This window comes from Asterias amurensis, chromosome 14 (genome assembly GCF_032118995.1).
Source record: "Asterias amurensis chromosome 14, ASM3211899v1".
Taxonomy (NCBI): Eukaryota; Metazoa; Echinodermata; class Asteroidea; order Forcipulatida; family Asteriidae; genus Asterias; species Asterias amurensis.
Window position 1 is genome coordinate 9,572,882 of NC_092661.1, and position 61,635 is coordinate 9,634,516.

General features: G+C 37.3%; 2 protein-coding genes across 7 annotated transcripts; both read left to right on the forward strand.

Moving 5' to 3' along the window:
* Nucleotides 1-5,520: 5,520 nt before the first annotated feature.
* On the forward strand, nucleotides 5,521-24,412 carry LOC139947321 (NLR family CARD domain-containing protein 4-like). Of its 3 annotated transcripts, none has more exons than XM_071945216.1 (6): nucleotides 5,521-5,643; nucleotides 9,175-9,300; nucleotides 9,437-9,602; nucleotides 11,520-11,630; nucleotides 15,381-15,461; nucleotides 17,244-24,412. In XM_071945216.1, exons 3-6 carry the CDS (start codon nucleotides 9,449-9,451, stop codon nucleotides 19,769-19,771), a joined length of 2,874 nt encoding a protein of 957 aa, XP_071801317.1. In that variant the 5' UTR covers nucleotides 5,521-5,643; nucleotides 9,175-9,300; nucleotides 9,437-9,448; the 3' UTR covers nucleotides 19,772-24,412. The 3 variants fall into 3 exon arrangements, with proteins under 3 accessions (XP_071801317.1, XP_071801319.1, XP_071801318.1); XM_071945218.1 differs by having other exon boundaries at nucleotides 11,523-11,630; XM_071945217.1 differs by having other exon boundaries at nucleotides 5,531-5,639.
* Nucleotides 24,413-26,287: 1,875 nt separating this feature from the next.
* On the forward strand, nucleotides 26,288-43,905 carry LOC139947044 (myosin-VIIa-like). 4 transcript variants are annotated; one of them, XM_071944869.1, is made up of 17 exons: nucleotides 26,288-26,415; nucleotides 28,401-28,509; nucleotides 28,699-28,869; nucleotides 29,541-29,663; nucleotides 30,368-30,448; nucleotides 32,517-32,587; nucleotides 34,097-34,258; nucleotides 34,848-34,950; nucleotides 35,250-35,412; nucleotides 35,605-35,863; nucleotides 36,473-36,587; nucleotides 36,806-36,895; nucleotides 37,428-37,717; nucleotides 38,269-38,385; nucleotides 39,047-39,130; nucleotides 40,312-40,431; nucleotides 41,937-43,905. In XM_071944869.1, exons 3-17 carry the CDS (start codon nucleotides 28,713-28,715, stop codon nucleotides 42,006-42,008), a joined length of 2,007 nt encoding a protein of 668 aa, XP_071800970.1. In that variant the 5' UTR covers nucleotides 26,288-26,415; nucleotides 28,401-28,509; nucleotides 28,699-28,712; the 3' UTR covers nucleotides 42,009-43,905. The 4 variants fall into 4 exon arrangements, with proteins under 4 accessions (XP_071800970.1, XP_071800973.1, XP_071800971.1 ...); XM_071944872.1 differs by having other exon boundaries at nucleotides 29,544-29,663; XM_071944870.1 differs by having other exon boundaries at nucleotides 26,295-26,441.
* The last annotated feature ends 17,730 nt before the right edge of the window (nucleotides 43,906-61,635 follow it).

Genomic DNA, 61,635 nt, shown 5'->3' on the forward strand with positions numbered 1-61,635 from the left:
AATTAAATAACATGTACTTGTTCTATTTTAATGATGTTGAGATGTTTTGTTGGTTTTTTGTTTGACTGAGTGTCCATTGTTTGTGAATGTTGCATTATGTTGTTTTGTAACAGTCACTGTTCTCTCCTTAAAGTTTAGTTTCTTGCTCTTGGCACAAGTCAGTGATAATGTTTGTCATTAATTGCCAATCCATTGAAACATTTTCTTACTGTCATATTGTGTGCTGGCACAACAACACTCTTTTTCCATAGACATTTCCATAGACATTTCCAAAGACATGAGTTCCATAGACATTTCCACAGACACATTTGTTCCATATATCTTAATAATAACTTGATGATGGTTTTCCTCCTTGGTAACTTGTCTAAACTGTCTTGAAAGTGCTCAGTTCAAATTGACTTTCCATAATTGATCCTGACCTTTCACTGTAACATTGTTGCTGGCACACATCTTGACAACTTGAGGCTTTTCTTCCTTAAAATGTCATTCTATATAAAAGTTGTTTGTCCCATAGAAAGCATAATGCCTTGAAATGGTTTTAAAGATTGTCTCTTTCACTTCCATGTGAGTTGACAAAAATATCAAATTAGTATACAGATTTCCATACATCCATACATTTTCATATTTTAATACAATGATTAAGTACTGATAATTGTTAATCAGTAAAGGGCAAAAAATAAATCAGATCACTACAAGCACAGTATCACATTGTTTTTAGAGTCCAAAATCAGCAGACATTGTTTTGGGTGTTTCAAACAATCCTGGTCGATTCACATGTTCCAAAGAATTTTGCACAACCCGGTTCGTGTGCAGTACATTCCAATGTTAGGTGTGGCTTTTTGGATATCACATTCCTGAGAAATATATCTTGAAGTCTTTGCCTTGGCATGGCTAATTTTGAAGCCACTGTTCAAATGAAAAAGTAGTACTTAAAAATGTTCAAATCGAAGAAGTCTCAGTCCCTAAGAAATGGTGCTTTGAATGGTCTGTTTATTTGTACATAATATGTTTGACTGCAGTGTTTTTGTTCAAGTTGTTTATGTTTGAAGATTGTTACAAATTGTTCTTATTTTTAACCTACATTTATTTACCAATAATTTGTTTTTTAAGTCCTAAATGTTCTCTATCATCAGTTTCATTAATAAATTCATCTATCATTTTAAAGCTTCACTCACATCCTTTCAAAATTACTTAAATGATTTTTATACCAAGTGAGGATACTGGACTTTGGCTATTACCAAATTAGTACCCTGCCTTCAAAGAGATGGCTCAAGGGATGGTATAAAAAGTTGCCTCCTTTTGAGGAATAAGAGGTTCAATCACGATATTGGCTGAAACACCAAGGACTAAGAATTCCTCAATAAGCCAATGGAAAGAAAGACAACGATGAAAACTAACGCCAAGTTTGGTATCTACGCATAAAACTATCACCACGGTTACAAATACATGAATGATATTCAAGTCAATAACAAAATACATAATTACCTTTAATCAAAGAAAACTAACATTGTTTAGTCATTGAGAATGAACTGGGGTTCCAGCCCCACACTGAGAATTAAGAAGTTCCCGGGTGAGCCTTGTAAACGGCTAAAAACAGACCACGATATGTAGGTTGACATTTGGCATTAAGAGGACTAAGAATTACCCAAAAGAAGTATGTTGACTCTACACCAATGACCAAGGCAATCTACCAACAACAGCAGGTAGCCAAAGTGACAGAGAAGACGAAGATGAATAGTAAACTTAATATTACACCATAACAATAAAGTTATGATGTAAACAAAGCACTACTTTTTAAAACCTTAAATTCAAGGAGGCCTATAGGCCTTAAAATAGAAAATGTGGGATGCCTTATACATGAGTCCATAAGTTCTGATACATATAGGCCTAGTACAGATGGGTCCATATGCCTTAAAATACATGAAAATGGGTCAAATTAATTATCTTAAGATGCGCATCTTAAGATGAATAATTTGACACATCAACCCTAATGCAGATGTGAGGATTAAGAATTCCTCATCAGATGAGCCAATTATATATAGGCAGGAAGAGATAATCATAATGATACAAGGATTCAAACCTACAACTCAAACATTCTTAGAGCCCTAAACATGAACACAACACAAGTGAGATTTTATTTCTATGACCCTACTTAAATATACCTCAAAGTTTGCTAATAACAAGACGACAGCTCCATCTAATAGGAGGAGATTATTTGTATTGACCAGTTCTGGGGATTAAGGATTCCTCAGATGAGCCAATATAGGCAGGAAGAGATCAGATAGGCTACACTTGATACAAAGATTAAATCCTACACTACCCATAAAACATAATTTCTCAGAACCCTAACACAAGTGAGATTATATTTGACCTGTTTACCTGATGGCGACCAAAAAGTCTTTAAATATTAACAGCTCTAATTAAGAGGATATTATTTGTATTGACCAATAATGAGGATTGAGGATTCCTCAGATCGGCCAATATGGGCAGGAAGAGATAAGATTACAGCTCATCAATTATAATTTCTCAGAGTTCCAACACAAGTGAAATTATATTTATGACCCTACTTCAATTTACCCAAAACAGCTCAATCTATAAAGAGAAGATGAATTGAAAAATTCTGAGGATTAAGGACTCTTCAGATGAGCCAGTAGAAGGAGATCAGATCCACAAGGTACAAAGAAAAACCTGTAACTCATCAACCATTATGTGAACCCTAAAGATTAAAACCTACAACTCATGAACCAATGATGTCTCAAAACCCTAACACAAGAGAGATATCTCCATGACCTTACTATTTTGTAAACAAATCTTTTAGGGAGAATACACACATTTTACAAACTACAACAGCTCTAATTAAAATTGGATGTTATTTGTGTTGACCAATTTTGAGGATTAAAGAATTCCTCACAATCATGATCGAGCCAATGGTCAGATAAGATCAGCATACACATGCTACAAAGATTAAAAACCTATACACTAACCATGGTTTAAAAACATTCAAGTCATCAACCATGAATTCTCAAGACCCTAACACAATTGAGATTATATCTCTCTGAAATTACTTCAATTTAAATGAGTATAGAGGGGGTAGGCCTATAAAGCAAACTCAAGACAAGGTTTTCAAAAGAACCTAACTTCCTACCCAGTAGATATACACGTCCTACGTGTTACCGAAAACCAAATAATATTCAATTTAGTTGTTGTTGTGTTACTCAATACAGGTGCCTTTACCTGCTGTTAATAAACACATCTTCTAAGGAGACCACAAAGTTTAACATGACAGCAGCTTCACTATTAGTGGAGATGATTAATGTATTGACCAATATTATTATGAGGATTAAGAACTCCTCAATAAGGCCATCAGAAAAAAGAGACAAGACAAAGTACACATCTTACAGTGAGTGTTGACACAACACATTCACTTGTCCTCATTGAGGGACTGGCATACAGCAAATACAGAGGATAACCATCCTCAATTATGCCAAAAGAAAACAACACACAGAAAAGTAATAATCTTTCGATGTAAGTGTACATCTCTAAGACTTCAAAACTCATGCATACTTCCATTCACTCAAACATTTTCACTTCGTCTATCATTCCTTTAAAAAAAAACTTTAAGATTGAAACTAAATTTTATATTAAATTGTTTAAAAACATTATGATTCTGAAGGTTTTTACCCTTAATTTCAAACTTATTTATTTTGTTATTAGTTGTTGAGCAGTTTATAATGTCTGTTGTTTATTTTGGCTCTGTTATGTTTGATGTTATGTTGTTGTTGATGTTTGTTTTGTATTTGCACCATTTCATTGTCCATTGCTCATGAAGAGAAATGTACGTATTACTCTTCAAAGTCTTTGAACAGCTGTGAATTGGTTCTTTTTTCTAAACGTTGGCTTCCTTCGCGAATACAAGCTTACAGGTTTTTAAAACTGCCAAGTCTGTTTTTAATGTCAGTTTAGTTCAGTTTATTTCCACTCAATCAGTGGAATATTGAGGAGAATGTGGATTAACTCAACCTTGTTGTCGAAGAGATGCATTGACGCATTCTTGGGTCATGACCTCTATTTGTCAACTCCGGAATAGGCCAGGTGTTTCACACAATAGTTAATGTTATACAATTTCCATTGTGTAGTGAGCCTCTACCGCTGCGTTCAAGTTCTGTTTTATAATTGGATTAACTTAAGCCAATTACATGTCTAGACCACAAATACCTTCATAACACTGACATAGATTGAACAATTTAAAAATGCACGATTTGTTACATGTTTTAGTTGGCTAGAGCTAGACAGACCCAAAGGGTCAGGAATGTTTTGTGCTGAGTTACAACAGCACAGACACACCATTTTACATGATAGTAACGGTAAAATTCTCAGTAGTAATGTTCCCTTGGCATTTGCTAATAATAATTAGCATACATACCCCAAACTCCTCCGGTTTCTCTCGGGCTTTTTTGTAATTCACTTGCAGTTTACAACGCTTTGAAAGCTCACCAAAATTCTCCGCTGTGTTCATATATGAGCCTTCAACGCCAATAACATTTCATGGTGAGCTTGGTCCCGTGAGAAAATTACTGCCTTCAGTGCAAATTTTCCCAGAAAATACTATCCTCCGCCGACATGAAAAAGACGCTAGTTCCAGCAGCAAACGTTTCCGGTCAATGTATGAGAATAAAAACGACACATAACGTGAGAAAAGGAAAATTCATTTGAACAAATTCTCACATAATTTTAATAAAGACAGTTCTGCATTAAAATATCACTGCTACTGAAAAAAGCGCAACAAATTTGGAGTCACTTTTGCGTTTTTCTTCGGGGCGCCGGCGGTTCACTCTAAATTATATCCTTGCGCGTCACTTAAAATTTCTTAAAATTTCAACTTTTGTCCAACAAACTTCTATTATTCTTGTAAAATATTCTCAATATGGCTCAAGGAGGATACATTTTTGTTTGTTTGGTTTTTTGTTTTGTTTTGTTTTTTGAAATCTGAAACAAATTAAAATTGACCTATTTTCCCTTGATGCGAAGGGATACTGACCCCTTCACAACCCACGATGAGTGGAGAATGCCGTCTGCTACAATTTTAGGGGAACCATTTTAAGGCTCGCTATTGGTCAACAGTGTGACAAACCTGCTGTCTGATTGGCTTATTAAGAATGCGTTATGCAAATATCCTCACGATGGTCACATGCTGAGCTATTAATAACCGTATCAAAAACAATTGTAAGCGTTGCTCTTGACTGGTTTCCTGATTGGTAACCAGTGTTGTGGACTAATATTGAGTATGACTATGATAACCAAGTAAAGTGTTCTTTCAATCATTAGGCTTTAAAGTTGGTAGGCCTACTAGTTTGTGTGGGAGGCCTCCTGGAAACTGGCCGCGAGTCGGGGTGTTTTTTCCTAGAGTTCAGTAGGCCCAGGCCGACGTGACCTTCAACGGCCAAAAGTTTACGGCGCCAAAAATAACGCCCTCTGTTGACAATGTCAATGTCCTCTATGCGGAAATAGGAGTGAAAACTTATTGCCAATTAATTTCATAGGAGTGGCAAAGAAACCCAAATAGCCCTCTCTGCCTGGTAGGACGTCACCCAACCGCCAACCCTCCACTAAAGCCTATCTTCAGAACATCATCCCTTGGAGTGCGTGAGTACAAGTCATAATTATTGATAAATAAATTTAACTTTGTGCATTCAACAAATTAACAAGCATTCTGTGTGCGCTCAAAGTTCAGCTTTGTGTTCTGTATTACATTTTCAAAGTGCACCAACAACCTAAGTCGGAAGACTTGAAAGCTGAAGCACATTGAGGAAGGGCATCTTATGGATGGATCATGAGATTAGAGAGAACAATACAAGATAATTTCATATAGGAATTGTTAATTGAGTAGTTGATACTTGTTCATCTGCATCATCCTCGCAGATGTGCGTGTCATGTTTTCGAGTAGCCCCACTTGTGTGGCCAAGGCTAGCTGAATTCTTAAGGATTCAGCTAGGCCTCTTGGCCAAACAAGTGGGGCTAGTTTTTGAGGTACTACATGTAGGCCTATGCCCTTTTCTGAAAACAAATAATGATGCCATATATATATGAAGTGATGCCCTAATTACCTTCATTTTTTATGAGAAGTATGCAAACAAAATATTAAAACTTGATTGACATTGAAGTTTTCACACCACACACTGAACTCCAATGACTTCAATTCAAAAGCGTCCCATTTGTTTTGAATTTTTCCTGTGTTCGGGGCAAGCAAGAAAGTATGGTTTCCCGGTGAAGCCATACGTGGAAGAAACATCTGCAGTGACTACAAGCTGACAAGTGTTCTGTGAGACTTTGTGTCCGACTCTATCATGTCTATAGCCATAATTTTTATTCAGTTTTGTGTCTTTTTAATTTTCTTAACATGTATCCTCTGCTTACCAGTTTTCACGCTATTATGCCTTTTTCTTTGAATTGGGAAAAAAATAATGATGCCATATATCAACCGATGCCCTAATTATCTTCATTTGTTAATATTAAGTATGCAAACATGTATTAAAACTTGATGGACATTGAAATGTTCACACCACACACCGATCTTCGATGACTTCAACTGGCCCCATTTGTTTTGAGTTTTTCCTGTTTTCACGGCAAACAAGAAAGTATGGTTTCCCGGTGAAGCCATACATGGAAGAAACTTCTGCAGTGACTACAAGTGTTCTTTGAGACTCTGTGTATGACTGTATAGCAAGCAGTTGCCTTCATTTTATTCAAAATATTTTTTATAATAATTTTTTTTAATTACCATGGAAACTTGCAAAAAATAAAAAAATATAAAAAGTGTGAATAATTACTGGCTTCCAAATCTGATTTTTTTCCCCTTTTTTTCCCCTTTTTTTTCTTCTTAAAGCCATTGGACCCTTTCGGTAAACAGTGTTGTCCAAGACCCACACTTTGTGTACCACAACTTCTATATCAAATAACAAACCTGTGAAAATTTAGGCTCAATCGGTCATCGGAGTCGGGAGAAAACAACGGAAAAACCCACCCTTGTTGCCGCGCGTTTCGCCGTGTCATGACATGTGTTTAAAATAAATCCGTAATTCTCGTTAACGAGAATTTATATTGTTTTGTTGTTTTCTCAAAAAGTAAAGCATTTCATGGAATAATATTTCAAGAGAAGTCTTTCACCATTGCCTTCTGTAAACCCTGTAAGTTATTTGTAAATCTGTGAACTTTTTTTTTTTTTTGAACCGAAAGGGTCCAATGGCTTTAATATTTATAATAAAGCGTATAAATAAACAGTGATAATTGAATCAACAAGCTGATGTTTAAATTTTAATATTAATAATAGTATTGCCTACAAGGGTTACAAAATAAAAGTCGCCAAAAATATTTTAAAATGATATCAGGCACATGGCTTCTTTAAGCCTCGGTATTTTTTTTCAAGAATGCTCAGCAAAACATTCAGTCACATGATTTTGATCATCATGAATTGTGAATTGAAATAGCATTTGATGAAACTTTTTCGGTGGGCAAATATTTTTATATGGCCTCAACATTATGACATACTTTTGTACCTTGTACAAATGCCTAAAGTACCAAACTTTTTGCATTTACAAGTTCAAATGACCAGTGGAGCCTTTCGTGTTTCTAAGTTTTGGTCATGGGAGAGGAGACTCTTTGCTTGGCAAATAAAACCACACAATTTTTATCTAGGGACTGTTTACATCGCGCACATAGAGGTAAAAGATTTGCCACGATTTTAGGGACACCTCGAAAACAGGACCTCCTACGATATAATAAAGCAAATAAATAAACAGTGATAATTGAATCACAAAGCCAAAGTTTCTTAATATTAAAGATACTGGACAGTATTGGTAATTGTCAAAGAGTAGTCTTCTCACTTCGTTTATCTCAACAAACCTGTGAAAATTTGAGCTCAATTGGTCGTTGAAGTTGTGAGATAATAATGAAAGAAAAAACGACCTTGTCACACGAGTTCTGTGCTTTCAGAGAGGTCCCAAAATCAAGTTTGTGGTAAATTACTTCTTTCTCGAAAACTACAATACTTCAGAGGGAGCTGTTTCTCACAATGTTTTATACTATCAACAGCTACCCGTTACTTGTTACCAAGTAAGTTTTTATGCTAAAAAGTATTTTGAGTAATTACCAATATTATAGTGTTCATTTATAGTGCTAATGAGGGTTACAAAAAAAATTCTCCAGATAATAATATTAGAAAATGATATAAGGCACATGGCTTCTTTAAGCCTCTGTATTTTTTTCCCCAGAATACTCGGCAGAATGTTCAGTCACATGATTTGATCATCGTAAATTGTGAATTGTAACAGTGTTTGATGAAACTTTTTGTTGGCAAATTTTGTGTATGTCCCTAGACTTGTGGACAAGTCGTTAAATCTCTGTTGCAGTGATAGGATTCTGAATCTCCCCGCGATTCCCACGGTATTCTCGCGCGACTGCTGGCCCCGTGAGACTACTGCGCTGCTCTCACGACTACGGTCCCATTTATAATGGGGAGTAGAAGTTGGCACCCATCAGTTCACATGAGAGCAGTGATCTCGCGAGAGCACCGCCACAACTCAACTATCTCACCGCGGCAGACCATTAATGACTTGTCTAATATGGCCCCAACATTATGATATATTTTTGTACCTTGTATAGAGTTGCCTAAAATACCAAAACCTTTTGCATTTTACAAGTGCAACTAACCAGTGGAGCCTTACAACATGTCTCTAAGTTTTGGTCAAATTTAATGACTCTTTGCTTGGCAAGTCAAACCACAAAAATTGTATCTAGGGACAGTTTACATTGCGTGCAGAGAGGTAAAAGATTTGCCTCAATTTCAGGGACACGTTGAATACACAGGTTGTCCTATATGTTGATTGTTATAAGCCAGACAACTGGACTTACTATTACTGATGACAAGGACTTACTATTACTGATGACAGTTTCCTGCCTATCCTATGATACGCATCTTCAGGCTGACTGATCTTGTGGCATCAAAATGTTGGTGACCCAGTTGTCTCGATTATAACAATATCAATATTATATTACCTCTGGATGATGGAGAATATTCATATATACATTTAAACTACAATCAGACACAGTACATAGTTCCAAACAATGCATGTGTTGATCTATTGTTTTAGAACATTTCTTTGATTTTTTTCAAATTAGGTTTGTCAAACAATGACTTTGTAATGGTTAGAACTACTAACTACATCCACCAGTGAAGATGTTTCATCTTTTGGACTATTGGGTGAATGAGCCTGGCTAAAGCACTGATTATTCCTTGAATTGAAGGTAAGACTGCATCATATTGCTGACCAGTATTTCATGAACTTAATCAAAAGGAGATTACTGTTTTGATCCATATACAAGAATGATAAACTTTAAAACAATCTGTCATCTGAGTAAATGTCTTTCTTTGATTCCTAAGATTGTGTCAGATATGGCTGACCAGAGTGAGGAGACCATGAAAGAGGAGGAGATGGCCAGACCGTCTCAAGAACCAGAACAAAGATCGAGGGCTGTTGTTGAAAATATTCAACCATCCCCAGAATCAAGAGAATTAGTGAGAGCAGAAAACACACAAATGCTTCAAGGTATAAACTTACTGTGATTAGTATCAATCTGTACGAAGGATTTGAAACGAATATGTGAAGATGAGTTATGTATTAATGGGTACAAACATAAGTCTAAATGATTTCTTGTTTATTTCAAAACACTGAAGAACACACCCATAACCATAGAGAAGGCATACAACAATAATTTTTAATAATACACAAAGAGTTAGTAAAGAGCATCCTTTTTTTAACCTAATTATTAATAATAATATTAATAATATCGATGTCTTATATAGCGCACGTATCTACCAAACAAGGTACTCAAGGCAGTGATATAGAAACTTTCAGAAAGATATATTATTGCAGTGATGAATTCTGAGACCCAATTATTTAGCACGTTCTAAGGGTTTGCAAGGTGCTACGGCGCATACAGCAGCCACAGCCAGGAACACCTGGCGAACCCCTTCTCTTTTTGATAAGTGCACCGGGTTCTTTTACATGCGTTACACAACACATGGGACCAACGGCTTTACGTCCTATCAGAAGGACGAAGTAATGATTAATTGCACAAGTGTCACACAAGTGTCACAGCTGGGGATTCGAACCTACACTCTGATTCCTTTAATCAAGGCGCACGCGGCGGCGGCGGCACCCCCAGATATCATGCACGAAAAAGACCAGCGCAAGCAGCGCAAACTCGTTTATCTAATAAGTTATTCATATGCACCTTCAGTGTGTTGCCCTCAGCACATGACTTTTTGGTGCACCAAAATGAGTGTGGGTCATGGGGCCCCGTGCACGCGGCGTATGATCCACCTATGGTTTTGCGTCTTCATTGGCCACCAATTCATCACGATCATACATTATGCATTACATTTCTCCCACCAAAATCTGTGGCAAAAAGTAAAGAAAAACATAAGGCCCCAAAACGAGTTGTTCGCGGCTCCGCCACTCGCGCTGGTCTTTTTTTCGTGCGGATATCTTGGGTCGTGCTTGATATCTGGGGTGCCGCGTGCGCCTCGACTAAAGGCTAACACTCTGCTGATCAGAAACACCAGAGTTTGAATTTTTGTAGTATCAATTTTCAATAAACAAAATTATAAACGAAAAGTTAAAAAGCTAATCTATGCTAAAGTATTTGGCTAAATGTGGCACAAACCCTTTTCTGAGGGTCAAGAATTAGAAAATGAATTTTCTGCATATGTAATTCTTAAATTCTACAACGCTTTAACAAACAGTTCATCATGGACAGTTTTTCTAAAAGAATAATACTGCGGATAAGAACATACAAACGCATCCATTTCTTTTTAATGTGGACAGATATGTTGGATCAATGAAATTCTAAACCGCTGTATCTTCCAGTTTCTACAAGTAGTTTATAAGCTGAGCATCTAATTCTAGCCAGATAATTTCTGTATTGACATTTTAAAAAGAAGAAAACAAGAACTTTGGTTTTAGTTAAAAAGCAGGAGAACTGAGAAGTCTCCTGAACCCCCGATTATCTACTTCCGCGGCAGTAGAATAAAGCAAGACAGTCCTCTAAGAACAAACTCTACCTAGCAAGTAGATACACACATGGTGTTACCGCAAACCAAATTATATTGATACCTCACCATGCAACGCCTCAAATCCTATATAAATTTTGTTTTACTTTTTCACTTATCAAAGATTCTTGGTTCATTTTTATTGACAGCACACTCGTTTAGTTTGTAACTTACCTTAACTAGCTACAACAAATTTCTTTGCATAACTTGGCAACAATTATGTGATAATTTAAGTTGCATTAAAATTGAACAGATTTGCAATTGCCATCTGATGTGTTTACTAATGGTAGATTGGAAGGGGGGTTATAATTGATATAAAAGCAGACTGAAGATTATACTTTATGGACAAAGAAAAGTTCCAAAGTAAACTATTGTTTCTTTCATAGAAATGACTTTTCTTCATTGCCAACAGCAGGAGCGAAATCTTTGTCTCTACACCACACAGAAGGCAGCGGTAATTTGGCTGTTAACAATCCTAGCAACTGTCAAATCACCTTCATACAGGTGAAGCCAGGAGCAACAGGTAAGGCACAAACATTAGCAACTTTTTGTCAATTTTGTTTTAAAAGATTTGGGTATTTCTTGTAACACAAAACACAATGTCCACAGATTGACATTAAACTTACACGGTTTGAAAATGATGATAATAGGAAAGCCTACTTTAAAATAAATATTTGCTGATGTGTTGTAGTTTTTTTAGAATTGAGTAAAACCATGTCCTGATAGTAACTTGAAAATAAGTTTTACAAGCTAAAAATTTGTTTGTCTCACTGAGACAAAAATAATGTTCTTGACTTGTTTTGCTCATTTCTCAGAAACTACAGCGCCTCAGCAAGTAATGTTTTAAGGTAGTTTTCTATCCTTTAGAACATGATGAACATGATGTTAAAAGAACTAAACTCGAGTCTCAAAAACATTTAACATCAATGAAAACTGGTTATAATATTGGAGATGGTTTGTTTTTGACTGTTTTGATTGTGTTAAATGTCATATAGATGAGTCAGGACTTTGGTAGTTGGGACAATTATACACATATCTACATAAAGTCAATGGATATATTGTAAAAAGTTTTGCAATGACACCATCAAAAGTAATGTCTGTAAATGAGTTAGTGATGAATCAAATTCTATATCTAGATTGGCATCTGTCGTGCCACATTTTGCTAAAAATCAGTTTAGCTTCACAATAATTTTCTCCATTGTTTTCAATTTAATTTTGTTAGCAAAATTCTCTCTGTACTAGCCTTGCTCAAGGCAGTCGAACTATTCACTCCGAAAGAAGACTGCCGCTGTATAAAAACGCACCCGTACACACTGTCTGAAAATGTGTAACCACATCGCACGACACGATGCCCCCGTACAATATCTGCATGTGTCGGCCGTCAGGCTGACAGCCTTTTTCTTTTTTTCTTTTTTTTTCTTTTTTTATTATTGATATCCAACAGCGGATAGCTGCCACTTACAGGAATCATTAAAAACTATGTATAAATATAAATATAAAATATAAATATAACAACATATAACACTAAAAATTACACAATATATTATAAGTAGACAAAAATAGTACACCGAAACCCACATAAAACAGACCAGGGAACACCAACAAGTACACAAACACACATCGGACATTAAAGGAACACGTTGCCTTGGATCGGTCGAGTTGGTCTTTGAAAAGCGTTCTGCAACCGTTTGTTGTAAAATGTATATGGTTATTAGAAAGATATTGTAAAAGTAACATACAATGATCTACACAAATATGCCTCGAAATTGCAAGGTTTTCTTTTTACCCTGTCGACTAACCTGGTCGGCCATTTATGGGAGTCAAAATTTTGACTCCCATAAATGGCCGACCGTGATAGTTCACGACGTAAAAGGAAAACCGTGCAATTTCGAGTGATACTTGTGTGGATCATTATATTCTACTTTTAAAACATCTTTCTAACCATATGCATTTCATAACAAACGGTTTCAAACGCTTTTAATAGACCAACTCGACCGATCCAAGGCAACGTGTTCCTTTAAAACAAACACATGTAGTAAGAATACACAAACAGAACAACACACAAAACCCCAATTAAGTATAACAAACAAACAAACAAACAAACAAACAAAACAAAAACAAACAACACAAACACCAACAACCACATGAACACAAACACACCAACAAACACCCCGACGAACAAACAAACAAACACCTCAACAAACAGACAACTTAAAAAAGATTAATTTAGAAATAAACTGACCAAAATGTAAAAAGGGAGACAAATCCATCATTAAAAAACAATTAAAAAACACTAAGATTTACAAAGTAATTTGATGAAGTGGCAACTGACCAGCAGCTGCACATGAGATGTTCACAGTTTAAAAATATTATTTAGCAAATTTAATTAGCTGTCTGCGAAAACAATTTAATGTTTTAGCCCCAAACACATCGCATGATTCATGAAGCTGGTTGTATGAAGATGAAACTCTGGAAACATACCCTTTTTTGGTAACATCAACTCGGCTCATGGGAACATGCATCATGTGTTTGGAAGCAGATCTAGTACGACGTTCTGGAACATAAAAACTGAAAGGATTATCAGTGGTTAAATTATACTTGCTGTGGATATGTTTGTAGAGGAACAAGCAATCGTTGTAGAGTCTGTGTTGAAGCCACTGACCTGTCTATACACCTCTCTTAATATTTATGTATGATGTACGTCACAATGCTAAACCAAAACGAGGCGATGGGCGCAGCCACTGCAAGTGATGGGGGACGTGCGCCCATAGCCTCATTTTGGGTAAGAATTATGACGTCATACATAAATATTAAGAGAGGCGTATAATAAGCAAAGAGTTCCCTCGGTCAGCTCATTACCATAATGCCCGCGAAAGACGAGACATGTTTACATCGCACACCACCACCACAGACACTCAGCGAGCATGATAAGGTCCAAAGGTCGTGATAAGGGAAGTGCGTGATTGGACGTCAAAATGAATAATTCATTTGCCTATTACATCCTGTGTTGTCCGATAGGTCTGACAAAAGATATATTCATGAGCTGCATACTAGCATATCTGAGAGCCCTCCCATTTTTTTCCAATATTGGAATTTTTTTCATGAAACATATTAAACCCGGAAGTTACAGACCCGACAAGGCTGTCGGCCTGACGGCCTCAGCATGCGGTTAGTGGTACGAGTGCGGATGACTTGTGTGCACAGTAGTCGTACGATGTGACAGTGTGTATACGAGTGGGTCGTGTGGTGTGATTACACGCACCACGCATAGTGTATACGGGTGGGTTTACAACGGCGTCTTTTTCGGAGTGAATAATGCGACTGCCTTGAGCAAGGCTATCTCTGTACACATTTCGTAAACTGTCAAATCTCATTGTTCTCACTTGGTGTATCCCATCATAAGCATAAAATAACAAGCCTGTGGAAATTTGGGCTCAATTGGTCATCGAAATTGCGAGAAAATGATGAAAGAAAATTACCCTTGTTGGACGAATTTGTGTGCTTTCAGATGGGAATAAAAGACTTCTAGCTAGAAGTCTTTTATTATTTTAGCGAGAAGTTACCACTTCAGAGGGAGTCGTGTCCACAATGTTTTATACTATCAACAGCTCTCCAATACTGGTTACCAAGTCAGTTTTTAAAGTCACCTGGAAATAGATTTTTTTTTCTTTCAAACATAAGAGTATATGCTTACGAACAATAAAACAATTTTTTTAGTAATTGTTTGTCACGATTTATATGTTTAAAAAATATATAAAGTTGTTTGGGGGGCTGACTCGGCCTACCCCTTTTTGTGACGTCAATCGAGGCAGACTTTGCTTGCAATGCGTATAGTAAACAAACGTGCAAAGTACTTGTACGTCCAAGTCGTGAGTTGGTACATTTCAAAAAGTGTTTTTCTGCATTCAGCAGCAAATACACCTGGTCGGCATTGCCGGAAAAAACAAACAAAATTTTTTTTGAAACGTACAAACTCACGACTTGGTCCGTACATGTACTTTGCAATTGTGTTTACTCTACGCATTACAAGCAAAGTCTGCCTCGATTGATGTCACGAGTCTCGGTCGGGGTCTACTCTTAAATTTGTAAATAACATAAGAACTGATTTTTTAAAACCTTAGTTAACTGTTTATTCACATTCCACTCATCAAAACACATATATTAGTGACAAAAGCTTTATTTCGAAAAAATACCACTTCCAGGTGACTTTAAGTAAATATTTGTTTTGAGTAATTACCAAACGTGTACATTCCCTTTAACTTTTGTCTTCCAGAGGATATTTTACCTGCACTGGAGAAATTAACTGTCTCATCAAAACAGAAACAAGCTTCGGATTCAGCAGTGAAACCAACAGGTAATTTACTCAATCAGAAACATGTCAATCTAAGATAGTCATGCCTAAAGGAACATAACAGAATTTTTTTTTGCTAACAAAACTGTTGCTGGCAGTGTAAGCACTTTTTGTAATCCACCATATGGACATAAACTGACAAACCTGATGAAGTTTGAGATCCATCGACCATCTCGGTCACGAGAAAAAAAAAGTGAAAAAACACGATCACACTGTTTGCATGAAATTAATTTTTTTTAAATGAATAGAACGCTCACTGTGCAATAAACACCAAATGGGAAAGTACTTTTATTTATTTCTCATCAAATATGACATTTCATACAGAAATATTTCAAGGGATGTTTTCTACTATCATCATCTTTGACGATTTTCCCTTACCAATTCTGTAATGTTCGTTTAATAGTCTCAAAGATTTGACAAAGTCTGTTTTCATTTGAAATTCAACTTTGATATTATAAGCAAAACATATTATTTAAAGAATTTAATCTGAAACCTTTCTCGGTTAAACCATGGGCATTTTCTTCCACCATGGTTTGACTTATTACTTGTAGCGTCTTTCAGAAAAAAAAGTAATTTTGTCTGAAATAGCACCAATATTGAAAAGATTCGCCAAGACAAACCAGAAATGTTCAAATATGAATTGTAGAAGTATCATAAACAAAATTATGTTTCATTCTCAAGGAAAAAACATATTGAAGGCTTATAGGATTTGAGGCATTGCATGGTGAGGTATCAATATATATATTTGGTTTGTGTATTTACTTGCCAGGTAGAGTTTGTTCTTAGAGAACTGTCTTTCGTTGTTGTACTACCGTGGAGTAGATGTTCGGGAGACTTCTCAGTTCTGAAAAGAACTGTCCTGCTTTTTAACACCTACTGGGGTGGGCGGAAAGTATAGAAAATTGGCTGGGACTACTACTTTAGCTTATAGGATCGTTAATAACTGTACTACCGCGGAGTCAGTTCTTGAATTGGTCTTATTTGTTCAACTAGCTTGCTCTAGAGTCATTGTCAGGAGACTGAAGGGATGTTATAATGTAACAATTCATAAATATCACAGACAGTTTCGCTATTGCTATTGGTGGAGAGCGCGTCACGTGGGTGTAGTATAAACCTTTGTTTATGACCGGTAAAAAGTGTTAATTCATGGGCGTGACACGCGACCTTGCACCTGTTCTTATAAGACAGTTTCTTCATTCCTATTGGTCCAGAGCAAAGGCTGAAACAGTTGCGCCACATCACGCGATACGCGCGACGTGCGCAGCATTCCCTTATAAGGAGTTGTTTACCCGAGGGCGGCGGAGGGCTTTACCATTTCATAGCTGGAGGGGTGTTGTGTTGAAAGAAATCATTTAACAATTATTATTTTTGCATTTTATTTTTGACCAAAAAGTGATGATGTTTTTGACCGAAAAGGTATTTATGAATGGGAATCAAAGTGTGTTGAATTGGTTTTCAACTAGTGGTTTAAACCCGCCGAGGCCTGGTTCTTTATAATTTACCTCGACTTCGTCTCGGTAAAATTATCAAGAACCAGGCCTCGTTGGGATTAAACCACTAGTTGAAAACCTCTTCACCACACATTGATTCCCTTATTTAAAGCTGCTATCAGATTGTCAGCAAAGAATTATAAATGGATAAATATAAATGGATGGTGTTTTAAGCCATTATACTCCAGAAATTCAAGCTACATTCATCTCTGAAAGTTTTTCTGAATTTATTTATTGATGTTGTTGAATCAAGATTCATTTTTCCATATCACGCTTTTTGTTTTCAATCAATCAGATGATGGAAGTGTGCAAGGAGCCCATCCAACGAAAGATCCAGCCAAGGTCGCTGCAGAAAGCTGTAGAAAGGCAATAGGAACTCATTATAGGAGTACCTATGTGAAACTGATACCATGGGAGGATGATGACACAAAACATATCGAAGATATCTATACAGAATTAACATTGGAGATGTCTGGACAGAAATTGAAATCATATGAGGATATTTTCCTGCAGACAACAAGACATGGTGATGGCATAAAGCGGGTAATTTTGAAAGGGTTAGCTGGTAGAGGGAAGTCTACCATCATTGATAAGATGGCTTATGATTGGGCATGTGGTGAAGCACTGCAGCAGTTTGAGCTTGTATTCGTTATAAGAATGAGCGCAGTTGAACAAAGCACAGAGCTAATTGACTCAATTTTTGAGCAAGTTTTAGATGAAGATACTGGTGTAGATAAGAACTCGTTGAGTTCTTATATCAGTCACAATCAAGACAGAGTACTGATCTTGTTTGATGGCTTTGATGAGTTAAAGACCCCTGTTCTTGATAAAGCCTTATTTGGTTCAATTCTAAAGATCCTGAACCGTAAGAAAGAGAGAGAGTGTTTTGTTGTAGTTACCACCCGCCCCTCTCACTACAACAAATTAGTGACAGGATCCTTGATTCAAGAGCCTTTCACACTGATCAGGGTTGAAGGTTTTGATAAGGAAGATATCAAGAAGTATGTGAAGAGATTTTACTCAGACGATCATAACAAGGCTGATAGGCTTATTCAGACAATCAAATCCTCAAATGTTTTAGCTGATTTAGCAAAGAGTCCAATGCTACTTCTGATGTTGTGTATTTTGTGGAGAGAGGATTCTAAACTCCCAGAAACAATGTCTCGTATCTACAGTGAGGCATTAGAGTACATATTTCACAGAAAAACTGATATGTCACCAGATGAGATATCAAAAGTAACAAATGAACTTGGAAAGATTGCCTTGCATGGTCTTCTTGCTCCAGAACAGCAGCTTGCTTTTCCTGAACAAGTGTTTGAACCAAATGTGCTTGAATCTGCCTTAAAAGCAGGTATTCTTACAAGACAAAAGGTCTTGAAGAGAATGAGAAGTCACAACAGCATTCAGTTCATGCATAAGACTTTTCAAGAGTGTTGTGCTGGTAAATACTTACAAAGCTTATTAGAAACCAACAAGGTGGAATTCCAGAGGAACCTGAAAGAAATGATCATCTTTAGACATTCAGGTTTTGAATATGTTTTGCGGTTTTGTGCTGGTGACAATATGGCATGTACTAATGGCATTTTACAAATACTTGCTAAAGTAAGCCAGAGGCTGGCAGGCCTCCACTGCTACTTTGAGGGTCAGTCAAAAGATTTACCCCCCGTGGAGTTCATGAAGTCTCTTCTACAAGATCAGACGGTCATTGGTGACTGGAACAGGGACACTCTTAACTCATTCATATACTTGCTTAGAAATGTTCATACCTGCTCAGTGGAAAACAAACAAACTGATTATCTTGACAAGGTACAGTCAGTAGTGATAAAGGGTTGTCACTTGGGTGGGTGTATGTCAGATTTGGTAGACTCCATGAGCTTAATGACGAATCTTTCAACAGTGGCATTGGTTGATTGCACATTGAATGAGAGTACTGAAGAATATTCTGCAATATCAGGAGCAACCTCGTCTGCTGCATTATGGGCCTATGGCTTCAAGAAGATGAAGAATCTTCAGAAGCTTATCTTTTTTAAGTGCTCGTTGACAGGTGGAGACATTACACATATTGCTCCTGCACTGTGTGATCTGCCCAACTTTGTTGAATTGAATCTAGATGGAAATCCAACCTTGGGTGGTTCTGCTGCATTATGGGCCATTTATTTCAAGAAGATGACGAACCTTCAGAAGGTTGCCTTGTGTAGATGCGAGTTGACAGATGGAGAAATGACACATATTGCTCCTGCACTCTGTGATTTGCCCAACCTGGTTGAATTGGATCTTCGCGGAAATGGAGACCTTGGTGGTTCTGCTGCACTATGGGCCCATCACTTCAAGAAGATGAAGAACCTTCAGAAGCTTTTCTTGAGTTTTTGTTCATTGGCACATATTGTTCCTGCACTGTGTGATCTGCCCAACTTGGTTGAACTGGATCTTGAGGGAAATCAAACCTTGGGTGGTTCTGATGCATTATGGGCCCATCACTTCAAGAAGATGAACAAACTTCAGAAGCTTGTCTTGAGAAACTGCTCATGTGAAGATATGACACACATTGCTCCTGCACTGTGTGATCTGCCCAACTTGGTTGAATTGGATCTTGGGGTACATCAAACCTTGGGTGGATCCCCTGCTTCATTAATGGTCCATCACCTAAACAAGATGAATAACCTTCAGATACTTGTCTTTAACTACTACTCATTGACAGATGAAGAAGCAAAATGTATTGGTCAGGCACTGTGTGATCTGCCCAACATGGTTAAATTGAATCTTTGGAGAAGGGATTCGATGAGTCTGCTGCTGCAGTATGATGAAGAACCTTCAGAAGGTTAAATTCACAAGGTTGACAGATGGAAGACATGACAGTGTCATTAGGAGCAATATGCACATTGTTATCATTAACCCTGCTGCTGTATGTGGTAAATCCTGGTGGTACAGTTGTATGATATAACAGTGAATTTGGTAACACTCTGCACTGTATCCTACCGTACATGTCCTAATATACATGGTGTAAGGTAATATCACTACAATGAGATGAATAAAGCCTTGGTTAGTTCTAGTGCATTATTGTACCATCACTAAAGAAGATGAAGAACCTTCATAAGCTTGTCTTGAGTTACTGCTCATTGACAGGTGAAGATATGACACATTATTGCTCCTGCACTTTGTGATCTGCCCAACTTGATTAAATTGGATCTTGGGGGAAATCCAACCTTGGGTGGTTCTGCTGCATTGTGGGCCCATTACTTCAAGAAGATCATCAAGAACCTTCAGAAGGTTGTCTTGTGTAGATGCGAGTTGACAGGTGGAGAAATTACACATATTGCTCCTGCACTCTGTGATTTGCCCAACCTGGTTGAATTGGATCTTGGGGGAAATGGAAACCTTGGTTGTTCCGCTGCACTATGGGCCCATCACTTCAAGAAGATGAAGAACCTTCAGAAGCTTGTCTTGAGTTACTGCTCATAAATAGTTGAAGATATGACACATATTGCTCCTGCACTGTGTGATCTGCCAAACTTGGTTGAATTGTATCTTTGGAAAAATAACCTTGGTGGTTCCGCTGCATGGGCCTATCACTTCAAGAAGATGTAGAACCTTGAACAGAAGGTTGTCTTGATGGGCTGCTCATTGATAGTTGAAGTTAAGACACATTGATTCTGCATTTTGTGATCATCCACCTTGCTGTGTTGTTAATACAGTAAATCCGGGTGGTACAGTTGTATGATATAACAGTGACTTTGTTACACTCTGCACTGCATCATTCCTTGTACGTACTAATGTACATTGTGTAAAGTATCATCACTATACATTGAGATGATGAATAAAGCCTCGGTAGGTTCTGCTGCATATGCTACCGTCACTAAACTATTAAAGAAGATGAACCTTCATAAGCTTAGCATGGTGTCCTGAAGCTGTGACACACACACAAATTGTATTTGCACTGCCAACTAAATTAAGTGGTTGAATTGATTTTTGTTTATCAGTTGATCAAGTGTCCAATGGCTAGATGTAGTCACAGTCGATCATGTCACCATCTGTTATGATCAAACCTTGGGTGGATCCCCTGCGTCATTAATGGTCCATCACCTAAACAAGATGAATAACCTTCAGAAGCTTGTCTTTAACTACTACTCATTGACAGTTGAAGAAGCGGAATGTATTGGTCCGGCACTGCGTGATCTGCCCATCAACTTGGTTACACTGAGTCTTTGGAGAAGGGATCCGATGAGTTTTCTGCTGCATAATACCATAGAGAATATGTACTTCACTTAAAGAAGATGAAAAACCTTCGTTTCTTTTCAGAACCACCCCAACTCATTTAGAGATTCATACATGGTGTTACCGCAAACTCTTCTATATCTTATTTCCACCATGCAAAGTTTCAAATCCTACTTATGAAGAACCTTCAGAAGGTTAAATTCACATGGTTGACAGATGGAAGACATGACAGTGTCATTAGGAGCAATATGCACATTTTGATCATTAAACCCTGCTGTGTTGTCTTGTGTATGCGGTAAATCCTGGTGGTACAGTTGTATGATATAACAGTGACTTTGTAACACCATAACACTCTGCATTGTATCCTTCGTACATGTCCTAATATACATATCACTACAATGAGATGATATAAGCCTTGGTTAGTTCTGCTGCATTATTGTACCATCACTAAAGAAGATGAAGAAAAAAACTTCATAAGCTCGTCTTGAGTTACTGCTCATTAACAGGTGAAGATATGACACATCTTGGGGGAAATCCAACCTTGGGTGGTTCTGCTGCATTGTGGGCCCATTACTTCAAGAAGATGAAGAACCTTCAGAAGGTTGCCTTGTGTAGATGCGAGTTGACAGGTGGAGAAATTACACATATTGCTCCTGCACTCTGTGATTTGCCCAACCTTGTTGAATTGGATCTTGGGGGAAATGGAGACCTTGGTGGTTCCGCTGCACTATGGGCCCATCACTTCAAGAAGATGAAGAACCTTCAGAAGCTTGTCTTCAGTTACTGCTCATAAATAGTTGAAGATATGACACATATTGCTCCTGCACTGTGTGATCTGCCAAACTTGGTTGAATTGTATCTTTGGAAAAATAACCTTGGTGGTTCCGCTGCATGGGCCTATCACTTCAAGAAGATGTAGAACCTTGAACAGAAGGTTGTCTTGATGGGCTGCTCATTGACAGTTGAAGATAAGACACATTGATTCTGCATTTTGTGATCACCAACCTTGCTGTGTTGTTGATACAGTAAATCCGGGTGGTACAGTTGTATGATATAACAGTGACTTTGTTACACTCTGCACTGCATCATTCCTTGTATGTACTAATGTACATGGTGTTAAGTATCATCACTATACATTGAGATGATGAATAAAGCCTCGGTAGGTTCTGCTGCATATTCTACCGTCACTAAACTATTAAAGAAGATGAACCTTCATAAGCTTAGCATGGTGTCCTGAAGCTGTGACACACACACAAATTGTATTTGCACTGCCAACTATATTAAGTGGTTGAATTGATTTTTGTTTATCAGTTGATCAAGTGTCCAATGGCTAGATGTAGTCACAATCGATCATGTCACCACCTGTTATGTATGTAAATAATGGCAAATCTGATATATATATTTGTAACTGAACTTTCTTAACAATACTCTTCTATTTTTGTTTATAACCAAACGTTCTCAGTTTTATGCAAGAATGCAATCAAATAAGATGTAGTTCAAGGTATAGCAATTTTCACTGTCTATACTATTCAGCCAATTATAAATTCGCTGGTGTCTGCCAGTTTGAGGGAAATTATATATATTCTATGGACCCTCCTACTATAATTAAGTTGATACACCATTTGAAACCATTCAGATAAATGGTTTTTGAATAGTATCAAACAGTTGGTGCCCCAAATGGTTTAGAATCGTGGTGCAGCTGGTACAGAATCCTATGGGGATTATTTTGAGTGGTGCATCAAGGATCACACTTTGTCATGACTTTGAGTGATAACAGGGGGGTGGGGATCAATCTGCCACAGGTGACCATCTGAAACCATTTGCCTAAAGTAATATACAGAGTGTATGCCACTGCTCAAAACCATCTGAATGGTTTTGAGTGGTAGTACAGCTTATCATCAACACTGCTCAAAACCATGAGTGTACAAAACCAAAGGGGTTGTAAAGGTTGGTGAATTTTAAATGGTTTTGAATTGTGTATCAGTAAGTGGGGTTATTTAAGCTATTCTGCTGTCATGCTGTAAACTTTATTTGTATTGTTGGATGTACAGTTCCACAAAGTTATGGGGGTTAGAAACAAGAGATATAATAGACATGTATTCGGTTAAATATAAACATGGAGAAATATTTCAAATAATAAAGGAATTTTTTTTTGCTGGTAGTCAAGTGCCAATATAGAAACTGTTCCATTCCAATCCACCTTTCATTCCAATTTAATTTATTATGCTCACTTTTGTGGTTGTCTAGATGTAGCACCCTGATCTTACTATTTCTTATGTTAAGGGTATTCATATAATATTAATTGAATATACACTGTAGTAATTCTATAGTTGAAAGGCAGGATTTGAAAAGAATGAAACTTTTGTTAAAGGGTCTTTATATGTAATTTTTGTAGGACAAAAAACACAATGTCCATACAGATTTGCATTAAACTTACATAGTTTGAAGATAATGAAAGTAGAAAGCTTCCCTGGAAATAATTATTACTTGCTGAGGTGCTGGATTTTTTTCATAAATGAGTAAAACAAAGTCAGGAAAAAAAATTCGTCTCAGTGGTCATATATTATGAGAAAAAAATTATTTTAGCATGTAAAAACGTATTTTCATTACATTGTTTTACTCATTTCTCAAAAACTACAGCACCTCAGCAACAAATGTTTTAAGGTACGCTTTCTACTATCATTGTCTTCAAACGGTATTAGTTTAATGTAAGTCTGTGGACATTGTGTTTTTGTGTTACAAAAAGTACCAAAATCCTCACTTTGCTTAATTTGATTGTCCAAATCAAAATTAGATGGACAGAAATTGGTGTTTTTTGTTTTTTCCAAAATAATGTGAAGAACTTGTTTTCTGGTATGATTGTAGCTTTTTGTTGGATCTAGCCAAAGTATGAACAAGTTCATTTTTGAAAATGACATTCTCCTCCTATTTGCTGACTTGAAAAGGCACTGGGCACCTTTTGTAATTGTCAAAGACCAGAATTCACAAAAACTATGTTACTTCAGAGGGAGCCGTTTCTCACAATGTTTTATACCATCAACAACTCTCCATTGGTCATTAACAAGTAAGTTTTTGTGCTAACAAGTATTTTGAGTAATTACCAATAGTGTCCAGTGCCTTTAAGCTATGTCAAAATATAAACATTTTCATTGAGGCACGTACATTTAATGTAAGGTACAATGGGATAATATGAAAACTACATCATCACTTCATTGTCAAAATGAACTGTGAAATGCAATAAGAGAATAAAACACCAACTTATTATTGAGATGTATGAAAATTAGTTGTTTGTTTGTTTGTTTGTTTGTTTGTTTGTTTGTTTGTTTGTTTGTTTGTTTGTTTGTTTGTTTGTTTGTTTGTTTGTTTGTTTGTTTGTTTGTTTGTTTGTTTGTTTGTTTGTTTGTTTGTTTGTTTGTTTGTTTGTTTGTTTGTTTGTTTGTTTGTTTGTTTGTTTGTTTGTTTGTTTGTTTGTTTGTTTGTTTGTTTGTTTGTTTGTTTGTTTGTTTGTTTGTTTGTTTGTTATTTCCAAATCATATCACAATAAATAATCATCAAACATACAAGAAAAAAGAACAAAGGATGATAAGAGAAGGGCACCAGGAGCCTGGACCCTTTAAAATATAGATTAATTGATTTTAGTTTATAACAATAAACAATATTGATTGATGAAGTGAAAGTACTGTAAAGGTGTAATGCATACAGCAATAAATAGCACAAAACAATGATTGGTTGTAATTAAACTGTTTTTAACAATTTGTTTGCTATGCAGCCATAACTACATATTATTGAGAGTTTTGAAACAAACAGAAAAATTAACAGAACATATTTAGGAAATTACAAATTAGACAATTTGGAATTGATAATCATGGTACGCGTGTAGTTTAATACAGGTGGTGTCATTTGAGACGATACTGGATATAAGTAAAGTAGATTTTTCAAGTATTTTTTGAAGCTGTGCACAGCTCTATAAAATGAAGGTATTGGGTAGAGCTGATTCCAGAGTAGGGGGCCTAGATGTCTGACTGTTTTCATAAATAAAGTGGTCCGAGCCTTTCCAATATGAATTTTAGTAGCTGATCTAGTGTTATGTGAATGGATGTGTTTTGAATTCCTTGAAAAGGGGTGCAGTGTGCTTTTTAAAGCTAGAATTGGTTATTACTCTCAAGGTTTTCTTCTTTACGATAATATAGCTTGTTCAGGTAAGAAGCATGAGTGTTTCCCCAGGCTAGAATTCCGTATTGAAAGTGCCGTAAACTTTTAAGGAGATTTGATAAATTTAGGCTTTAAAGTTGGTATTAGTTTGCGTCCTCCTGGAAACTGGCAGCGAGTCGGGTTTGGGAAAAAGTAGCCCACCTTGTTGAGCTGTTATGGCTCTCTTTTAACATCGAGCCCGCAACAGCTCATCAAGTTGACTAGGGGAAAGCACTAAGGGATGCTATTTTTTCTAGAGTAGGCCTAGGCCTAAATTAGCAAAATTCCAAACGGCTGACTTGCAAAGAATTGAAAAGAGATCAGACGTTCAATTATTGTCTGAAAACGTATCTGATTGGTTTTCAAGAGGCTGTGAGACTTTAAATTGTATTGTTTTTATTTAAAGGCAGTGGACACTGTTGTCAAAGACTAGCCTTCACTGTTGGTTTATCTCAACATATGCATAAAATAACTAACCTGCGAAAATTTGAGCTCAATCGGTCATCGAAGTTGCGAGATAATAATGAAAGAAAAAACACCCTTGTCACACGAAGTTGTGTGCGTTTAGATGGTTGATTTTGAGACCTCAAGTTCTAAATCTGAGGTCTCGAAATCTAATTTGTGGAAAATTACTTCTTTCTAAAAAACTATGGCACTTCAGAGGGAGCCGTTTCTCACAATGTGTTATACCACAACCTCTCCCCATTACTCGTCACCAAGAAAGGTTTTATGCTAATAATTATTTTGAGTAATTACCAATAGAATCCACTGCCTTTACTTGATTAAAATATTATCATTTAGGTTTGGTTATACTTTTTAGGGGAGTTTTACACCCAGATCAAAATCACTACAAAAAATACCGCCATCTGTCGACAATGCATTGTCATTAATGTCAATGTCCTCCCTCTATGCGGAAATAGTATGAGGAATGGAAACTATTGGGAAATAATGTGGATATTTCTTAGACGTGGACCAGAAACCCAAATAGCCCTCATCCCTGCTGGTAGGACATCACCAACCCGCCAACCCTCCATATCTTCAGAACATCATCATTTGGAGTGCGTGTGAGTCTAGTTTATTGCTCCATGGTGTGAGTACCCTAGACAATTATTGATAAAAAAAACTTTATTTTGTGCACTCAATAAACTCAAACATAATCTCCGGCTTTGCCTTAAAGAAACTGTGAGCGGGAATATTTTACGACCTCGCCACCAATTTCGATTCTGCCCGGTTTCATTTTTACCTCAGGTTGTATCTATTCGATTGGGCTAGGGTCAAAAAGTGTACAAAAAGTGGTTTTCATATGGGACCGGTTTTCGAACTGTTTAGTTATTTTCCTCTCACTCGTTTCTCAGGATGTAATGCGTTAAACCAGATATAGTAACTGGGGCGCTGTAGGCCCATCCCTGTTTTCGAAATTTTGACATTATCTGTCAAACTTAGTATATACTAGGTCTAGGACCGATAACGTTACATTTCGAAAAAGGAATATAGCGCCCCTATACACCGGGTCTATTATGCGGTAACCCTTCTCTCAGGTAAGACAACAATTCAGCGGAATTGGAGTTAATTGGAGCGGATAAAATGGTGGCGACGTATGGAATTATCCCCAATTATGTTCAAACCCATATCTGTGGACATTGTGTTTTGTGTAACAAAAAGTACAAACCCTAAGTCTGATACACCCTTTAATTGTTGTGTGCCATATTGAAGACTTGAAAAGCTGAAGCACATTGAGGAAGGATATCTTGGATGGATAGTTGCGATAACGTAACCCTCCTCCCGACGGTCGAGGAGTAGGGTTATTTATCGCAACTAGGATGGATTATGAGATTAGATTGAACAATACAAGATCATTTCTTAGGACTTGTGTTGATATAGGTCAGTAGGGTGATACTTGTTCATATATGTTGATAATGTACTATTAAAGGAAGTGGACACTATTGGTAATTACTCAAAATAATTATTAGCATAAAACCTTTCTTGGTGACGAGTAATGGGGAGAGGTTGATGGTATAAAACATCGTGAGAAACGGCTCCCTCTGAAGTGCCATAGTTTGCGAGAAAGAAGTAATTTTCCACGAATTTGATTTCAAGACCTCAGATTTAGAACTTGAGGTCTCGAAATCAACCATCTGAACACACACAACTTTGTGTGACAGGGGTGTTTTTTCTTTCATTATTATCTCGCAAGTTCGATGACCGATGAGCTCAAATTTTCACAGGTTTATTATTTTATGCATATATGTTGAGATACACCAACTGTCTTTGACAATTACGAATAGTGTCCACTGCCTTTAAGCCAGACAATTACTACTAGACTTACTATTACTGATTATAACACCCCTTGCAAGTATTGTGCCTGCTCATTGGTTTAGAGCGCGTCACATGACATGTCTTAGTTTTGCTAGACGACGGCCGTGTGATAGAGCGTCGGTTTGCCATGCGCTAGTCCGAAGACTAGCACATGGCGCCGTGCGCTAGTCCGACAGACTAGCCCACGGCGTGCAGTACCCAGACGTCCGTTGCGTGTACGAGGATGATAAATTAATAGTCTGTAACCATTTCGGATTGTCCGACACTACATGCAACACAGTAGGTAAAAGTGTTTGCAATCTGTGTTCGCGTCGTCCGTGGATTGTAGCATTCAGGTCTGTAACTTAATAATAATAATACAGGTTTTAGAAATGTTTGGGGTGTTATAAAACAAATATTGACTGCTTTTACTCGTGCAATGGTTAAAAACTATGACTCCCTCGGTGATCCCCGGAGCGTTCTATTTTCCCTCGGCTTCGCCTCGGGAAAATAGAACGCTCCGTGGATCACCTCGGGAGTCATAGTTTTAACCATAGCACTCGAAGCAGTCAATATTTGTATACTATCCATCACAGGCTGCCTGATCTTGTGGTGGCAAAAAACGAGTTGGTGACCCAGTTGTCTCGATTATAACATTATCAATATTATATTAGTTATTACCATTGGATGATGGAGAATATTCATGAGTACATTTAAACTAGAACATTTCTTTGATTTTTTCTCTCACAATTAGGTTTGTCAAACTTTGGCTTTGTTATCTGACAACATCCATCAGTGAAGATGTTTAATCTTTTGGACTAATTTGTAATTGGGTGAAGCACTGATTATTCCTTGAATTGAAGGTAAGACTGCATCATATTGCTGACCAGTATATCATGCACTTTGACATAATCAAAAAGAGATTGTCATATGTAATGTATTCCTACATTATGTTAATGTATATGCTAATGAGCATGTCCTTAGACATTACATTGGAATGAAACATAAAAACAACCTGTCATCTGAGTAAATGTCTTTCTTTGATTCCTAAGATTGTGTGTCAGATATGGCTGACCAGAGTGAGGAGACCATGATGGAAGAGGAGGAGATGGCCAGACAATCTCAAGAACCAGAACAAAGATCAAGGGCTGTTGTTGAAAACATTCAACCATTGCCAGAAACAAGAGACTTAGTGAGAGCAGAAAACACACAAATGCTTCAAGGTATAAACTTACTGTGATTAGTATCAATCTGTACGCAGGATTTGAAATGAATATGTGAAGATGAGTTGGGATAAAATATATGTCTAAACAAATGTAATTATTTCTTTGTTTTATTCCACACACTTATTAAAGAATACACCCATAACCCTATAGAAGGTATGATACAAAAATATTTTAAAATAATACACAAAGAGTTAGTAAAGAACATTATTTGTTTTAACCTAATTAGTTGTAGTATGAATTTCCTTTAACAAAACTATATACGATCAACAAGTAAAAAGCCAATCTATGCAAAAGTACATGGCTAAATGTGGCATAAAACCTTTTTCCGAGGTACATGATTAGATATTTTTCTTTCTTTATCATGTTTATGCTTTCACAAACAGTATCATGGACAGTTTTTCTAAAAGAATAATACTTCGGACAAGAACATCCATTTCTTTTTAGTGTGGACCAGTAGGCCTATATGTTGATTATATAACGCTGTATCTTCTAGTTTCTACAAGTAGTTAATGAGCTGAGCACCTGATTCTAGCCAGATAATGTCTGTATTGTTTTTATATACTTGACGAATAAACCATTCAATTCAATTCAAATTGAGTATTGAGCAAATTCCCAAAGTAAACTTTTGCATTTTTCATGTAGAAATTACTTTTCTTCATTGCCAACAGCAGGAGGTGCCAATGTGATGCAATCTATGGCTCTACACCACACAGAAGGCAACGGTAATTTGGCTTTTATAAACCCTAGCCACTGTACAATCAACATTGTACAGCTGAAGCCAGGAGCAACAGGTAAGGCACAAACATTAGCAACTTTTTGTCAATTTTGTTTTAAAAGATTTGGGTACTTTTTGTAACACAAAAAACAATGTCCACAGATTGACATTAAACTTACACAGTTTGAGGAAAGCCTACCTTATAATTACTTGCTGAGGTGCTGTAGTTTTTGAGAATTTAGTAAAACCGTGTCACAAACACGTTTTACATGCCCAAATAATGTTTGTCTCACTGAGACGAAAATTATTTTTGTGACTTGATTTGCTTAAACCCAAAAATACAGCACCTCGACCACCACTATCTTCAAACTGTGTAAGTTTAATGCAAATCTGTGGACATTTTGTTTTGTGTCTTACAAAAAGTACCCAGACCCTGAGTCTCAAGAATATTTAACATAAATTAAATTTGGTTTCAACTTTGAAGTGGAACTGGGTCTTTTTTATTGTGTTATAATACAGAGGACTTTGGTAGTTGGAATAATTTTATATAACCAATGGAAATTACAAGGTTTGCAGTAACACCATCAAAAGTTATGTCTGTAAAATGAGTTAGCGATGAATCAATACATCTTAGAGTGAGGTCCCTTGATATATATCTAGATTGTACATATTATGTCGTGCCCCATTTTGCTCAAAATCAGTTTAGCTTCACAAGAGTTTTCTCCACCGTATTCAATTTTAATTTGTTAGCCTAATTCTCTCTTTAACTTTGTCTTCCAGAGGATGTTTTACCTGCATTGGAGAAATTAACTGCCTCATCAAAACAGAAACAAGCTTCGGATTCAGCAGTGAAACCAACAGGTAATTTACTCAATAAAAGACATATGTCAATCTAAGATAGTAATTCTTAAAGGAACATTACAGAATTGTCTTTTGCTAACAAAACTGTTGCTGGCAGTGTAAGCACTTTTTGTAATCCATTATGTACATAAACTGACAAACCAGAAGAAGTTTGAGATCCATCTGCCATCTGGGTCACGAGAAAATAATTATGCATTTTGCATGAAATCGATTAAAAAAAATTCCCTGAGCGATAGGAAATGTATTTCTCATCAAATATGACATAATTCATACGCCTAGGAGACATACGCCTTTTGGCGATAGTTATACATTTTTTTTACTTTAACGCTCTCTTTGGCACCCCACTGTTGTTTTACTTTGTTTTCTTAAATATTTTTAATGTGTACATGTGCTTGTAAATGTGTTTGCCCGAATAAATATTATTAAATATTATACAGAAATATTTCAGGGGATGTTTTCTACTATCATCATCTTCAACAAATTTTGTTCCTTACCAATTCTGTAATGTTCCTTAACAGGGGTCCACTAGCCAAATGTCAGTTAAAATTCCGAGAAGGACCAGTCATAATTCTTTCCAAGTGGTCCAACTGGCTTGTTCAATATTGAAAAGCATTCCTGTTCAAGATGAATTACAGACTAGTGAAATGACAATGTAAAAGACCAATTGCGCTACCATCGTTATGTGACCTGACCTGACATGGGTATTACACATCATCAAACATGGTGCAGGCCTACTGCATATCACCGGCCTTAAAACGACATGATAATTGGTGCATTGTTTTGTTAAATCAAGGCTTTTCTTTCTTGAAATCACTGAAGAATATTCTGGAGTTTGTACCATGAAAGCTTACTGTTGGCTGAACAATGCCAAATGTATAAGAGTAAGACACAGTTCCACCAACTAGGATATCCTACAAAAATTATTTATTTATTTCCTCTGTTTACCCAGGGTGAGCCAAATCAGTGGAAAAAAAAACTGGTTTCTATTGGGCCCTGCATGATAACATTGTTAAGAATAAACAAATTAACATATTAAAAAGTAAGCATAAAATCACATTATAAAATTATAATATAAAAGTTGAAAACTAAGCGAAAATATGTAAGAATGTAAACTCCTAAGCATAAGACGAAGAGTAAAATAAAAGTTACTAGAGTAAATTCACATAGTGAATAATAATAATAATAATAACAGCCAGTTTTTATATAGCGCTTTCACACCCGGAGGGCGTCCCAAAGCGCTTCACATTATTACCACTGGTCACATGGGCCTTAAACCATTTCAGCTCCCTGGTGGGGAGTATGCAGCCTGTGCAACATTAATAGGCGCTCCTCGGAAAGTGTGGTTTTGCATTGCCCTCATTGTAATGATTTTGCTGCCAATATAACAAAAAAATCTTCTGAAGAAGCTGCAAATTGATTTATGTTCACCCTCAAATTATTTATCTGAAGGGGTAGCTTTCAGCTAGAGTCGGACGACAATGAGGTCTCCCTTGGCACAGCCCGACTTCACACCATGCACAACGCACAAACCATGGGGCATGATGAGATGCTCAAGTCACAGTAATCTATGTTTAACCATACTCTCAAAAGAAACCTCTTTTGTTTGTAGTAGAATACTGGGTTTATCAAACAGCAAATGTGATTTAAATCAATGTCACAACATTCAACTTTATTAAAAGGGCTTCGTTTTGAGTTAAAAGTTTTATTTGTCGAAAATACAGCCAATTATGGTCCATCGGTAAGAGTCTTCCCATGACTTTACTGTGTAGCTGTGTTTTTCTATACCTATCGCAGGTCACATGATCACATTTAAACACTGGTTGCGCAAACAGTCAATTGGTCCCGCTGGCTAGTCGCTGACAAAGTTATAGGCAAACCCTGCCATGGTGGTTGATATTGAATGGTCAGGCTCTAGGATAATATAAATGGATGATGTTTTGAGCCATGGTTTTACCATTCCATGAATTCTAGAGCTGCACTCATTTACTGAAGGTTTTTCTGAATTTATTTATTGATGTTGTTGAATCAAGATGAATTTTTCCATATCATGTTTTTTGTTTTCAATCAGATAATGGAAGTGTGCAAAGAGCCCATCCAACGAAAGATCCAGCCCCGGTTGCTGCAAAGAGCTGTAGAAAGGCATGATAACACATTTTATCAATCAGATCAAAATAATGCCTTATACTCAGAGGACAGGCAGTAATAGGATTTTATAGGTCACCTTGTTTGCATGTATATAATAATTAAGCCTTAATATTGATTTAAGGCCTGGCACTATTGGCAAATTAGTAATAAGCAAGCACTAATGATGAATATTAGTCAGGACTTTTCTTGTTTTTATTTTATTTTTGTTTTTGTGAATAGGGAAGAGTGGGAGGATGTGTTACTTTTTTCAATGTTCAGATTTGTATACTTTTGTTGTCCTGCTCATTGTCTGTTTGTTCCTTATAATGTCCGGCTCGTTGTCTGTTTGGTCTGTTATAATGTCCTGCTTGTTTGTCTGTTTGTTCTCTTATAATGTCCTGCTTGATTGTCTTTTTGTTCTGTTATAATTTCCTGTTTGTTTGCCTGCTTGTTCTATTATAATGTCCTGCTTGTTTGTCTGTTTGTTCTCTTATAATGTCTTGCTTGTTTGTCTGTTTGTTTCCTGCTTGTTGTCTGTTTGTTCTCTTATAATGTCATGCTTGTTTGTCTGCTTGTCCAGTTATAATGTCTTGCTAGTTGTCTGTTTGTTCTGTTATAATGTCCTGCTTGTTTTTTATCTCTATTATGTCCTGCTTGATTGTCGTTCGTTCTGTTATAACAAGGATTTCTACCTCCTTGGTTATAATGTCCTGCTCATTGTCTGTTTGTTCTCTTGTAAGGCCAAATAGTAAGAAATACCAGTTTATATCGTCCGGATTTTTAAAAAAAAGAGGAGGATGAGAGTAAGATGGCCGCTGAGTATTTTAAATCAAACAGGCCACCAATTCTTCAGTTTGAACCCATCGCAAACATATTTATTTTTATACCTACATGTATTTGTTGCATGAGGACCTGTGTTAACAGGGTCGGATTACACTAAGTAACAAGATTGGCTTTTGTGTAGGCATTCACTAATACTTGTTTTATGAAACGTAGGTTACACGTGTTAAAGAATCATGTTAGATTCGGGAAGAGCTCCTAGGCCGGTCCTTTTAAAAAGATGGATTAAAAGTAAAATTAAGAAAAAGGATGCGGCCCCCCAAAAGAATGCGGGCGGGGACGATCAATTTTTATTTATTTTTATTTAGCATAATGTCCTGCTTGATAGTCTGTTTGTTCTGTTATAATGTCATGCTTGTTCAGTTATGTCTTGCTCGTTGTCTGTTTGTTCTGTTGTAGTATCCTGCTTGTTTGTCTGTTTGTTCTGTTGTAGTATCCTGTTTGCTTGTCTGTTTGTTCTGTTGTAGTATCCTGTTTGCTTGTCTGTTTGTTCTGTTGTAGTATCCTGCTTGTTTGTCTGTTTGTTCTGTTGTAGTATCCTGCATGGTTGTCTGTTTGTTCTGTTGTAGTATCCTGCATGTTGTGTTCTAGTTCATGTTATACATCATGCATCTTTAAACCACCACAACAGTCAACAAGAGTTTTAACAAATGAATTCCTTGTCTTTCTGTGATTGATCATCAGGTGCAGTTTACACAGCAACCCCAGGAGATGTCCGATCCTATGCTTGCACCTCATGAAGAAGCAATGAAGAATGGTGAGACTCATCGCAGACAACATACCCTGGAGGAGTTTGCTATCGATCACTTTAGGACATTGAGTAGCGCTGTAAAGCATCGTACTAGGGTGAGTCTTTCAAAACCAATCACTTTAGGCCACCTCCCAAGCGGACATTGTAGGGCTGTAAAGTGTCGTACTAGGGTGAGTGTTTTAAACCAATTTAGACCACCTCCTAAGAGGACATTAAGTAGGGCTTTAAAGTGACGTACTAGGGTGAGTGTTTGAAAACCAATCACTTTAGGCTACCACCTAAAGAGGACTGTAAAGCGTCGTACTAGGGTGGGTGTTTAAGAATCACATTAGACCACCTACCGGTACTAAGAGGACATTGAATAGGGCTGTAAAGCATCATACTAGGGTGAGTGTTTCAAGAACCAATCACTTTAGGCTACCCTACATCTATAAGAGGACATTGAGTAGGGCTGATGAAAAGCGCCTATTAGGGTGAGTGTTTAAGAACCAATAACTTTAGACCACCTACTATAAGAGGACATTGAATAGGGCTGTAAAACATCGTACTAGGGTGAGTGTTTGAACCAATCATGAGGCTGTGTCGACCAGCCTGGGTTCGAGTAAAATTAGTCAACCTTTACTTATTGACTATAGGGGGTGTATTTTATTAAGCTGTACTGGAGGATTTGTTTGATCTGTACAGGATAACCTTTGGAGTCACACCAAAGAAGCTATTAGACAACCTCTGATTAAGAAACTGCTGAATAATCCGGAAATGGCCGAACAAGCCTGCGATGCTTTTAAAGATATCCTTTTAACATATCGAATAATCATTCAATCATCGATCAAAATCACTCAATCAATCAATCAATGCATCTATTACTGATTGGTCATTTGATCGATTGATCAATGGCTCCATTACAAAAGAAAGCGTGCGAGGAGAGATCTGCGGACATGATGTGTGAACTCACTAGGACGTTATAAACTTAATAATCAGCAGGGAAAGTGTTTGTCAATGTCAGTACTTGAAGTTCTGTTGTGATAAAAACTTTGCTGTTTTAGTTTAAGAACCAACTTTACATTACTGTCCTTGACTTCTTTGAACCTATTCTGAAGTACATGGGTGACTTCCCAACAAAGAGGTCATATCGCAATCGTCTTGATAATGACCTCTCAGTTAAAATATTTGAATCTCCGTTGAAGAATGAGCCATTGAAGGATGAGATTTATTGTCAGCTCATTAAGCAGCTGACGGATAACAAACGAAAGTAAGTCATGTTCGTTACCTCTTTCTCAAAAGCTACGTTACTTCAGAGGGAGCGGTTTCCCACAATGTGTTATACTGTCAACAGCTCCCCATTGCTTGTTACCAAGTCAGTTTTTATGTTAACAATTATTTTGAGTAATTACCAATAGTATCCAGCGCCTTCAAGCTTCTCATTATAAATGATTCCCTGTAGATTGAGTGAAGAGAGAGGTTGGGAGTTGATGTGGCTGGTTACCGGCATCTTTGCCTGTAGTCAAACCCTCATGCCAGAAGTTAAAAAGTTTCTACGTTCAGCAGATAATCATCTTTCTGCTGAATGCCGCCATCGATTGAAGAAACTGGTTCGTTTTGGTCAACGTAAATACCCCCCTCACTTGGTGGAAGTAGAGGCAATTCAGCACAAGACTAGACAGATATATCACAAGGTGTATTTTCCTGATGACACGGATGAGGTAATTAGTGGTCGCAATTAACAGACAGGAATTGAAAACTTGTTTTTGATATACCGCTTAAAAACTTAAATCAAAATATTGCTGCTTATATGTATATTAATAATATTAAAAGATAAAACTCAAAGAGTTTATCACTAGTTCCAGTTGAATGAGCTAAAACAATGAAAACAATAAATGATTATTACTTCATACTTGTCAATCTCCCCATTCCTTTGACCATCAGCTGATCAAAGAATTGGTTTGTCTGTCAGTCATTGGTTCTATCTGGCGATCGGCAGCTCGCCATGGCAGTTTCCTAGTTGTATTTATAGTGTTTTGTCTGTATTTTCATTGTATGCATTTTGTGGGTTTTTCTGTATTTCCTGAATTTTTGTTTTCATCTTTCCTGGTTTTTCTCTCTTGACTTTCCAAAAGGGCTTTTAGACTTCACTGTAATTTTGCACTTTATAAAAGTTGATCATTTTATATTGTTATTAATTTGTACCATTATTATTATGTGTTGGTAGAAGAAATGAATAGAGGCTTCTGCAGTGATGGAAACATGCTTTTCAATGATATTTGTTATTGTATACTGAAACCATTTGCTCTTTGTTTCTTCTTTGCTTTTAGATTTTTGAGGTCACTTCAGGAACGAGGGCCAAAGATATCTGTCAGAATATTGGTCAACGACTACGGTTGAAATCCTCGGAAGGATTCAGTTTGTTTGTTAAGATTGATGATAATGGTAAATATATTCAATGCAGAGTTATTTAAGAGAACAGACTGTTAAGTAGGTTTCTGTCAATCAAGTTCCATGTTGACAATATACAAATCCCTAGAGAAATATATACTAGTGAGGAAAGCCATCTTCCATCATTCATTCATGAGTCTTTTCAACCCAAGAATATAAATTATGATAAGTCGTCGTTGATTATTCTCCATATATTTGTTGTCGTTTTGTAGTGATCAGTGTACCAGAGAGTGATTTCTATTTTGACTTTATGCAATATCTGATGGACAGGATCAGCAGGACAGCTAGACCAAGCAGAGAAGGTAAGAGACAGGTCAAAGCGAGAAAGATGAACGTAACGGCCCATTTCATCCATGTCCTCTGAGAGCAAAGTGCTAACATCAGTTGCAGCAAATATGACATGATTGTTGAATTTTAGTATGGTCTGTAGTGCCAAGCAGGAGAGAGTGCTCACCGAATTCAAGCTCTTCTATTCAGCAGAGTGTGAGTTTGAGCCTTGGTCGAGACACTTTTGTCCCTTGTATACTTTGAGCAAGACACTTTTGTTGAGCTACATTTGGCAGTACAGGTGGTATTACTCCCGACGAGCTTTGAGATGCCCTTTGGGTGTCTAAAGCGCTTTATACAAACTGATTATTATTATTAGGATATTAATTTATTTTGTTAAGCATAAATGAACCTTAAACCTTGACTGTATATATACTCGGTACTTTTCCGAGTCAATCAAAGAAACCATGCTGTACTACATTGGTGGGGTTTAAGCCCACTTTAAAACACACATTTGGGATGTGTTTTGTTTCTTGCCATTCATTTATGTTTGTGTTGTGCACCCAGGATCAATGGCAATAACCTACCAGGTAGTCTTCATGAAGAAGTTATGGACCAACACAGTACCAGGTCGTGATCCAATAGCTGATATCATCTTTCACTACCACCAGGAACTTCATAATCTCCTACGAGGTTACCATAAATGTTCCAAGGAAGAAGCTGCTCAGCTAGCTGCTCTTCAGTACCGGGTCAGATTCGGCGATGATAAATCTGAGTTTCAGAATATTCCTCGGATGACGAAGGAATTACTGCCGTTTGATATGATTAGGGTTATGTCTCCTGAGGAATGGAAGAGGGTAAGATCTGATTTCTGATTGATTTGCCTATGGAAACAAATCAAAAAAATTATATGATTAAATCATACACCATGTAGGTCAGCCTTTGTCCTCAATAAAAAAAATTTAAGTTTTTTCCAGGGACAAATGCCTGTTTGAGTCTTGTAGACACCGTTATTCAAGATAGCAAAACTCTACAATCTAATCTCCTGTCTCACAGACTCTATGTGAAATGTCAAAGTTCACTTGCCGCCCTGTTGTATTTGTTATCAAAGCTTCTTGCATCTTCACCCATCCAGTGGACTGTTGAAGATTTCATGTTTAGTTATCCTAAAAACTGTTTTGGCAATTCCCCTTTAAATATTCTTCTTTTGAAATTGGCAGAGAGCAAGTGTTTATCAGATAGCATAAAAGTTAATTTGTTTTGTAGATTCAATTCACGTTTCTGCAGTTTGGGTACTGTTACAATGTTTGTTTAACCATAGTGATATTTCCTCACAGGCTTCTTGTAATACCTTTGTGATATAGTTTATTACCGCAAACCAAATATACATTATAATTTTTCTTGACAGGCTATTGTTGCTGCTTACAACCAACATTCTGGCAAGTCTAGGGATAAAGCTAAAATTGCGTTCTTGAAGATCGTTTACAGATGGCCAACGTTCGGCTCATCATTCTTTGAAGTCAAGGTGAGACTTAAAGGCACATGTTGCCTATAAAAAAGCGTTTGTAACCGTTTGTTATAAAATGCATATGGTTGGAAAGATGTTTTAAAAGTAGAATACAATGATCCACACAAGTTTGCCTTGAAATTGCGTGGTTTTCCTTTTTCTGTGCGAACTAACACGGTCGGCCATTTATGGGAGTCAAAAATTTGACTCCCATAAATGGCCGACTGTGTTAGTCGACGAGGTAAAAGGAAAACCGTGCAATTTCGAGGCATGTTTGTGTGGATCATTGTATTCTACTTTTACAGCATCTTTCTACCCATATGCTTTTATAACAAACGCTTCTTAAAGAACAACTCGACCGATCCAAGGCAACGTGTTCCTTTAAGCTCTGTTTTTCACTCCGTCAATGATCTAGCACAATGGTATTCATTCATATTCCTTCATCTTCGTTGGTTCATGTGTTAGATTTGAGTCCAGCATTCTAATGAAGTGGATCAGAGCATACTGATCGAAACGTTGAGTTATCAACCACCGGTTCTTTTCAGAACCAACACTACTCTACTAAAGAGATTTACACGTTTCCGCAAACCTCACCTAATTTTACTCCCACCATGCAAAGTATAAATCTTATTTTTCATGGATTTGTTTCTTCATTTATTGTTTTTATTTTGGTTGACAGGAAATATTCGAACCAAGTATGCCTGAGATTCTCCTGATTGCAATCAACAAACTTGGGGTGAATTTGATTGATAAACGCACTAAGGTAAGAATCTACAAAAAAAATAATGGTCTCCGCTTTTAAAAATATTTGTTTAAGTTGTCTGGCAAAAGAAGTTTGCGACTGTGTCCAAAGTTACCATGTTGATCTATCATTTGTTGGAGGTTTTTGGCTGGACGCGTGCAATAAAAAATAAAATTTTCACTAAAACTATAGCAATTTTAAGCAAAATTGTTCCCACCATGAAAATTATAGTCATGTTCAAATCTGTTAGTATTTATATTATAATGATGTATAATACTAGGCCTGTACGTGTATGCTTCGTTTTCGAAAGGGCATGGCCACCAAGCCATTTTTTCCTTGGTAAAGGGCACCCTATGAGAAGCTTGAACATTTCTGCTGTAGCATTTCAAGGGCACCGAGAAAATGACCAGGGGGCATAGAGGCAATCAATAATAATAATTTCGAATTAGAATTATGATGTTTTATTGCCCCGCATTTGAAATAATATACGGAAATTCAGCTTCCATTGGCATAATAGGAATAACACAGTTATTAGTTACACAGATTAAAAGGACAGAAATAATACGCACTAAAAGTAAGTAAAACACCCACCCAATAAATACGAGCAAATATTAAACAAAGTATTCCAGTGAATGAGAAAACGATTGTGAATAAGATAAAACCAGCAGGTAATTAAGTACCCCTATTTACGTACAACTGATGTTTTACGGACTCGCTCAAACAGTTCCCTATTTTTCTTTGAAAGTGAACCATAAACACATAATATTTGGGAGGCTAATCATCCTTACTCGCAGGTAAGAGCTGACTTGCGAAGGATGCGGCTACAAAGTGTTCGCGAAGCAGGCATGCAAGTGGTTTGGCTGCCAGCCACATCAACCCATTATGACCACGGAGCAAAGCCATAGATCGAAAGTGTTTGATTTTTTCCCGAGAGAGGAAAACTGGCTGGTCTGGAAAACCCTCGTGGCACAGCAGAGAACCAATGCACAACTAAACTCACATATGGCCCTGGCCGGGAATCGAACCGGGGTCACCTTGGTGAGAGGCGAGTGCTTTGCCAGGGGTCACCTTGGTGAGAGGCGACTGCTTTGCGCACAAGCCAACCATGCCACCCCAAATGCTTTTGTTGCCTCTGTGAAGTAACAGGCCTCGATTGTATACACCCTTTAAACATCCACTGTTGATTTTGTGTGGTTTTACAGGAGACCTTTGCCACATACCCCTTCACTAAGATATCCAATTGGAGAAGTGATAGTACCTACTTCCATATGACCATTGGTAATCTAGTCATGGGAACCCAGCTACTCTGTGAAACATCACTGGTAAGTAAACATTAAAGGCTTGGGATTAAACATTGTGTGATTTTAGAACAATATTTGAAGAATTAAAGTCACCTGGAAATATAATTTGTTTTTCTTTCAAACATAAGAGTATATGCTTACGAACAATAAAACAATTTTTTTAGTAATTGTTTGTCACGATTTATATGTTTAAAAAATATATAAAGTTGTTTGGGGGTTGACTCCGCCTACCCCTTTTGTGACGTCAATCGAGGCAGACTTTGCCTGCAATGCGTATAGTAAACACACGTGCAAAGTACATGTACGTCCAAGTCGTGAGTTGGTACATTTCAAAAAGTGTTTTTCTGCATTCAGCAGCACTACACCTGGTCGGCATTGCCGGAAAAAAACAAATTTTTTTTTTTTGAAATGTACAAACTCACGATTTGGTCCGTACATGTACTTTTGCAATTGTGTTTACTCTACGCATTACAGGCAAAGTCTGCCTCGATTGACGTCACGAACAGCGCCCTCTCGGGTCGGGGTCTACTCTTAAATTTGTAAACAACATAAGAACTGATTTTTTAAAACCTTAGCTAACTGTTTATTCACATTCCACTCATCAAAACACATATATTAGTGACAAAAGCTTTATTTTGAAAAAATACCACTTCCAGGTGACTTTAATGTTCTGGCCCCATTTTCATAAAGCTGTTGAAGTAAGCAGCAAATACTGCTTTGATAAGCACAAAGTTAATGGGGCAAAAATTGCAACAATGTAAACTTTATGGAGTTTTGGCTGGTCATCCGTTTCTGTCAAGCAAGATTTTTCTGTGCTAAGCAAGTTTGTATTCTTGAAGGCAGTGGACACTATTGGTAATTACTCAAAATAATTATTAGCATAAAACGAGTAATGGGGAGAGGTTGGTAGTATAAAACATTGTGAGAAACAGCTCCCTCTGAAGTGACGTATTTTTCGAGAAAGAAGTAATTTTCCGCCAAGTTGATTTCGAGACCTCAGATTTACAATTTGAGGTCTCGAAATCAAGCATCTGAAAGCACACAACTTCGTGTGACCATAGTGCGACAAGGGTGTTTTTTTCTTTAATTAATATCTCGCAACTTTGACGACTGATTGAGCTCAAATTTTCATAGTTTGGTTATTTTATGCATATGTTGAGATACACCAACTGTGAGACTAGTCTTTGACAATTACCAATAGTGTCCAGTGTCTTTATAGGCTTTTTGGGCCCATGTGTTGAAATTTTTGCTGTATTAAGATAAATGCTGAATTTCAGACCATTAAATATTAATTTATTTGTACTTTGTCTTTGTTTTTACTGCTAGATATGAGTTGTTGAACTATTTATGTAACCTATAGTTTGATGGTGCCTCTGGATTTTAAAGAACCACTTAAACTAAATCTTAAAGTGTTGAAATGATTGAGTAAAAGTCTATGTCAGGTTTTAGAATTATTTGTGCTTTACCTACACTTTCGTTATGCATTTTAAAAATCATCAATTACTATTTATTTTGTTTATTTCCAGGGCTACATGATGGATGATATTTTGACCGCTTACATCAGCCAAATGCTGACCATGGAACTAGCAACGAGCTAACAATCGCAAGTAAACTATATATACAAATCATCTCTTAAACCAAGTTCTACCAGCTGAAATTGGGAATAACTAGTTCCACTCACCAGTTTATAATAGAACAGGGGTGGATTTCACAAAGAGTTAGGGCTAGTCTTATCTCAAGTTACAACGAGTTACTCGCCCTAACTTAGGACTAGCCATGCGTTTTTTTGGTCATCACAATTGGTCATCACAGTTGCAAGAAAGTAATGAAAAGAAAAAAGTTTGTGTGCTTTCAAGATGGATGAGAAGGGCTTAAGGCCCTTGAGGCTTAAGGTCTTTCTCAGTTTCAAATATTTTTGTGAAACTACCTAAAAGAATACGTTACTGCAGAGAGAGAGTTGTTTCTCACATCTTTTTATACTATCAGCAGCTCTCGCTGCTCTACACCAATTAATTTGTTATGCTTCTTGATTAATTAATTACCTGCCTAATAATGATCACACTTAGTGACTTACTTATAATACGTGTTACATTTAAATAATGACAGGCATTGGCAATAATTACTAAGCAATAACATGACAGAAACATGGTACAGGAGTTTAGCATTGTGTCACCATTTGTTATGTATGTAAATATTGGCAAATCTGATATATATATATATTTGTAACTGACTTTCTTAACAATAATCTTCTATATTTGTTTATAACCAAACGTTCTCAATTTTATGCAAGAATGCAATCTAAGATGTAGTTCAAGGTATAGCAATTTTCACTGTCTGTACTATTCAAGCCAATTATAAATTCGCTGGTGTCTGCCAGTTTGAGGGAAATTATATATATTCTATGGACCCTCCTACTGTAATTAAGTTGATACACCATTTAAAACCATTCAGATACTTGAGTGGAATGTTTTTAACGGAAATACTTTTTTATTTTGTTTATAATGCGTTTGTTCACCATTAGAATATATAATTTTGATATGTGTATACTTCTGAATTTTTCGTAATTAACGATTGAAACATAAGGCCACAACCTCAAGGTTTTGAAAAACTAAAAACACTGAAAACAGTTCTGCTGTATTGTGGGATGTACATTTCCCAAAAGTTATGTGGGTTAGTTCCACAATCAAATACACAAGTATTTGGTTAAATATAATTAAAACATGTGGAGAAATATTTCAAACAATAAAGAAATGTTTCTAGTTGTCAAGATCAAGTGCCAAGATTAACTTGGAGACTTCCATTCCAATCCACCTTTCATTCCAATTTAATTTATTATGCTCACTTTTGTGGTTGTCTAGATGTAGCACCCTGATCTTTATGAAAGTTGCTACTCTGTAAAAGCTCTCTTATTATTATGTTAAGGGTATTCATATAATATTAATCGAACATACACTAGTATTTCTAGTTAAAAGGCAGGCTTGACTGATTAAGTGTTGTTAAAGGCACTGGACACCTATGGTAACTGCAAAGACCAGTCTTCTTCTTCTCACCTTGGGTAGGCCTATCTCGGCATACATGTATGCATAAAGTAATTAAACTGTGAAAATGTGGACTCTTGGTAGTGCAAGTTGCAAGAGAATAATGGTAGAAATTACACCCTTGTGGTACAAGGAGCCTGCTTTCAGATGCCTTGAATTCAAATATTTTAGTGAGAAATTACTTCTTTCTCAAAAACTATGTTACTTCAGAGAGAGCCATTCCTCACAATGTTTTATACTATCAACAGCTCTCAATTGCTGGTGCATTCGTAAGTTTTTATGGTAACAAGTATTTTGAGTAATTACAAAAAGTGTCCAGTGCCTTTAAGCTGTGTCAGAATAATAAGCATTTTCATTGAGGAGAGTGCATTAATTTTATGTACTGTACAAATGAAAACTCATCATCACATCAATGAATTGTGAAATGCAAGAAAAGAATAAAACACCAACTTATTCTTGAAATGTATGAAAATTAGTTGTGTAACGTTAATGAAGATTAGCCAACTAGCCACCCCCCCCTCCCTGCTTCCCAATTATTTTGGTCAGTTTTCCACTGTTGGTTTTGACATTTTTAGCGCTTATGTTGCCCTATCTACCTTTATTAACAACCAATTGGTATACACCTGTTTGTGCTTATAGGTGCCTTCTTATGTTTATGAACTCATTTTGACTAGTTGATTCCAAAACAACCCATCTATCTTTTAAAGATGGTGACATTCAGATTATTCAAGTTTGAAAAAATTATAAAATTAAGCTCAAGTTTTGCACTATGTAAGACCAGTTTTGTTTTAATGTAAAGTTCAAGTACTTCCAAAATCCAAAAGGGCCCAAATTCTACTGCTAAAGTTTTGAAGGCTTAGGCCTATTGTTATGTTTCGTTCGCCATTATGCCTCCGAGATGGCCTACAGAGCATCAAGAATACAAAATGTTCCCGAACACTCGCATGTTTGTAACAATATCGATGGTTTACAGAACAACAACGACGCATGCGCGTCACTTTATTGGTGACCTAGGTCATATTGGTACATGACGTAAATACCATAACATCCCCCTTCTTTTTTTTTTTTTTTTTTTTTTTTTTTTTTAGTTTTGACGTTAACAAGAAACTAAAAAAAAATGTATGCAGATTAAAAAGGAACTGCTGACTTAGCCTGAAAACAAAGGGATGGATAAGGAGGAAAATTCTCAACTGATTAAAAAAAAAAAAACCAAGCTGTCTTCTATGCTTGAGTTAAAATTAACTTAATTTGTTGCAAACTGGTTCAAATGAGTTCGTTTTACTTGGAACAAACTGTAAAAATAACTTCTTTAAGTAACACTTAACAAATTTGTTCAGCAACAGTCCAAAAGTTCACTTGACGCGAGCAGAGTAAAAACATCCTTTGAATGTGCAATTATGGGATATAGTCTTTCAGGTGTTTCGGTTTAGTAACTACGCGTCCTGAACGGGTTTTGATAGATGCACCCAAATCAGTATTAGTGTCAGGCTTCGGTTTGGGTGTGCTTTTGTCCATGTTCAATTGTTTGTTTGTTTGCAACGGTCCGGGTTTTTCCATAGGATTCATTGGTTCCTGTGTACACTCTGCTGGTGAGCTGATGTCTCCACGACTCGCTTTGCAGCTGTTGTTTTTGTTAGTGTCCGGTGAGACTGGTGGGTTTTCTACCGTTTTACGCAGATGCATGCGGTTACGACGATATCTCCCAGTAGGCGTTTCGACAATGTACGAACGCTCATCAAGTCTGCGCATCACTGTAGCTTTGTCCCAGCCTTTCTGTCCTTGGATGAGGGGTTGCATGCGTACAGTATCTCCTTCGTCCAATGGTGTGAGCGTCTTGGCTGAGTTGTTGTAGTAATCAGCCTGTTTGCGCACGCGTTGCTTCATGCGATCATGCTCGTCAATGACCTTTGGCTTTAGTAGATTGGCAGTTGTTGGTAACAAGGTTCGTGTGCGGCGGTTCATGAGTCTCTGTGTAGGACTTGTGGCAAGACCTTGTGTGGGCGTGTTGCGATGATCCAAGAGTGCCAGGTAGGGGTCAGTGTGTGACTTTGCACTCTTTGTGAGCAGTCGCTTTGCTGTTTTCACCGCAGACTCGGCTTTGCCATTAGCTTTGCTATTTCCTGGGCTACTGCAGAGATGTTCGAAGTCCCATTCCTTGGAAAATTGGCTGAAGAGTGTGGACGTGAACTGTGGCCCGTTGTCACTTACCAGTTGGGATGGAGTGCCATAACGAGCAAAATGTCCCTTGAGTTTCCGAATTACGGTGGCGCTAGTCGTGTCTGGAAGGTTGTCCACTTCCCAGAAGTTACTGTAGTAATCCACCGTGATTAAATAATCCTTGTCATTCAGTGAGAACAGATCAGTTCCAACACGCTCCCACGGCCTTGTTGCAAGCTCATGAGAGATCAAGCTCTCTTTTTGCTGCCGTATCTCCATCGAACGACATACATCACAAGTGCTGATGAAGTGTTTTATCTCGCTATTCATTCCTGGCCAGAATAGGCTCTGGCGTGCTCGTCTTAGGCAGCTGTCAATGCCCAAGTGGGATGAGTGGGTTTTGTCTTTCATCTCTTTCCTGAGGGTTTCGGGTATGACCACTCTGTCTCCTCTGAAAATCATACCGTCTTGAATTGCCAACTCGTCGCGATAGCTGTAGTATGGCTTTAGCTGCTCAGGGAGTGTGCTTCGCTCATCTGGCCATCCTTGAGTGATGGTTTGCTTAAGTAGCTGCAAATTATCATCTTTTGCAGTCTCTTTTTGTATTTGAGTCAGTCTTTCTTCACGTATGGGCAAATACGACACCATATTGACTTCCTCAAAATCTCCCTGGCCATGGGTGGGAGGCTGTTCACCAACCGCTCGTGATAGTGTGTCGGCCAGATACATTCTCTTTCCTGGGCAGTAAGTAATTGCAAAGTCATATTTCTGGAGGCGTAGGAGCATTCCTTGGAGGCGCTTTGGGGCCTTCACTAGGGGTTTTTTCATGATCATTTCGAGAGGTTTATGATCACTGACCACACTGGTGAATCTTCCGAAGGTGTATTGGTGGAAACGCTCCATCGCAAAGACTACTGCAAGCATCTCCTTTTCAATAGATGCGTATCGTGTTTCAGTGTCGGTCACCGCTCTGCTTGCGTATGCTATGGGATGGCCATTCTGCAGCAGAGCCGCCCCAAGACCAACACCACTTGCGTCACACTGCACAGTTAGTTCATCCTTCGGATTGTAGAATTGCAATATGGGTGCATGACATACCATCTTCTTTACTTTGATGAAGGCATTCTCTTGGGCATCTGACCACTCCCACGCTATGTCTGGTTTGGTAAGTTGTCGAATTGGTTCCAAGGTTTCCGATAATCCTGGCAGGAATTTTCCCAAGTAGTTTACAAATCCAACCAGGCGTTGCACCTCTTTTACATTTGTGGGAGCTGGCATGTTTGTCACTGCAGATATTTTCTGCGGATTAGCTTTGAGGCCTTTGCTTGATACGATGTGTCCAAGAAATAGTATTTCATTCACTCGGAACACAGATTTGGCCTTGTTTAGCTTAATGTTCATGTCTGCACAACGCTTCAGTAGCTGTTCAAGTTTTTCGTCGTGATCTGTGATTGCTTCTTTTTGGGAGCCACCTGTCCCATAGACTAGGATATCATCAGCAACACAGATTATGCCCGTTAGTCCTTCAAGTGCTTGATGAAGCCTGCGCTGGAATATCTCTGAAGACACGCAAGTGCCGAAAGGCAGACGACACCAGCGATAGCGTCCAAAGGGCGTATTGAAGGTTGTCAAAATGCTGGAGGCCTCATCCAGTTGTAGTTGCCAAAATGCTGAGCTCAAGTCTAATTTGCTGAAAACTCTGGCGTCAGCAAGGTCGGGCAGAATATCTTCAATTACTGGTAGCTGATAGTGTTCACGCTTCAGTGCTTTATTCAGTGGCCTTGGGTCGATGCATATTCTGAGTGCACCATTTTTCTTCTCAGCCACTACCAACTGGCTTACCCACTGTGTTGGTTTTTGCACTGCTGTGATCACTCCAGATCTTTCCATGCTTTCAAGTTCATCTTTGACTTTGGCTTTGATGGCATGTGGTAGTCTCCGTGGGGGCAGAACGACAGGCATAATGTCCTCTCTTGTTTGCAAGTGGACCTCTCCAGGGAGTTTGCCTAGTTTAGCATCAAAAACTGTGCCGTATCGCTCTTCGGGTAGCTTATCATGGTCTGATGACGTGGACACTTTATTAATGTGTGCTTTGTGGAAGTTCTCACTGTTTACTGTGATGAGATCCATCTGCTGGCTTGCTTTACTGCCAAGTAGTGGGGTAAGGTCGTTGTTTACAACAACAAACTCCAAAGAGTATTTCTTATTCAACTTTGGGTTCAGTAATTTCAGTCTACATACCCCTTCTGCCTGTAGTGTTGATTTGTTCCACATGAGCAGTGTCTTTGGGTTCTTTGTGGTGGTGTACGTAGTGCCCTTAAGACAGTTCTTGGATATGATGTTGACACTAGCACCACTGTCTACTTGAAAGTTGATGGGTTTCCCATCGATGTGCATTTCAACGTACACATCCTCTTTATTTGGCTGTACGGCGTTGACAAGAGTCACATCATATATGTACTCGGTGCTCGAATCACTGGCTGAGCCGTCTGCGTAGGTTGTGCCCAGTGCATGGATATTCTTTTTTCGGCATACAGTGGCAAAGTGGTTGTTCTTTCCACATGCCTTGCATGTCTGCCCGTACGCTGGACACAGATTTCTATCTTTGGCATGTGACTTCCCGCAATATTTGCACTTTTTCACTTCTTGTGTGCTCTTGCCAGTCTTATGTTGCCCTTCTGTTTGTATTTTTGTTTGGGCCCCTGGCGCTTGTCTGTGACTCTGTGCACTGCTTGTGCCCCATCATTTGTATTTAGGGGTGCCGTGAACGCTTTTAATTGTGACTCTGCTGATTCCATGCTCTTACATATGTCTATGCATGTGGAAAGTGTTAGGTTTCGTTCTTGGAGTAGGCGTTTTCGTGTGTTAGAGTCTCCAATTCCCAGTACAATTTTATCACGTACCAGGCTACTTGACATACATTCACAAAAGTTACATGTCTTTGCCAGAGATCTAAGGGCTGCCAGATAAGTTTCAAAACTCTCACCTGATTCTTGTTGACGCTTGTTGAACAAGTACCGCTCATATGTCTCATTCACTTCTCCTATGGCATATTTATCAAATGCCTTTAAGATTTTGTCCAAATCTCTGGAATCGTCTTCGTTGGGGAAGTTGAAACTGTTATAAATCTCAAGTCCTTGTGATCCAATCGCATGCAGGAACAAGGCTGTGCGGTATGCTGGCGTTTGTTTCTGGAGCTGTGTAACGATGCCATAGTTACTCCACATTTGCTTCCAGGTCTTCCAGTTTTCTATGACCCCTCTCGAAACTTGCATCGGGGCCGGAGGTCGAATGCCGCCGACGGGTGCAGGTCCCTTCGGCACGGCGCCATGTTGTTGGTTGCCCGGGCCAATATTTTCATCGGCGTTTAACTGTTCACCGACATTGTCCTCCGCTAATGGCGATCCTGCATGTCCTGTCGCCATTTCTAGTCACACTCCCGTGTCTATCCGATCACTTAAGAGGATTCTACTACTAGAAATTTGCAGATTAAAAAGGAGCTTCACGCTGCCACCATGTAACAATATCGATGGTTTACAGAACAACAACGACGCATGCGCGTCACTTTATTGGTGACCTAGGTCATATTGGTACATGACGTAAATACCATAACAATGTTCACTATTTGACAGATTGCCCCCCCCCCCCCCTAAAAAAACTGTCTGTATCGACCCTTGACGATGCCGGGGTGGATTTCGCAAAGAGTTGGGACATCTCGAGAGTCTTATCTCGAGTTAGGACCAGTTACTCGTCCTAACTTGGGACTATCCATGCAATTTGTATATATCTCCTAGGACTAGTCCTAAGTTAGGACTATAGTCCTAACTCTTTGTGAAATCGACCCCTGGTGTGATGAAACGCTGTCTGAGCATTATGCAGAAATGGATGCGAAGATATTATTAGCTGTTTTCTTTTAGTAACAATAACCATGACAGCAAACACTGGTGCATCATAGCTTGAAATGGGCCTTAAATTCCAACATCTGAGAGTGGGGCACATCACCCCTCCTCCCACGGCGTTTAGTTTATTGTGGGCGCCAAAAAGTTACGAAGATGAGTAAAACGTGGTGCTGTCAATCCCGAGAGGGCGTGCTTGTCGCTGACTAGCGACTGGCGATCGAGGCAGCTGCTCTGGGAGCATGGTGTTGGAGGCGTTTAAATCCTAAAGTATGTGAACTAATTTTGTGTTACATATTTTTTGTGTATAATATAACTTTAATCTAATAGCCACCAGGTCGTTACTGGGATAGACTGTGGACTCAACAGGCTTTTACTGAAGACATAAATCATAAATGGCACTGTGGGTGAGTTCGAAAAAATATTAAATTTTTGTGTTTCAAACATAGGATGGTACCTAGCCCTCTCTGGCACATCATAGGTGTCATTGGTGGGCACCAGTCTATACTATCTCTGTGAGTGTGACACGCGTGTAGTATTGAAATGACAAATTGGTCGAGTTTTGTACACCTGGTAAATATGAAACCTATTTTTGTTTTGCCTTTTTGTCCAGAGAGGAAAAGTTTCCGTATGGCGCCACCACTTTTTCATTCGAAATAAAATAATATAGTATCTAATTTACCTGATTGACATATCCCTTTTTGTAAAAATGAGTGAAAAAGTGGTGGCGCCATACGGAAAGTTATCCTCCAGAGATATTAAACATGATTTCAAATACTCTGAATCTTCTTATGAGGAACAATCATTTTGTGGAGTCTAAATTTAGGTAAAAATGCACTTTCTGGCTGATACTAGAATACAGTGACAGTCAATGTTGTTGACAGCTAGATTCGTACAATATTTTTCCATTTCAATCATGGCAGCTGCGGAAGAACATTGGTGTTATGGACATTGTGAAAAGGTTTCCGTATGGCGCCACCACTTTTTCATTCAATATAAAATAATGAATAATATCCAATGAGATATCCCTTTTTGTAAAAACGAGTGAAATAGTGACGTGATACGGAAAGTTATCCAACATTGTACTTATAACAATAACATGATGATCTTGGTACTCACAATTTTATCAATGTTGCAATGTTTGAACTATGAAACATGTGCACATTTTCCTTGGAAAAGTTTCCATATGGCGCCACCACTTTTTCATTCAATATGAAATAATATAGTATCTAATTTACCTCAATGAGATATCCCTTTTTGTAAAAATGCGTGAAAAAGATGTGGCGCCATACGGAAAAATATCCTTTTCCTTAACTACGGTACTGGTGTACAACACTGCATGCAAGTCGTAATATTTTATAACTTGTTTCCATTCCATCATACTCCCTTAGTACAAATGCAGAACTTTAACTATTAAAAAATGGGTGAAGTGTCAGGAAATGTTAATTGTGGTTAAAACTGTGAGTGGGATTGTTAAAATTCGATAGAAAAAAAAACCTACTTGACTATAAACCTTGATGTGGTATAAATAACAGTAATTAAGCCTGGTTCAAACGATCCTGATAATGTGATGGGAGTTTTGACGTCAACATTGCAACAAATAATTACCAATGTTGGTAATTATTTGTTCAAGTATGACCCAGGCTTTACGGTACCACAATTAAATACTTAATGTGATTGATGCATCCATGGAAACGACCTAAACATGATATCAAAATGCAACAATATATTCTTGAATCATGCTATTGTTGCTCAAGAACAGAATGGTTAAGAAATTTACGTTAATTAAAGCCATTGGACACTTTTGGTAAACAGTAATGCCAAAGGCCCACACTATGTGTATCATAACATTATATAAATAACAAACCTGTGAAAATTTAAGGCTCAATCGGTCATCAGAGTCGGGAGAAAATAACAGGAAAACCCACCCTTGTTTCCGCACGTTTGCCAGGTCATGACATGTGTTTAAAATAAATACGTAATTCTCGATTCTCGATAATATTGAGAATTGATAACTGTTTTAATGGTTTATCAAAGAGTAAAGCATTTCATGGAATAATATTTCAAGAGAAGTCTTTCACCATTACCTTCTGTAAACCATGTAAGTTATTTGTGAACTGATCTGTGAACTTTTATTATTTTTTTCTGTTCCGAAAGTGTCCAATGGCTTTAAGTATTGAGCCAATAACTGGGGTTTCCTTAACATTTTTTCAATCATCTTTGAAGTATGTGCTTAATCAGTTGAAAATCCTGTGTGTTGATCATCATAATAACACTGGGTTTAACAACTAACAAGTTATTTGCTCTGACAAAAGAACATCCTGTTAATCAACTGAACATAACATGTATTTGAATCTACAGTAGGATTGTAGAGTGTTTGTATGCATGAAAAATTAAATCTTTGATTTCTTATGATCATTTCCTTTAGATAGATTCATCTACGTTCCCCATGACGTTTTTGCAACAGCAACAGCAACAGCAAGTTAAAGATGTAGAGGTACCACAGAAAGACAAAGGACTTCAACATTTTGAACTGATAAAACTGTGGATGACAACATTGAGAAGTAGGTTGTACAATGACCTGAGTAGAGCTGCTCACAACACAAGCCAAGTGACCAAGGTATGTCCAGGCCTGTATTCGTTTTTGAAAGGACGGGGGGCACCTAGGCATTTTCTCCTTGGTGGTAAAGGGCACCCTAATATGAGCAAGTTGTAAATTTCTACTGGAGCATTTCAAGGGTTTTATGACTTTGAAGGCAAGGCAATGACCAGGGGGCATGGAGGCAATCGCCTTCATTGCCTCTGTGAAGTATCAGGCCTGTATGTATTCAAAACTCACATTGAACTCATTTTCAGCTTGGTTTGCTACACTTTACTCAGTGGAAATAATCATGAGAATTTCACTAAACTCGGGTGGTTTACTACGTAATGTCGTAGTCTACAGCAACATCATCGTTCAACTGTATTCACAAGATAAGATGTTTCAACGTAGTTCCCCAAACACTGCTCTGTGCTCACTACAGGGCATAATTTTGTGACCTGCTCTAGCAAATTAAGGAACATCTTGAGGATTTAATTTTTGAGTATTTAGTTTTGAGTGATAATGTAAAAAGAGCTTTTCTCAAATCTTGCAGAAAAGCACTGGATAACGGTACTCAAAATTATTTTTTTTCCTTATTGATTGAAAACATTACGACTTGCCATTTTTGTTCAAGTAGGTCTTTAAGTGTCATATAGTTGCTCAACTGCTCGGTGAATTTTTCATTTACGCAATCATTAGAAGATTAATGACCTCTTTTCTACTTAGAGTTAATAAAAAGATTATCGTCGGGTTTTTATTTACTTGAATCAACCAGAATGATAATTGCTCTGATTGTCCTTCATGCCTCATGGGATACTTCCTGATCTTCCTTAAAGAAAAGATCCCTTTCCTCACCGTCAGAGGGTCGCTTTGTCCCTTCACTAAACAACTTAAAGACTTCAAATAAATTTATAAGCGACAAGTGGAAATCACTGGCTTCTGACTGGATACCCAAACAAAGATGTAGAGAAATTATTTTTCTTTGTTCAACCCCAACATTTACTTGCTGGGAACTGCTTAATAAATTTTTTGTTCCAGACATTTCACAGATAGATAACGAGTACATCCTAAGTTGGAACCGATTGACCACTTGCACGCACGTCGCACAGGGCGACGGTGCCTCGCTCATTATTTTGGTGGTCGAAAGGTTTACGTGTAAACGCGGCGTCGCCTAAAATGCGCACTTCACTGAATAACTCACAGTGACATTGACCACCGAAATGGCGCATCCAAGATTATTTTGATAGTGACGTCAGGTAAATTGGGTCAATAACAAGTCTGTTAGTTAATGGGTTTCCTTGTATTTTTATTTGCAGAATCAAGAACCCAACTGGAGAGAAATACTGTCATTATGGAATACTAAGCAGGGGACTACTCTCTTCACAGACCTTGTGAATGTAAGAAACATCTATCAACCTATGCTGCAAGCTGCATGATGCAATGCGTAAGAGGAGCGTCATTTTTGCAAGGATTCACTGAACTCTGAAGGATCATCAACCCTTTCTACAAGCTTCTTTCAAGCAAAGACTTTTTGAACAACTCGGACATGTTGGCTTTGAGATGCAGCACACTATAATGTATCTAATACTACACCACACTACATCTCAAAACCTGGATTGGAGACAGAATTCCTGAAGACTCTTTGAACACTTGAGATACAAATGAGATGAAAGAACGATTCATCAGTTCCGTAAAACCACTATTTGTATGCACAGCTAGAGACATTATTTTGTGAACCCACTTTTGACGGTGGACTCGACCTCATAGTGATCAACATACAAGCCTGGATTGCAGACAGAACTCCTGACTCGTTGAACACTTGAGATACAAATGAGATGAAAGAAGGGTACATCAGTTCTGTTGAGACTACATCTATTCTCACAAGGAGAGACATTTCTGAACGCTGGACTTTGCTCTCTTTGGAACCTCAATGTGATCACCATAAAAGGACCAGAGAGTTTGTATTGTATCTAGAAATGTTTGTATATAAACGTAAAACTACATAGGATTAGTCAAGGGAACACGATAAGTCAGTTTATCAATCGCCACCGTTTTCAAGAACAGACAAGTTCTTAGCAGAAGTTTTTAAACAATTAGAAAGTGTTGATTGTACTCATGGTTTGATGTTCCATTAAGGACAACATAATGTTTGGCTAGTTTGTAAGTCATAGTCTTTCAATTACACTGAATAGTGCAATGATAATATCACCAGATTTAAAAAAGATTTTTATGAACAGGAAATCCTTGTTCTTACTTTTGAAGTATGAGTGCTTTTTAAAAAGTTAGACAAAGTTACAATTTGTGTGACCCAATTGAGTTTACAAAGTTCTCACTCTGCCAATTTTGTTTATGCATTGGTTTGATCTTGATGCTCAGTACAAATAGAAAAGTCTCCACCTTTATAGTTTCTAAAAAAAATCGAAGATGAAGTGGCTATCAGTTTTTGAAACAGTTGGTTTTAAAATTCATTTTTCTCCAAACATGGTAGTTTTATTATCTGCAGGGGCTAAGTTGTCTCTTCATGACAACGGTGACGATATCTTCGAAATTAAGCACTGTAGTAAAGAATCTGTTCATGCATGTAAAGGATTTCTCCAGAAGGCGATCAGAGCATACTGATCGATTTGTTTCAGAACCACCTCAACTCGTTTAGAGATAATCATCACATGGTGTTATTGTAAACACCGTTTTTTCACCATGCAAAGTTTCAAATCCTACTTGGGATTGAACTAGGTGAACCGGTATTTCTAACTAACTTTTCATGATCAGTAGCCTAAATCGAAAACAAGCAAGTTTACTATAAAAAAAAAGGGATTTAAAACCTATGGAAATTGCTTTTGTAACAATTTTGTCACAAAATGTAGAATTTTCCTAAAACCATCAAGTATACTTAATTGAGTACTTGTGGGACTAAAGCATTACGGTGTTTCTCATATGTTGTAATTGGCTTTACTTCACCATGAAAACCAACCTACTTCGGATAAGACTAAAACATAATATTTTCTAATAGTTTAACAACACCTGTGTATCCTTGCATTAAAAAGCATCTAGTGATGTGTGCGGGATCAGGCTTTCTGAATAATGTAAATTCTCTCTGACACCAGAAACAAAACATCTGAGGTTATAAGAGACATTCAATGTTCAGTGACATGTAAATACTTTATTGACTTGTAAAATGTTAGGAACTTTTAATAGAAAAGGGAACAGTGTATGCACAGCTCAAAACCATCTGAACGGTTTTGAGTGGTAGTACAGCTTATCATCAACCCTGCTCAAATGGTACTGCCATGTGTGTACAAAAACGATGGGGTTGTAAACGTTAGAGAATTTTGTATGGTTTTGAATGGTGTATCAGTAGGAGGGTTAAAGGAAAAATTTGCAGCCAAAAAAGGCTGAAGCAACATTCAGAAAAGCAGAGACTAAAAAAAAAAAAAAACTAACACTAAAAATAACAGACTTAAGAGGATTGATACTGATTTCTAATGGGTCATATCCACAATTTGAATCACTTCTTACTCCATGTACATGTACCATGCAAAGACTTGGAGCTTACTAATTGAGACAAGAGTTTAGGACTTGTGTATAGTTGAATTATTTTAAGGTGGTAATAACTTGGACACCTTTGGTAGGATAGTGCAGGATTTGTTTTCAATAATCCTGTTGGATGTGACGTTTAAGGAAGTGCATCCAAGTCGATATATAGCACATAGGAATTCATGCATGAACAGAGGGTAATAAGTATTATTATTATTAGTATTTTTAGCTTTAAATAACTTCAGAACAGCCTCTCACAAGATGCCTGCACCTAAAAAAATTATAATTTAAACAACAAAAAAACAAATTTTTAGTTCCGACTTGTTTGGCGCCCCAAATTTCATGACAATGCCACAAGTCAGTGTGCACACAAGACAGGACCCAAAACTTCCAGGCCAAAATATGATTTTGCTGGACTGTCTTACAGAATGCTGAACTTTGAAACAAATCAACTTGGTGAAAACAAAAACTGAATCGTGCAAGATCTACACCAGTGGAGAATGTTAGTTGTTCTTGTAATAACAGTGCTGGTGTATTCATATTCTCTTTGCAAAAATGAATTTAAAAAAATAAAATAAAAATAGCATGGTTTTGTAAACAAATTTATACTTATTCAAACTGGACACTATTGGTTATTTTCAAACACCAGTCTTCTCACTTGGTGTATCTCAAAATATGCATTTAAAATAACAAACTTGTAACTCAAAGTTGCGAGATAACTATGACAGAAAAAACACCCCTTGCCACACGAAGTTGTGTGCTTTTAGATGCTTGATTTCGAGACCTCAAATTCTAAACTTGAGGTCTCGAAATCAATTTTGTGGAAAATTACTTGTTTCTCGAAAACTACATCGCTTTAGAGGGAGCCGTTTCTCACAATGTTTTATATTATCAACATCTCCCCATTACTCGTTACCAAGTAAGGTTTTATGCTAAAAATTATTTTGAGTAGTTACCAATAGTGTCAACTGCCTTTTATACATTTGAAATTAGAATTTTATCATGGCTTACTTGTGAGAGGCTGTTTTGTCTTGTTCATGTAAAAGTAATATTAATGAGTTATTTAGAGAGTAAAGGGTGCAATAGTGTCTGTTGGTAGATGGGTACAAGATTGGTTGTAAAGTACTTTCGCACTCAAAACGTAGACTCAAAAAGTCAAATATTTATAGTTCAAACTGTCTTAAGAAACGTACATTTACAATACGTTGGCTGGACTAGCTGATGTTGTTGTTTTCCCTACCTTAATGAACTACAGAATTATTTACAAAAACGAATTATCATCAAAAGTGTGCTTGTGAAAAACACTGTTAAATTTTATTTTTTTAAAAGCAGCATGAAAAATTGTTTTCGAAAGCTGACATCTAAATTCTGGATCTTCCTTTTACAATCAAATGGCAATGTTTATTTTGTCATCTTTTTTAGTGAACGATTTTTGTTTATTATACTGGTTATTCTTTCAAATTTTATCTTAGTAGTCGTACCTTGACATAATTAGTTCAAAAATAGTTTGTTTTGTTTTTACAAGACTGATTTACTTTTGGGGAAAAATCTCAATTGACCCTCTTGTTTCATTTGTTTACGTTTTGTTTTATTGATATATTTTTATTTAAAACTTTATTCTTCTGAAGTACTTAGCCAATCTTGTACCCCACATTTTTACTTTTAAGCAGCATTGACAAATTGTCTCCAAAAGCTGAAATCTAAATTCTGGATCTTCCTTTTACATTTTTAAAACAAAAATGATGCATTTTTTGCCCATATTTTTCAGTGAACAATTCTGTTACTAATGAAAAGTTATTTTGTAATTTACCAACAGCTCATGAATGTACCCGTCCCCTTTTGGCACCCCGGTGCATGCAAGCCATCCTGGTGCTCGCACGAGTGTTCCCCGCCCGCAGGTGTCGGCAGGCTGGTCGGTGAGTTGTCCTCTGAATGCACTTGAAGGTGTTTGGCTGTTTGTGATGTGTCAACCTTCCCAATACTTGGCGGTCTGGATGAATCAGAGACCCACTGTTGACTTCAACATGGTAAGGATCCTTTGAACTATGATGATTAATTTTCTTTCCACAGAGGAGGATGTGTCCATCTTCAACTCCGGGCATTGAATATGGAAGAAATGCCTTCAAGTCTACTCTGAACTCTACATTTCATGATTTGCATCATGGTATTTTGATCCATGAGAATGGAATATCTACAAATGTACACTTTTGCAAGTATTTCTGAGATGTTTGCCATACATAGGGATTTTAGTCACAATGTCTAAACCAACCAATCATTTGTTAAACGATCACAATCCAAACCACTCTGCTTTGTGTTCCAAAAATCAGGTTTTGTAATTTAAGGAAAAATACACATTAAAGAGAGCAATAGTAAATTTTTGAGGAATCTAAAATATAAATCCACAGTCAATCAAGTTCATTAGTGCAAACAGTGAACGGCGGATTTACAAATCATTGAAGTAAAAATCTTGTTGTAAAGAATTTAAATTTTTAAAAACGGGTCAAAAACCAACCTTGCGTACAAACGAATAAGAAAGTGAATGAAGTAGAAATAAATGAATAAACTACTTTAAACATATTAGTTTTATGACAAAAAACAAAACTTCATAGAATATTCCAAGCAAAATGTTCATCAAAGGAAAAGCAAATTAAGTATTCAGCAAAAAAGTTTACAAAGTATTCTCAAATTAGTATTGAAAAGGTTGCCATTTCACCAATAACACTTAGAAAATGCTACTTCTGGTTTAAAAATCAATCCCTCCGGTTAAAAATCGAAATGAAATAATATACAATCTGTCAAATTGCAGTTTGGTAAAAATTAAATCCTACTAAACTTTAAGAGGTAAATGCATGCTCTATGAAAATGAGCAACATATTAACTTAAGTTTCAACATTTTGCAACAAACTCAAGTTTGTTCATTAATGATCTCTTATTGGAGAGACAAACATAGGTTCCAGGAACAAAAAAATGTCCAAATGATCTTTAAAAATAATCTGAAAATCCAATATCTGGATATGAAGTCAACCAATGACTTTCAACAAACGAAATAAAATATGCAATGAAAACAAAACTGCATTGCATGTTGTGCTCAAATCTATTACACTATTTCCAGCCAGGCTAAAAAACAAACAATTGATGGGGAACTTACGAGTTCAATTCAGTTCTGCATGTCATTGCACTGCAGTTTAGTATACCCAAACTCTCTTGTAAATAATCACCACGACATGAATCACAGATTGAGAAAGGCACCAGTCTATTGGAGACTTGTTGAACCTCAATGTGATTTTAATTGACTTGAATATCAGAAAAATTGAAGTGGCTTTTCTTGAATAATGATCCATATTCAGAGGCATAGTAAACTATTTTAACTTGTAACTTCAAAGATGTCAGTATTTGAGCTGAAATGTAACAAGTCAGAAAAAGTATTTTTCAAATGAAAATACTGAAATACTTAAAAGATTGTATTTAGAAGATTGTTTGTGCGAGATCTACATACGTATATAATCACGTAGTTCCAGCCAAACTGTCAAATCAGTGTAGTTCCTGGCCAAACCGTAAAATCATGGTAGTTCCTGGCCAAACTTTGGAACTAAGCCCAACAAAGGGAAAACATGGGGTGCCAAACTCTTTAAAATGCTGTAGAAGAATGGCCTGGGGTGCTGAGGTAGAGCACCATACTATAAACTAGGGCTGTACATGGGACGATGTGGTGGGTCCCTCAGTATCGACCGGTAAAACTGTGGTGTCGACACAGGGGTCCCAGTCCTGTTAGATAGGTCCATGGTAACTTTAATTTAAGTAAGAATTCATGTACTGTAACTATACATCCTCAGCCATGCACTGATAGTCTTCAATCAAAGGCAATACCAAGCATGTTAGGGTTGAATATCAATCAAGGCATTGACCCAGGTCTAAAGGTTTAAAATACAGACAGATTGTCTTCAAGCGTGTGTGTTTCCTTAAAAATAAGAAACACTGTGACATTTACTTTGTGCCTACAATAAATATCTACAAAAGATTCAGTTCTTGAAATGTCTTAACTTTTAATGGGGAAGAAAAATGACAGTTCTTGCAAAATCACTGAACTCAGCTATTGCAGTGACCACCGTCAACAAACCAAGATGGCCACAGGTCGTGTGATTAAGATACAGACTGTTGCAGAAAGTAGACATGCAACATAATCAGGCCAATCCTTTGCTGATGATACATGATATGACATTCCTGAAATAACCCTGATTGGTACAGTGAAGCAATCATGAGGCAGGCTAAGCCACACCTGATGCCTTCATTAGTGGGTTACAAAAATAATGCCGGCACAGTCCACCTAGATACCCTTACTGGGTTAAGATACATTGCAGTTGATGATTAAGTCATACAGCCATAAAGACAGTACCCTCAATGAAACCCATATCCTGGGCAGAGAGGGACCTTTATCTAGACAAGTAGCTACTGTCAGATCTAACAAGAGAACTAGGACACAAACTTCACCAAATGAAGCATTGCATCATGAGGATTTATGTCCAAAGCATTAAGTGTCAACATCTGAACACCCAGAAACCTGTACTGTGAAGACACTTTGACTTCCCCAAAGTGTTAAACAAAACTCCAGTTTCTTTGGAATATGGTCAATGCCTTGATTGATTTGGTAGTATTAAGCAACCTTAAAATTTTAAATCAGGCTTGGGGCCGGGTACTGACGTGATTCATGTTTGAAAGCAGAACCAAACCTACAACCAATTCTTTGGGATGAGCTTTTTATCACTGCTATCAACCAGTGAAGGTTTTGAAGAAACCATTTTCACTAGAGTTAACTTTACAAAACCTGAAATGAAAGTGAAGTTTTTGAAGAAACAAAAAACATGACTTGACTCGTCACTACCACAAACTCAAAGGACAAGTTCACATTACTTGCTGCTTAAATATGGGATTCAAACTGCCTCTAGCTACAGAGCAATCTCGGTAGTCTAGTTGGTAAGACACTGCTCTAGAATTGCAACGGTGGTGGTTTCGAGTCCTACCCGAGTAATATGCTGTGATTTTGTTTCTCAGAGCTCAGGGAAAGTACTGAGTACATACAGTGCTAACACACATTGGTGTATACAGGTAAAACCAAAATTAATAAGTTAAAATTCATCAAGTGAAGGTTTTGAAGAAATGAAGACACCAATAATGTTAAGAGAAGACCATCAGATCTTCTGGCTGAGCCAAAAAGAATACATTTGTTATTTGAAAGAAAAAATTATTTAATGAAGCCATCCAATCGTTTTAGAAACTGTTTATTACCAACCTTGTTGGTAATATTTAACTTTCTTACATAACCCCAAGCCTGCTTTGTCCTTAAACTGATATTTATTATGGAAAGTACCTTGTATACTTATAGTCCTGAAAGTTCTTCACATTTGAATGAGAATTAACCTGCCTGTACATGTGTACACAATGGGATAACATATTGCAGTTATCCGATAGGTGAAAAGTTTGGTAACCATTGAGTATGAAGGGAAATAATGTGGAGTCTAAGAAATCCACCTAACTCCATCATGATGTGATGCTCTAGGTGACTTCACTCCTGGCTCTAGAACAAATGAACAATTCTTCCAACTGTCTCATCAGTAGCCATTGCATGCGAGTTGTTGCCTTCCAGTTGGCACTTGCAATGTAGAAGCAATTGGTAATGATGTCTTAAATAATCCAAAACCCAAAGGTGATCACAACCAGTCTATGGGAATCACCTCCTTATAATGGGATATAAATCAATAGCAGACAACATTTTGTTTTCATTAGTTAGAACACAAATGCCAGTAAAGCACAATGTATTTGAATTGTATCTATGGAACTTTAGATAACGTGAAGAACTTTCAGGACAATTCAACCTTGCTTGGTATTGCCCAGCCTCGTTCCCAACAATTTATAATCCCATATAGACAATACATAGTTAGGCAGTGTGTAAATGGTTTGCCCCTACACTCTTAAGTGAGAGGGGTTTAAAAGTTAGTCAAACATGTCTAAAAGGATTGTTATT

Coding starts and splice junctions, on each gene's coding strand:
- LOC139947321 (XM_071945216.1), top strand. CDS start 9,449: ATGGCTGACCAGAGTGAGGAGACCATGAAAGAGGAGGAGATGGCCAGA. Junction 9,603..11,519: donor AAACACACAAATGCTTCAAG/GTATAAACTTAC, acceptor CATTGCCAACAG/CAGGAGCGAAATCTTTGTCT. Junction 15,462..17,243: donor TTCAGCAGTGAAACCAACAG/GTAATTTACTCA, acceptor TCAATCAATCAG/ATGATGGAAGTGTGCAAGGA.
- LOC139947044 (XM_071944869.1), top strand. CDS start 28,713: ATGGCTGACCAGAGTGAGGAGACCATGATGGAAGAGGAGGAGATGGCC. Junction 34,259..34,847: donor CTGTAAAGCATCGTACTAGG/GTGAGTCTTTCA, acceptor TGATCTGTACAG/GATAACCTTTGGAGTCACAC. Junction 34,951..35,249: donor AGCCTGCGATGCTTTTAAAG/ATATCCTTTTAA, acceptor ACTTCTTTGAAC/CTATTCTGAAGTACATGGGT.